Here is a 72,089-nt window from a genome sequence, read left to right on the forward strand (position 1 = left end):
TTCTGGCACAACCGACTGGCTAAGCAGTTTCTAGCGCCGAGGTGGTTAAAATGGTACGGTCCACATTAGCGGTGTCTGAAATTGTTTTACATAGAAATTTTCCTACAAGGTTGAAGTTAGCTTTTGTTTTTTTCTTTACAGCAAAAGAAAAGTTTTAAGACCCCCCAAACTGCTATTTTTGTCTCTTTGGGGGAGTCTGGGTCTTGGCGGGGGTTACTGTACCCCCCAGTTCCCCCCTGTAATTCGAACCATGTGTCTATGCTGCTGAAATGAACCTTGCATATTGCGAGTTGGACCGAAATCATCTTAGTGAAGTTTAGTTTGGTATTTGTAAAGCTGGCCTATCCAGTCATGCAAAAGGTTAAACTTAATTAACTATATGCAGTGGTGTAAAATTCAGCTTTCTTACTTTTGACATGAATTAACTTACTTTAATTAATTAAGCTACATATCACCCATCCATGTTTCCTAGCATTTACAGCACTGGAATGAAAATGATGCAAAATTTAATTAAAACACTGAACAGCTGTTGCCATCCCACCAACAGGGGGCAGGGCTGCCCTTCATCATATCAAGCAATGCAGTGTGAGGCTTCCTATGCATCTTGCTCCCTCCCTCTCCGCCTTGGCTTTGTTCAGCCATCTTACTTTGTGTTTCTGTGCCTATGTGCTTTGCTTGTTTCAACTGGTTTTAGGATCTAAACTGGTTAAAGACCATGGAGTGGCTGGTTAAGGAGGCTCACCAAAGCCTACACTGTCTGTAGTCTACACTGCCTACCCCTCACCCAACAAATCGTCAGTCTCATGACACCAGGCAGATAACATAAGAACTATACAAACGAGAGGAGGCCATTCGGCCCATCGAGCTCGCTTGGGGAGAACTTAACTAATAGCTCAGAGTTGTTAAAATCTTATCTAGCTCTGATTTAAAGGAACCCAAGGATTCAGCTTGCACTACGTTATCAGGAAGACTATTCCATACTCTGACTACACGCTGTGTAAAGAAGTGCTTCCTTAAATCCAGTTTGAAATGTTCTCCCGCTAATTTCCACCTATGGCCACGAGTTCTTGTATTTGAACTAATGCTGAAGTAACTATTCGGTTGAACAGCATCCAAACCTGTTAGAATCTTATAGACCTGGATCATGTCCCCCCTCAGTCTCCTTTGCTTGAGGCTGAACAGATTTAGCTCAAATAACCTTTCCTCGTATGACATTCCTCTAAGACCAGGAATCATTCTTGTGGCCCTACGCTGCACCTTTTCTAAGGCCGCTATGTCCTTTTTAAGATATGGTGACCAAACCTGTACACAATATTCTAGGTGAGGTCTCACCAAGGAATTGTATAATCTTAGCATTACCTCCCTTGACTTAAACTCCACACACCTGGAGATATACCCCAACATCCTATTGGCCTTTTTTATTGCTTCCCCGCACTGGCGAGAATGAGACATGGAAGCATCAACATACACACCAAGGTCTTTCTCATAATCAGCTACCTTTATTTCAGTAGGTCCCATAAAATACCTGTACTTTATATTTCTGCTCCCTACATGGAGTACCTTACATTTGTCTATGTTAAATTTCATCTGCCAGGTGTCAGCCCAGTCACTAATTAAATTAAGATCCCGCTGTAGCTGCTGAGCCGCTAGTTCAGTATCTGCTACACCACCCACCTTGGTGTCATCTGCAAATTTCACCAGTTTACTGTATATATTGGTGTCTATATCATTTATGTAAATTAGGAACAAAAGTGGTCCTAAAATTGAACCCTGCGGTACCCCACTATGAACGCAGGCCCACTGTGACATCGAGCCTCTTATAACTACTCGCTGCTTCCTATCCGTTAACCAGTTATCAATCCAAGTCGCTACAGTTCCTAAAATACCTGTCGCTTTGAGTTTAAGTGAGAGCCTCTTGTGGGGAACAACATCAAAAGCCTTTTGGAAATCTAAATAGATGACATCATAGGCCTTCTTATCATCAACTTCCTGAGTAGCTTCCTCAAAAAACTCCAACAGATTTGTTAAACAGGATCTACCTCTCCTAAATCCATGCTGGCTATCCCTCAAAATGTTATTTGAGTCCAGGTAATCTACCATTTTCTCTTTGATTATAGCCTCCATAACTTTACCAGTTATACAAGTTAGACTGATTGGCCTATAGTTTGACAAATTACTTCTATCCCCTTTTTTGAAAATGGGCGTTATGTTGGCATGCTTCCAATCAGAAGGTACCACACCTTCAGATAAGGATTTTTGAAACAGTAATGTTAAGGGTCGGCAAATAATATCCCTCATCTCTTTTAACACTATAGGTAAGATGCCATCAGGGCCCTGTGATTTATTTATTTTGAGCTTAGCTAGGCTTTGCAAAACATCAGTTTCAGTTATATATATATTAGTTATAGACGATGTTGCATTAGTAATAAGAACTGGTAAGTTACTAGTGTCCTCGACAGTGAATACCCGTGCAAAACTATCATTGAACTCATTTACTATGTCAATGTCGTTTTCAATTATAAGACCCTTACTATCCTGCAGATTAGTAATTTCAGCTTTTAGAGCTCTTTTAGAGTTAAAATACTGGAAGAAACTTTTAACGTCATCCTTAGCCTCCAATGCGATCTTCCTTTCGACATTCCTTTTAGCTCGTCTAATGTCATTTTTTAATTCAGCCTGTAGATTTAGATACTCTTGCTTTATTATGTCATCATCAGTTATTTTCCATCTCTGGAACAAAGCCCTTTTCCTCCTTACTTTATACTTTATGTCCCTATTAAACCACCTAGGTTGCAATTTCCTAGATTTATTCTTGCTAGAAACAGGTATGAAGTCCTCTTGTACTTGCAATAAAGTGCTTTTAAAAAATTCCCATGCCTCTTCAACAGTTTTGTTATTTAACTCCATCCAGTTCACAGTTTCTAGTTTTAATCTCATACAATTGAAGTTAGCCTTCCTAACATTATATATTTTTGATTTGGACTTTGCTCTTCTGGCACTAAACTTAACCTCAAATTTAACCATGTTATGATCGCTACTGTCAAGTGGTTCTAAAACATCTAATTTACCAATCCTGTCCTGGTTATTAGACAAAACAAGATCAAGAATGGCATCTCCCCTGGTAGGGGTGTTAACAAACTGAGTAAAAAAACAATCCTGTACTAATTCCACCATCTCAAGTTCATTTTCTGAAGAGCCAGCAACAATGTCCCACTGCATCCCCGGTAGATTAAAATCACCCATAACTACCACATCATTTTTATTGCTCATAATCCTAATATCACTGTATAACAATCTGCTTTCCTCAGCAGCTACATTGGGTGCTCTGTAACAAACACCGACAATTAGGCTATTTGAGTTTGTAGCATCTAATTTTACCCATATAGCTTCCGTACTTTTACTTATATCAGTAAGCTCCCTTGCCTGCAAGTTTTCCTTTACATATACTGCAACACCACCTCCCTTCTTACCTATACGATCTTTACGGAACAATGTGTAACCATCCATATTATATTCTTGTCCATCCTTATCACTCAACCACGTTTCAGTTATTGCTATAATATCATAAGAGTCCGATGAGATAAGAGCCTCTAAATCATGAATTTTATTCCTAATACTCCTGGCATTTAAATACAGACAACAAAGGGTAGGCCTATTACAGTGCCTACTTATAATATGAAGTTAAACATACCTTTACCTATCTTATCCTATGTTATCTTACGTTATGTGAAATGTCGCTATTTACATCTGACAGATAGCCCATCTCCACAGCCATCTCCAGAACCCCAGGGATGTCACTCAGCTGGTCCAGCACATCACTAGGAAATCTGACCTCATCTTCATCAAGTCTCGGTCGCAGGGGCACCCTCATTATCCCCGTACGAATAGTGAGCCTCAGAGTTTCCATTCCTCTGTTGCTTGCAGATGTGAGCTGAGCTCATGAAGTCGTTCCAGAACTGCTGGCACCAGTAATGAGCATAGCACTTGGCATCATAGGTCATCTTATTGTAGTTGCTTATATCGTAATTATTGAATTTTTCCATTTTTTCAATAACAAGAGAAGGGGACAAAAACGGTGGTGTTGGACCCATGACCAGCTGAGATGAGGGGGCCTGCACCAGAACGTGAGGCAGAGGGGTGGGATGAACTACGGCTGGGGCTGAAGATGGTTCTGGAGCTGGGCTAACTGGTGAGGCTACGCATGGGGATGAAGGAGGGGAGTCCATAAAAAGAGATGGAGAAGGAGGTAAAACAAAAGAGGATGGGACTGGTGAGGGAACTAAGAAGGAAGTTGATGATAAGGCTGGTGAGTAGGGCTCAGGGTGCGACGTTGTTGGGACTCGATGCAGGATGGTAGCGATCCCACATGGGTTGAATCGAAGGGGTTACTGGAGAATAGCAGCTTTTGTAAGTTCTTGGTATATGGCCCCCTTCCGTCCTTTAGGTTTCCTCCTTCGTCCTGATAAAAGAATGACGGTACAATTATGCAAAATAAAGTGTAAAAATACAAGAGTCAAATCAATTGATGGCTGTTAGTGACAGACAGACAGCACACTTGGCAGTCAGTACTGCACATTGAGAAAAATACTGCCGTCTCATTGTCTCATTGGAGACAGGAAACGAATGCTTGGGAGACTTACGCGCTGGTCTCGGATTGGGCTGCCTGCATTTCCGTAGGGGTACTTCACCTATAAAAACACACCAGTCAGTGCACAGATTGCCTGATATGCAGAACAGCATTTACTATAGAGAATAGCAACGCTGGAAAGGTTCATGTGCACCAAGGCTAACAGCCCACTCAATCCAAATGCTGGCATCAGGAACTGACTATTCAATCAAATCATTTACTGTATATAAGTGAACTTTATTGTCATTCACACCATACAACAGTACAACAACGGAAGCATAGCTGAACAAAATTGCATACCTCCAGGCTCAATGTGCAGACATAAAAAGACAGGTGCACATAGTCAACATATGGATAACACAAAGAAAATTTCACTTCTTACACAGAAGTAATTAAGACTGTGTAAGACAGCATAAGGCAGCACAGGACAGACACTAAATATACAAACCAATATACATATATCTTGCGCCTTCCATAAATTCCATTATTTCTTTACTCTCAGGGTACCTAAAGTAAGAATTCTGCCTTTTCTGATTTACATTATGGGGACATATTCACCTGTTATCTTACTATTTCACAATGATTATCTGTGATGTTTAAACACATCACAGCAGCAGAATTTACCGATTCCATTATACAATACAGTAACCATGTGGATTAGAGCCCCGTATGTTTACCGTTTCATGGTAACAAACACGATCTATTACTCTAAGTAAAACTCCATCCATCCCTTATGAACATTTTATTTTTAAGTATTCCAAGACACACACTTCCAAAACAATATGATTGTCACAGAATACAAGACTCAACAACACCAGACAGCCCTATTCTGACTTTCATTCTTCAAGTGTTGAGTTACTCTGGCCATCGTTTTGCCATTCTTACCGGGGCTAATGGAACCAGGGTTGTTTTCTGGAGCAATCCACACAAGTTTCGGGGTGACAATGAAACAATTAAGACGGACCAATTAGTGCTGGGCTGTTTATCGGATATTTACGGAATATCGATATATTATCAAAACCAGATAAAGGAGGACACAATACAGTTTATATCGACATAATTTGGTCGTTTGTTAAAATCGGGCGCTATTAAAGACTTTGAATATAATTCCTTCCCCTTTTAGAAGTAACGCGAGAGCTGCGGTCCCGACGTTGCACAGACTCCCAGAATTCACAGCGAAAAGCGACCCATTCAGTTAGGATTCATGGGGGTTTGATGGAGGGCTTAATGCAATGGGACAGATAATATGTCACATGTGGTTTTCATTTAAAACTGAATATTTACCACACTTGAAGGAAATTTTCATGTATTGCTAATCTTCCTAAAAATACAGAGGTGGGTCTATGCACTTATGCCGATATTATGTTTTGTTTACCCATGTTTACAGTTTTATCCTTAACATAGCCTCCACGGGTTTGCTCTAAAGACATCTCATTTCATTTACACAATGACAATAAAGCTATCTTTATCTTATCTGAGAGTGGAAGAAGCAAAATGACGCAATGCTAACGTTAGCATTAGCAAACAGTTGCCTAGTAATCTTTGGAAGTAACACGTTACTATAATTCCACTACGTTTGGCTGTAAGGAGTAATATAGCTAAATACCCTTTCAAGTTAAATAACACAATTAACAGTACCGAAATTTAAATGGACTTGTTACTTTTGTCTTTCGTTAAAATATTAAGTTACAAATGCGTCCTGTTCCGCTAATTTCCGGTTTATGATCTAACGCCATCCGACCTTACTGACAATTTGTCAGTTGTATTGTTTCGCACTGTCACAGCTGCAACACTAAAATGATATAACTACCAGGCATTGGCATTGTCTCCGCGATCCTTGAAAATCCATCGTCAAAGCATCTCTGTTGCAGAAACATCGCTACCGAACATTGATTCGACATTCCCCCGATGTCTGCGCCATGTTTCTCAATAGCGAGGCGACGTTAATGTGCTCACTATGCTACCTATAGCCCACTGTTATTTTTCCTTATTTGGCTTTATAACCCACAACAGGTTTATAGTATATATGTATTCCTATAGGGTAGATGTGTTCTGTTAGCCCTACATGCAGGCATACTGTTTAAAAGCACATATATAGAAACAATCCATTACAACGTTTACTGTTTGATATTGACAACATGACAGAAACAGAAACACTAGGTTTAACATTTATGCTGAAGTGATTATAACACAGCAATACTGTCCGATAGTGGTGGGCGGATCGATCCAAATATCGATAATAATGTTGGTATTTATATTGATCAATACCAGTTTAATGAGATCGATACTTATAAGTTTCAATCTCTCTCCCGAATGCACCGCAGCTGTGTGTTCGCGCTGCTGCTCTCAATTGCTGCTCCCAGCTGTCACATGACTCAGCGGCGCCAGGCTAGCAAACAGGCGCGGGCGCACACACATACACACACACACTATAATATTTCTAATAAAGTATTTTAATAGTGGGTCGCTGAGCCATGCTCACAATAATTAACCCTCTGCAGCCTAGGGGTAGGAAACACACTTTCACTGACTGGGGCATGGTCACACATTTCTTCAAATATCATAAACTTAATTCATGACAAATAAATTATTTCTTATATATTTGGTTTGGCAACAAACTCATCTTAATCTTAGTGTACTTTGTAAATATGTCAAATTTATGTGAAGTTTGTAATTTGACATTCAAAGTAAAGACATTGCAAAATGCAGTTTGGAACACTTGCAGAAACATTATAAAAGTACATAGTAAGCAATGCTGGCTACATGAAGATGACTAAATGGTGTAGTTGCAACATTCATTTGGATAAATAAATAAGAAAAGCCTAACTCATGTAACTATTTCTGGCTCCTTTCATTGAATATGTAGCAACTTTAATGTGTATGAATGAACCATTGTCACCTGGCCACGTCCCTACCCCCCTTTTATGGCGCTGATGGGGACGTACAGTATCTGGATCGCGTTTCACCATTGCGCTGTTAATCAAATTACCATGCGAATGCGATTTGAATACGCGCTACACGCCCCCGATGCAGGTAAAACAAAGTAAGGTGACATGGTTTACTTTTTTGCCGATTCAACCTAATTTAAAAAACTTTAATACTTCCGTCAATGGATGTTTTGAAAAGAAGACAGATTACGGATTTTTCATGATTCTACATTAAGATTTGTGGGATTCAATAGAATTATAAAGAACATACAATGAATAGAGGAAAAGGAGAATATAGCTTAAAGCAGGGCATGATGAAAGGAGGGGGTTGATTCTAAAATAATACAACTAACAGAAATCAGGAACTGACAGTGTGCGAGCAGGGCAGGGTGACCTCGTCCCAGACAGTTGGAAAAGAGGAACAGATGCTTATTTTAACTTTTGCTTAACAAAAGGGGGCTGCAAAAATGCTGACACAATAAGATGCTGGGAGGGGGAACATGTGCTAACTGACAAACAGAAGCAAATGTAAAAACATGTTGATGTCACGTAGCTGGGAAAATACCAAAAGAGGGGGGAACACGTACCCGGAGGGCTATAAAAAGACAGCCGATAACTATTGTTCGAGCTTCTTACTGTACATGCTGAATGTATGTCAGATAGTCGCTCCCTGATTGTAATCAGTCAGAGAATAAACTGGTGACTTGCAACTACTCCTCGTCTCAGCTGTGAATCTCTTCTCATCCACGGACCCGGTGGAGATTACTTACTCCAACAGATTTCAGCGAGATATAAACTGAAATAGACGCGAAAAGTACGTTGCATCGCCGACGATGCACTCGACCCCAGAGGGTAAAACAGCAGGGATAGTTCGGGGTTTAATCATCAGATGCATGCGTTTATTACAATTGCACTACTACAACCCACACACCGGCACTGCTCACCGTGCACGTCGCCCCGTTTATTCCTCATACACACGGTGGGCGCACGCACACATACACACACACTACACACAACAATAAACATTAACCACTATACATGACATAACACACAGCACATTTATAATCACACAAGCGATTACTTATAACTATTTATAAGCTATCATCAGTCCAAGGAGTGACGCCGATGTTTCCGTTCTGCCTTATTTGCTGTAACTGTAGTTCCGCTTTTTGCCAGCAGGCTGCGCACAGACAGCGTTTCTGTGGGCTGCACATGGTATGTAGTTAGATTAGTATTTCATAACTGCACTGCAGGACATTGCGTAAAATCATTTTCTGCAGTAAGTATTGGAGTGTTTATAAATGATCTTTTAAATAATAATAATAATAATAAATCAGTTTCTCACAAACACCTCCATTCATGACTGACTGAAATATCAAGGATGAAAGTGATTAGGATCAGCTCAGAGAGCCCATGCCGAGCTGTTGCTAAAGTAGCAGCAGTCAACTTTAAACCAATGTTAAACAAATACTAGTCTGAAAACAATCAGTCATTAAAATTAATCAGCTTGCTAAGTTGTGTTTCCTTTAATAATATAAATGTTATAGAAAAATGGAAACCCCACGCTCTCCGCGAATATTAATCACCAAGATTTATAAAAACCGCAACTGTACTGAAAAATAACGTTGCTTATGAATGTTGGCAAGTAAAAAGTATTTGTACTTTGTGATCAAGTGCCATTCTTGGCACATCACACAACGACGAAATGTGTCCTCTGCATTTTAACCCATATGTGACATATTAGTGGGCGGCTATATTATTTAGCTTCATTCTTAAAATAATAATACTAATACCAATAATAATAATAACAAAACCAAATATCCTGTAAATTTTAGAATGTGAAATGGTCGGCTAAGTTGACCTCGAACGGTTCTGCGTACTCATTGTTTTTTTTTTTTTTTTTTTCGTTTCTTGTTTTAAGAAACTGAAGCCACCCAATCAGCGTGCCAATGGAGTGACGTCAAGCGAAGGTTCAGAGAGATTCTAGAATTTATAGTTATTGCTACGTATATCTGGAAGCAGAAGCTGTAATTTTTTTTATTTCTCTCAGTCTTGATTTGGGCTTGGTTGGTGATTACTGTTCCTGTTCAATTCCTTTAAATAACTTCGGCAATGGCTCCTTTCAGTCGCTTGCGTAGTTTTCTACGCACTTGTCTGAGAAGCTTGAAGCGTTCCAACTTTCGTGTGGGCAAATCCACTGCACCATGCTCAAGTGTTGCAACGGGGGTTGCTATAAATGGCAACGCCCCTGCAACGGTCGGGAGTGGCATCCACCTCCCCAGTGGACACGGGGATCACGGGGATCAGTGGGCGGCAGTTTGGGAGAAAATTACAGCCCTCGAAGACGAGGTGGGCCGTTTACGGTCCGAGATCTCCCAGCTTGCCGGTGCCCTGACTCACCCAAATATGCCCCGGAGCAGTTCGGAGACCACTCTTATAGTCCCCACTTCAGCTCCAAGCTGTTTCCCGCCCCCTCCTCCTCCTCCACCGCCTCCTCCTCCACCGCCGCCTCCTCCTCCTCCGCCTGCTAATATCCAGGGCCCGAAGCAGAAGAGGAGTCATCCTCAGGGAAGTGGCACAGGACCCACCAATGGCCCCAGCGTGGTGGATGTTCTGGCGGAGCTGCCGCACATTAAACTGCGCCCAGTGCAGAGGTCGCCAGGTGGGACGCCAGTGACCAGGAGGGGACCGACGCAGGGGACGCCCATGCCCTCAGAGGACTTTGCTGCCATTTTAGCAGAAGCACTTAAGAAAAAGTTTAAGCATCAGAACCACTCTGATGAGTAAGAGCAGCAGTCCTCTGAGGCCTTTAAACCTTTTTTACTTAAACTTTTTTTACTTAAATTTTTTATACTTATAACATTTTTATACTTATAACATTTTTATACTTATATCATTTTTATACTTAAGATTTTTATACTTATATACTTTATATACTTAAACTTTATATACTTATACTTTGTGTACTGATTCTATATACTTATTAATAAATAATATATTTATATCACTATTATTTTTAAAAGAGTTGCTGATTTTGTAATACTGCTGCAGCATTCTCCACATGCTAATCACTGCCCCACATCGAATTGGCACTTTGATCAGCCACGAATCACTTCACTACCCCCTGTTGAATGTTGCATCGTATGTTGTTAGATATTTCGTAGTAGTAAGTACTTCATTATTAGGCTGCACAATATTGGAAAAGATGTATTTCTGCAATGAGTATTGCAGTATTTATTTAAATTGAAAATGCTTAAAACAAACCAATTTCTCACAAACACATCTATTCATGAGTGATTTAAACGGCAAGGATGAAAATGATTAGGATTACCTCTTATGATTAGCTCTTGCCAAAATAGGGCTTGTAAACTTTTGTGGTACTCAGAATTAACCCAAACAACTATGACTCTATAATCCTCTATAATCACTCTCACTCTGTCACACTTGAATCAAACTCCAGACCTCGCATGTAATGAGCAAAGTTTTCTTCTTTATTCAGCAATCCAGCATAGTGTTCCAGCCACACTCGAGTACAATGCGCAATGCACCCCGCACCCAGAAATCAGCAGGTTAATATACTATAAGACGGATTCCTCTATATGGACTTCTAAGTCCTGATTGGTTACCAAACATCTGCAAACCAGGTTTCGAACATACAACAAACATAATACGCCACCTCTATTGGTCTACTTCAAGGATGTTCAACTTCCAATCCTCGTTAGGCCTAGGCCTCCTATGAGTCCCACACATAAGCCTGTCTATCCAGCCTAGGAAGGAGGGCAAAAACCCTAAACATTAGGGAAATTCCACTCCCAACCCAGCAAAAAGGTGCAACCCCCCCTTCGGTGTCCATGGCTGGCATGACTCACAACGCTATCAGTAAGGGAAACCCCAACCCTATATTACCTAAATAAAGACTTCAGCGTAAACATATACAACCCTTATGGGTACATAACTTGCTTGTGTGTTCAAATGCTACCATACAACAAACTGCGTCTAGCATAGTACAGCAGCTACATTTACCCTCCTGCAGGTCCCCTTTCTCCCCCCGGCGATGTTCCCTTCAGCCCAGTTCTACAAGGTCTGTGGCCTGCAAAGCTGGTTCCGTGCAGGTGGCTGCGAGGCAAGGACACACGGCACCATCCCCAAAACAACAAAACCTGAGACACAAGAACAATCCTACAATGCCTCCCAACCCTGGCCTACCATCACTTTAAATTTCCCTTCCACACTTTGAACTAATGTTAAACATATACTACATAATCCTGAAAAGGAGTGGTCACTAAAATTAAACAGCGAAGAGAAAGCGAAGAACAGTGAGAGGACACCACTGTTTATGGTGTCCTCATCGACCCTTCGCTTGACCCTCTATAGCACAGGTGTCAAACTCCAGTCCTGGAGGGCCGGAGCCCTGCACATTTTTGGGTTTCCCCTCATTTAACACACCTGATTCAACTCCTTGTGCTAATTACCACACAGCTCTTGAGCTGAATCATTTGTGGTGGAACAGGGAAAGAACTAAGCTACACAGGGCTCTGGCCCCCCAGGACTGGAGTTTGACACCCCTGCTCTATAGTCTGCCTACAGAACCAACAGACCTGTGGACGATGCAGTTAACACTGGACTCCATTTCTTACTCCGACACTTGGAGTGCCCTGAGGCATATGTTAGGATTCTGTTTGTGGACTTTAGCTTTGCATTTAATACTATTCTATCGGAGCTAATGCGGACTGAACTCTCACAACTGTCTGTGCCTGATCCAAAATAACATATTATAACCACGATGGCCCAGTTTTACGCTACAATCATTGAGTCCATCCTCACCTGCTCCATCACAGCCTGGTTTGGATCAGCCACTGAACGAGACAAGGCCAGACTGCAACACATCATCCACTCAGCAGAGCGAATAATCGGCAGTAACCTGCCTACCCTCCAGACACTTTACATCACCAGAACCAGGAAACGGGCATACAAAATCTTTGAGGACCCATCTCACCCTGCTCACCACATCTTTCAAGCCTTACCCTCCATGAGAAGACTCATGGCAATCAGAACCAAGACCACAAGACACGCCAAGAGCTTCTAAGTTCCTTAGTCCCTCAGGTAGTCTCTCTCATTAACCAAACCAGTCTCTGAATGGACGTTCAATTAATCGTCAGCTGCAGTGAAGTATCCACCAGCATAACCAGTGAACAACTGATAAACTTCCTCTATGATTATATTCTGCACTCTTGCACATTATGCACACATACTGCAAACTCTGTATACATATTGCACTCTTGCACATATAGTTGACTTGGCTGCTAATTAATAACGGCACCATTTAAGAGCCCTTTAAATTATTATGCCATTTATGTAGTTTATATTCATACTACAATTATTACTATGTACACACATATATAAATATCATAATACCATCATCACTGCCATTTATAAAATTAATTATCATGTAATTATCATATTACCTAATTGCCAATCTATTGTTTATTACCTTTCTGCATATGTCTTTGCTAAACGTGGTATGTTCTTTGTAATGTCATGTAAAAGCACCACCAAGGCAAATTCCTTGTATGGAAACATATCTGGATTCCGATTCTACATCCTTCATCAGTACTAGAAAACTTCCATCCAGCGTTGCATTTCACTTTGACGCTGTCGCTTTTGAAACACTTTTTCTGTGATCTAGCTCTTGTTTTGGTCGCCGGCTATCATCCAACAAAAGGTTCATTTCAGCTCTCCTAATCTGACATAAACCACACTCACAAACACTTTCGGGTTACTGTGCCACCGGGAAGGGATGGACTCCGGTCAGGATGGGTTTCCAGCATTTCCTATCCTGGCTGTTCTCTTTAGGGACAAACACAGGAATGGAGTCTACCCAGCTGGAAATTGTACGTTCCCTGTACGTTCAGAGAACGTACCCATTGGTGTAAAGGACGTCGCTGTGTAACCTTCCCAGAATGTTCCCGGGATGTCACGATGTGGAGTTCTTTAGACGTTCGGGGAACATCATTTTGGGAAAATTCGGGGAACTTTCAGGACGTGTTGGTAACGTTTCGGGTCCTATGTGGTCTTTTCATCACTTTCCCAGGATTTTTATAGATCTTGAGTGACAATTACAATAACCTTTAGGGGACCTACCTGGAATGTTATTTTTTAGTCCTTGCACCACCTTCTCAAAGCTAGGGCTGTACGATCACATCACCATATGTGATCTTTCCACGAGTAATACTGAGATTTTTATGCAACAGAAAAGGAGAGATTACCCAAAATAACCTGTAATGAAATAGGACTTGTTATTATCTACCAATTAACATAGTGTGACAAATAGGTTAGTGGTGTTACCCCGAGCTGCAACAACAGACACAAAACAGTACCTAATCCAATGAGTAATATTGTGCATGCGCACATCGCAATGATGCGGAGGTGGATTTTTCGTACAGCACAACTCAGATCGTTTGCAGAACTTTAGTAACATTACAGGGACTTTTGCACAACATTTAGGTGACTTAAAGTTTAATATATGCAATACCAAAACGTGTTTACACTATAAAACAATTATATCCAATGCATTTCAGTTCTTATTATTTCTTTTATTGTTCATAATTCGAGTGAGAGAGAGAGAGAGAGAGAGAGAGAGAGATGTTTTGGTTTTGGACCAAAAATGACTCAGATTATGTAAAACAATTATTTAAACAAATTATTTACATGAAACAATTACTTCAGTCACTGTAGTAACATCTAAAATGTTCTTTTCTCAAACTGAGCTGAAACCATCCAAAAACACTATCAATAAAAAAGAAAGAAACGTTTGAGAGAAAACTCCGTCACTGTCTTCAATTTGATATCGTGTAGATGGCCCAGGTTCTTCTTCCGCTGCCTGAAAATCATAAATAACAATATTTCCCAGTCACTTCGTTTACTTTTTAATTGCTTTTGATTACCCTTAGGTGTACAGGCTATGAGGTAACTTAGCATATTAACCAAATGTGTTTGCCATGTAAAGTGTGGAAATATAAGACAAAACTGAGATTATTAGTGGTTAGACTATGAGTAGGTGTCCATGAATTTGTGACAGAAACAAAGGTTTAATAGAGAGACAAGGTGAAGGGTAATTAAAGTAACCAGTTACACTAATATCTTGGATGTCCTCCTGTGTTGCCATAAAATGTTACAGCACCTTTGTCACGACCGGGTGACGGGCGAGCGAGTGGGATGTGGAAAAGCAGGAGCAGGGAGACCGCAATCCAAGGGCAACGGGGTTTATTATGGAGAACAAGCAGACAGGGGAGCACTCGGTTAACAACGTCAATGACAGACCTGGGGAAACAGACTCGAACGCGGACTGAAACACACAAGACAAGCCGAAATAACAGGAAATAGGTGATCACAATCAGGGTAGTGCACGTGAGTAATGAGGGGACGTGGCACACACGAGGATCGGACGAGCTGGGCGTGACGACCTTGGCTTGTCCGATTTAAGTGAACAGGTACTACGAATTTAAAAATGGCATCAATGTGCAGTGCAGTTTTAAGTGTTAACTGCTCCGAAGAAAAACAAAAAAAACTTACAGGTATTGGGTGGATCTTTGCACGGTGAGGTGCGTGTTTTAGGGTATCCCCTATATAATTTTCAATGTCCTTCTCGCTAACCCTCGGAAATTGTGCAGCACAAGCTCCTAGAAAAAATGCAGTATTTAATAAATATTAAACAATGGGTCTATGCAATGTAATGGACATTTTGTGAAATCTAACCGTTTAACATACTAGGTAATTTAAAACAACATGGTGGAGTGCTGTTCCCAAGAAGGACAGCTTTCCTTTTCGGCCTTTCAGGCTGTAACTGTGACCAGACCTCGTTTGTAGCCATCTTTCTGAGGGTTCTCCTCACAACGTCCCCAATGCTGCAGCCTCCCATCAGACTAAAAAAACGGATCTATACAACATATGAAGATAAATACTTAAAAACAATTCTTAGTGTTGCAATTAGACAAACCCTTTTAAACAGCAATATAGCATATCAACATTCCATCTTTTGTTTTTGTTCTGGGCCCTCCAACTGCAATTTGAATCCCTCAAGCTCTTGCACTGTCCTGCAGGGCTTCTCAAAACACATGTTCTCCATGGACGCCGGGCCAGGGGGATTTTTTTGAATGGTCTGGACCAGGTGTTCAATACTGTTTCCAGTGTCTGCCTGCATCCTTTCAATGGCCATCATGATTCTTTCATGGATGGGGTCTAGGGGGCTTAACAGGGTTGCCAACTAACGCATCTGGCGTGACACTTAAGGCCAATTGATGCTTCACTTTTCCGTGTTCGTTTTCAGATGCGGACAAGGGGACGTCACGTAAATTTCACAATTTCTCGCGTTCGATTTTTACAATCTTATCCTAATTTTATCATATCCTATGTTATCTAATGTTATACAACCTATCCTATCCTTATTATATATTATTTTATGCTTATCGTAAGCTATCCTAATTTTATCGTATCCTATGTTATGTTATATAATGTTATCTTAACCTTATCTCTACTTATCATTATCTTAATCTTATCCTTTATCTTATACAATCTTATCTTAAACTTCTTCTTTTAACCTATCCTATCTTGATTTTATGGTATCCTATGTTATGCAATTGTTTCTTTTTTTTGTCAATGTATTTTTTATTGTTTTTTTCAGACATACAAAAACCCCCCACAGGTACAAGCATTAAGACAAATAAACATAACACCACAAGACAAAAAAAAAAAAAAAAAAAGTAGTCACTCAGTTACTTTGTACACATCACACATTATCGAGAGTCAAGGTGCATTGTCAGCTGTTCTATATGAGAAATAAAAGGATGTCATACCATATCAAACTTTCCCACTGATCCATGCAATGCATATCTAATCTTTTCAATCTTAAGGAAAAACATGACATCACATATCCATCTAACAAAGGAGGGGGGGTTTCTCATTTTTCCAATTTAAAAGAATGAGTCGCCGAGCCAAAAGGGAGGAGTAGGCTATACAATTTAATTGTGTCTTTCGTAATGGGAGATCATTCAATGGTACGCCAAAAAGTCCGATAAAAGGACAAAGGTCAAAGGTTACCCCCGAAATCACAGAATACACCTCAAATATTGAAGACCAGAATGCAGTCATACTTGGACATGACCAAAAAGTGTGAAAGAGAGTAGCAGGTGCTTGTCTACATCTGTCACAAATAGGATTAACCCCCGGGTAAATCTTGGATAACTTAACCCCAGACATGTGAAGTCTATGTACAATCTTGAACTGAATGAGGCAGTGCCTCGCACAAATAGAGGAGGAGTGGATTCTTTGAAGTATGTTAGACCATTGACCATCATTAATAGTTGTACCCATATCCTTCTTTTACTATTGTCAGTGAAGAACCTTCCATGTCAAATATATTTGTGTACAGCTTTGAGACGGTTCCCCTAAGCTCTGGCTGACTTTCTATGATTGAATCAAGAAATGATGTCTGAGGTAGTGAAGGAAAATGACTGACGTTATTCTGTGTGAAATGTCTAACTTGTAGGTATCTGAAAAAGTGATTTGCTGGCAGAGCAAACTCCTGTCTAACCTGATCAAATGACATGAAGACGCCATCCTTATATAACATCTTAATATTCAACGCTCCATTTTTAAACCATTGTCTGAATGCATTATCTAATAGAGAAGCTGGAAATAGCAGGTTGGCCATGACAGGGGCGTAAACAGACATGGAGGCTAGGCCATAATGTTTACGAAACTGAGACCAGATCCTTAGTGCAGGGCTTAAAGTATTCCGGCACCGTGCCGGATCTCCGGCGTGCGGCCGTGAGGGAAAAAAATAATAATATTTTAGAGCCTGCGCATGCGGTTTAATATTTTCGAGCCAATTTATTTCACCTACCAATCATATGAGAGGAACGCAGCTTTAACTAACGTTACAAGCCTATCAGAAGCAGAGAAGGGCGGGTCCTTGCAACACGGTATGATTGACACCCATACGTCAATGTCACGTTAGCGTTGTCGGAGAAAAAAAAATGGAGCGCAAGTTTATGAAGCCTGGGGATGATGTCCTAGCAATAGATAAAGGACTCAAAAATAAATGGTGCTGGGTGTGGATTGAAGAAAGTAGAAATGGCGAGCCTTTTGGCAGTTGGTGCAAGAAACTGAGAGAGCCCGGGGCTTGTTTCTGCACGATTTGCTGGAGGAAGCTACTGTATGCCAGCAGCGGTAAGAAAGTGCTTGCTTGTCATGATTTAGACTCCGGTCATAGAGCCGCTGCCCGTGCACTCAAACTTACCACGACGTTGCCGGGAGCAACTGTTACAGCTGACACACCGTTGTCTATGACTGACCGTGTCTGCGATTTAAAAATACGTTTGTGCACATTTATAGCAGAACATGATTTGGCATTCAGAATTTCGCATCCACTGGTCACCCTGTGTAAAAAACTGGCAGAAGACAAAAAAGCGTTAACTAGCCTGTCGGTTTCAAATCAACATGCGAGTTACATGAACACTCATGGAATTGCATTACAGTTCAAAAAATGTTTGTCTGAGAAGCTAAAAAAATGCATGTTCTCACTCAATGTTGATGAAGCAACAACCTTGAATATGGATAAAACACTCAATGTGCTTGTTCGCTTTTTTGATAATGAAAGCAACAGAGTAATAACACAACATCTGGCAAGCAGAAAAGTCAACATTGCAAATGCCCCAAACCTTATGCTGGAACTTAAAGATGTCATGCAGACTTATGGTCTTGAGTGGAGACAAGTTACCAGCATCCTCCTTGACAACTGTGCAGTCATGAGAGGAAAAAAGTCTGGCCTTGAAACTCAAGCAAGGAAGGCGAACCCATACCTCCTTGATGTATCTGGAGACACCGTGCACATGGTTTCCAATGCTGCCAAGGCCCTCATGAGTCCGTTCAGCACAGAAGTGGAAAATTTCTGCTCCGATGTCTATTATGATATTGAGAAGTCACCAAAACAGAAGGAGATTTTCTCAGACTTTCAGAGTCTGCTCCATCTTCCTTCCAAGAGCTTGATAAGACCTATTAGCAACAGATTTCTTCAGATGCTGGAGGTGTGCACCAGGCTGAATGAACTCATGGATGTACTGGTGGTGCATTATTACTATGTGCTGGATTGATTGATTGATTGATTCCCTTTATTGCTGTTGCAATTCACCATGTCACTAGTCACAAGTACCAGCGAAAAGCAGGCCATCAACCCGACCATACATACACAAACATTATAGGGGGGCAGACAGGTCAGGAAGACAGGGGACTGTAGGAAAACTCAGAGAAACAGATTACGTGAGGAGAGTGGAGGTGAATAAAAAAAACAGCCCCCAGACTGTACTCCAGTAGGAAGTACAACATAGGAACAGAAAAAAAACACCTCAGCAATAAGCACATAGTCACCACATCTCACAACACTAAAGTCGAGACTTGCAACAGGGTAGGGAAGGGAATCCAAATGAAGAACACAAATACAGGTAATGCTAATCATTTTGTAGTATAAATTAAGTATTTTTTAATGTGCTGTCTCTGCAGTTAACCATTTTTATTGTATTATATTGCATGTAGAGTGATGTGCTAGTTTAGAGTGTTGTTAGGTTTTATGTAGGAATAAGCAATGAAAATAGCCACAGTGGTGTGTGTGTGTGTGTTTGTGTGATACAGAAGGCTTCTTAATGAATTGCTGACGAGATATGCACTAACAGTTGAGGAAAAGACCAGAGTAGAAATTCTTCAACAAGAACAAGCCACAACATCCCGAATGGGAACACAAGCCAACCTTGACCGGAAGGCACGAATCTCTGTGCTCTTTACAGAGTTTGACCGATTCAAAGTCATGGTCGACATGTTCAGAGGTATCTTGTAGCAGGCTAACTTGTGTAGGCAAAAACTTTAGGCTAAATGTAATGAAAGTTAATAACAGTTGTTGTTTTTTACAAAGGGAACAGCCAGGTCTCTACTACAGCAATCATAACCAGCTTTAGAAGTTATGCAGAGTTATATAGAAGTGTTCAAATAAACAGCAGTTTATTGTTAAAAAAAAGTGAATAAAGTGAAATTATTTTTAATCAGTATGTTATTTCCATATTTCAAATGTAATGGAAAGATTAGACATTCAATTCCAAGGCAAAAAATGTAAAATACTTTATTAAGTGTGCATTTTTTTTTACAGGAAATGAAGAGAAGGAATATTTATCTTAAGAAAAAAATATAGCAGTGTTGTGAATTTTTTCTTTTCTCTTCAGCCACAAACATTCACATACACTTAAAACATTTTAAAGATTTAACTGATGATAACATCTGATTATGATCTGATTAACATCTGACAAAAACAATGATTATGCACCAAAATATTACTTCAGTAATTTAAAGTTAAGTTAAATCTTGAAAAATGTCTTAAGTTTATGTCAAGTGTTTGAAAAATCTCAACATTGCAATTTTTTTTTTTTTTTTTGGGAACAGATTCATATTCCATTTCCTTTGCTTCCAGTAAAAAAAACTGCAGACCTGGTCAAATTCGTTAATAATTTGATTTGGAGTAATTTTTCCATTACATCTGATATATGGAAATAAAAGCTATTAAAAGTATTTATACTTTATTCACTTTTTTAAAACGCACTGCTATTTATTTGAACTGTATGCAACTTGTCTTTAATTCTGTTTTCTTGTTGGGTTTTTTTTACGCATGTGAAAATGTCAAATAAAATTTTTTTTTTTTTAATGTTTGCAGGCATACTTTCAACATTTCAGGGATTTTTGAAAAAAATGCAACATGAAAAACCAATGGCGCGCTTGCTGCACGTGGAGATGGTGGCCCTAGTTCGAGAGCTCCTCAGCAAATTTATGAAGCTGGAAGCCATCCCACTGAGTGCAAAGGATATCATCAAGGTTGATGTCCGGAGTAAAGATTTGCAACTTTAAGACAAAAGGTTGTCTGTTGGAAGATACTGCTACTCTGCACTAAACAAGGCCCGTGTGGAGAGGCTGATATGGGTGAGAAACATTTACAACTCTCTCAGAGAAGGGTACATGAAGTCATCAGAGTTCCTTCTCAAAGACCTTCCTCTGGACAACAAGATAATCACCTCACTTTCTGCACTCACTCCCTCTCTGATTCAAGATGACTCCATCTGTGGGGCTTTTATCACATTAGGAGAGGCCTTGCCTAATGTGGTCGCACCAGAAGAGATTGGTCAGGTGGAGGAAGAGATACGGGCGTACCAAATAGAGGTGGACCTGGTAACGTGTGCCCAGAACTACATTGAAGAAGAAGGCCGAGTTGATGTAGATTGGTGGAGCAGAGTTGTATCCATGAAAAATCCAGAGAGAGGTGTGCGATTTCCCATTCTGGGTCAGCTGGTCAAAGCACTACTTAGCATTTTCACAGGCCCCCTGGTTGAGGGATCATTTAATCTCATGGGTGATATTCTTGAAGCAGACAGATGCTCCATGAATGTGGAAACTTATGAGAGCCTTGCAATTGTAAAATCCACGATTAAAGCAAGGGAGTGGACAGCATCGACAATGACAATAGACCAGCCATTAAGGTGGTCTTGCCTGTCATCGTATCAAACATATCAAAAACATCTGCAGAAAAAGAAAGAGGCACAACAGGCACAAAAGAAGAAAAGGGTGAATGAGGCAGCAAGGATTCGGCCATCACAGATGGCAAACAAACTCATACGGCAGGCCAGGAATATCGCTGGATCAGCCAAAGCCTCCTCTAGACGAGTCAAACACTCATCCTCGTCCACTGGACCATCCAGACCTTTTTCAACCTCCTCTGGACCAGCCAGACCCTCACCAACCTCCACTGGACCATCCAGACCCTCACCAACCTCCACTGGACCATCCAGACCTTTTTCAACCTCCTCTGGACCAGCCAGACCCTCAGCCTCCTCCTCTGGACCATTCAGACCATTTTCAACTTCCAATGGACCAGCCAAACTCTTTCTCTCTCCCTCTGGACCAGCCAAAGCCTCATCTTCATCCTCTGGACCAGCCAAAGCCTCATCTTCATCCTCAGGACCAGCCAAAGCATCATCTTCATCCTCTGGACCAGCCAAAGCCTCATCCTTATCTTCTGGACCAGACTCTTCTGGACTAGCCAAACTCTTTCTCCCTCCCTCTGGACCAGCCAAAGCCTCATCCTCATCATCTGGACCAGCCGAAGCCTCATCCTCCTCCACTGTACCAGCTCCATCTTCTGGTCCAAATGTCTTAAAAAGAAAGAGTTTGCAGGACTTTGCTTACAACCCAGAAAAAAAGAAAAAATAAGTGATAATGGCCTTGATTTCACTTCTAATCTTCAGTTTAGCAGGTCAGTTCTTTAGCACTTTGAGCACTTGTTATTTATGCACTTTAAGCACTTGCTATTGTTTAGCAGTTTTTTTTGTACTTTATTTTTGTTATTATTGTCAATATTTGAAGTAAGTCCTTCAAATAAAAAAGTCCCCCCCAAAAAAAAGTTCAACTGTAATGAAAAATAACGTTGCTTATGAATGTTGGCAAGTAAAAAAGTATTTGTACTTTGTGATCAAGTGCCATTCTTGGCACATCACACAACGACGAAATGCGTCCTCTGCATTTTAACCCATATGTGATATATTAGCTATATTATTTAGCTTCATTCTTAAAATAATAATACTAATACCAATAATAATAATAACAAAACCAAATGTAGCCAGGTCTATAAAGCTACCATAAGGCTTTGAAGCTATTATAGAGCGTAATTTGTAAAGAGGGAGACATGAACCTTACAATAAGTTGTGTATACCAAAGTGGGCAGCTGTCTCTTTAAGACGTTCCTGAGTGCCGAAAGGTAGGGTGGGAGTTTTTTTTTTCCGGCGGGTTTTTCTAGACGGAGGAAGGCGGGTAAAGAGAGCGGAAAGAGGAGTGAACGGCAACTTAGGGAAATAAACGTATATATCTACATATATATATTTGTGTAGATGTCAACGTTTAGAGCACTGTTTATTTTTTTTGGCCTAAGCATACAATTGCAGCAATTAGTGGATAGAAAGATTTTGGTGCAAGTGCTCTCTTTTGGATATCCTGGTAGGTCAATTTACCTGTTTGAAAATATAGATATAGGGATCATTAGTGTGAAGGAAAAACAGTCAGGATATGAATGCGAACCTTTGCTGATTGTGTGGTTGATTATTTTCTTTACTAATGTATCATTTTTTGTAGTTGTATGTAAAATGCTAAAGCTACCTATAAGGCTACTTGCTAATTGATCGGAATACGTTGACTGTGATATGGTGTTATTCAGTTTAGCCACCCTGTTAGTACCATTGCAGGTTGAAATGTTTATAATGTGCATATATAAGTATATACATGTATATGTGTATATTAATGTTATTCAGGAAATCTGTGTATGGCCTAATGTGAATCTGAGATTGCGCTGTATGTTAATGGATGATGGAAAAATATATAATTTTGTGTGATGTTTAAGTAAGACATCTAACTCTCTGTACTTTGTGTGCAGACTGTTTTTTTTGGATTTGATTCCGTTCCGAATTCAGTATTTTTTCGGCCAAGGAAGATCGCTTGTTTCACAGAGTCGCTCCCTCTGCGTTGAACTGCGCAATGTAACAAGTTTTTTGCAACTGGAGATTTTTTTCTTTCCCAGCGCTTTGTGAAGAAATCCTCAAGTGTTGCAACGGCATCCACCTCCCCAGTGGACACGGGGATCTCCACCATGCTGCTGTTGCAGCAGAGGCAGGGTCCGAGTGGGCGGCAGTTTGGAAAAAGATTGCAGCCCTCGAAGACAAGGTTCCGGTCCGAGATCTCCATGCTTGCTGGTGCCCTGACTGACCCATATATATCCCGGAGTAGTTCGGAGACCACTGGGACTCCTTTTGTAGTCCCCACTTCAGCTCCAAGCTGTTTCCCGCCCCCTCCTCCTCATCCTCCACCGCCACCTCGTCCTCCTCCACCTGCTAGTATCCAGGGCCCCAAGCAGAGTCATCGTCAGGGAAGTGGCGCAGGACCCACCAAAGGCCCCAACATGGTGGATGTCCTGGCGGAGCTGCCCCGCATTAAACTGCACCCGGTGCTGAGATCGCCAGGTGGGACGCCAGTGCCAAGGAGGGGCTGACACAGGGGACGCCCATGGCCTCAAGAGGACATTACTTCCATCTTATCAAAGGCTCTGGCGGGTGTGGGCGGCCTCCTCTCTTGGGCCGCGGGCCGGGTGGTGCTTGGCTCTGCTGCGCCGTGGTGGGGCCCTGGCGGGCAGTCCGGGGGATCTTGGGACACTGGGGGCCTTCTAGGCGGATTGGGGGGTTCGGTTTGGGCTGGGCGGGGGGGCTCGCCGCCCGTCCTCCCTCTGCGGGCCTCCCTGTACGGGGGTTGGCGCCCCTTTAGTCCCTCGCGGGCTGCTTCCTGGGTTGGGCGGGTGGTTATCTCCGGGGCACATGGCCGTGGGCCCTTGTGCTGGGGGGGCGGCAGGGTGGCCTCGGTTGCCTGGTTTCTCCTGCCTTCGCCTTCGGCCTTGTGGGGGGGTGGGGTGCTGTCGCTTCCCCCGACGGCATCATATGCCAGCACATCCAATGACAAATCAGTTCACACCTACACTTACACATACATATAAGAATGGTTGAGCGATCAGTATCATTATTATTGTTACTTTTTAGCGTGTGTTATAGACATAGGAATTTAAATATACATGTATAAGGGTAGGATCACGTGTGTGTATGCTACATATATATATATATATATAATACCTATTTGTCACATTATTAATTATAATTATTATTACTGATGTTATAATGTTTGTTGTTTGATGTCCTTGTAATGAGTGTTATTTTTCTTATGGTTGTTTGTATTCTGTATTCCCCTACACTTCATTTTCTCCGTCCCACCTACATTATTAGTTTTATTTTTCCTGTATACCTCTGTTTCCTTTTTTTTTTTTCTTTTCTCTCCCCATGGTGATTAATGTCTGTTCTCGTTACGATTGTTGTTTCTGTATCCCCCGTTTTTTTTTTTTTTTTCCTTTCCTCCACGGGACGGGTGAGTTCGGAGCAGCCACACTCTTTGCTCTTGAATTTAGTGTAAAATAAAGTTGTCCTCCGAAGAGGGGGGGTGGTGGTGGGGAATTTAAAAAAGAAAGAAAAAAGGAAAGGGAAAAGAGAAAAAAAAATAAAAAAATCAAAGGCTCTGAAAAAGAAGTTCAGGCACCAGATCCACTCTGATGAGTAGGAGAAGCGGTCCTCTGAGCCCTTAAACTTTTTATACTTATATCATTTTTATACTTAAGACTTATATACTTTATATACTTAAACTTTATATACTTATACTTTATGTACTTATACACTCACCTAAAGGATTATTAGGAACACCATACTAATACGGTGTTTGACCCCCTTTCGCCTTCAGAACTGCCTTAATTCTACGTGGCATTGATTCAACAAGGTGCCGAAAGCATTCTTTAGAAATGTTGGCCCATATTGATAGGATAGCATCTTGCAGTTGATGGAGATTTGTGGGATGCACATCCAGGGCACCAAGCTCCCGTTCCACCACATCCCAAAGATGCTCTATTGGGTTGAGATCTGGTGACTGTGGGGGCCATTTAAGTACAGTGAACTCATTGTCATGTTCAAGAAACCAATTTGAAATGATTCGAGCTTTGTGACATGGTGCATTATCCTGCTGGAAGTAGCCATCAGAGGATGGGTACATGGTGGTCATAAAGGGATGGACATGGTCAGAAACAATGCTCAGGTAGGCCGTGGCATTTAAACGATGCCCAATTGGCACTAAGGGGCCTAAAGTGTACCAAGAAAACATCCCCCACACCATTACACCACCACCACCAGCCGGCACAGTGGTAACAAGGCATGATGGATCCATGTTCTCATTCTGTTTACTCTACCATTTGAATGTCTCAACAGAAATCGAGACTCATCAGACCAGGCAACATTTTTCCAGTCTTCAACTGTCCAATTTTGGTGAGCTTGTGCAAATTGTAGCCTCTTTTCCTATTTGTAGTGGAGATGAGTGGTACCCAGTGGGGTCTTCTGCTGTTGTAGCCCATCCGCCTCAAGGTTGTGCGTGTTGTGGCTTCACAAATGCTTTGCTGCATACCTCGGTTGTAACGAGTGGTTATTTCAGTCAAAGTTGCTCTTCTATCAGCTTGAATCAGTCGGCCCATTCTCCTCTGACCTCTAGCATCAACAAGGCATTTTCGCCCACGGGACTGCCGCATACTGGATGTTTTTCCCTTTTCACACCATTCTTTGTAAACCCTAGAAATGGTTGTGCGTGAAAATCCCAGTAACTGAGCAGATTGTGAAATGAGCAGATTGTGAAATACTCAGACCGGCCCGTCTGGCACCAACAACCATGCCACGCTCAAAATTGATTAAATCACCTTTCTTTCCCATTCTGACATTCAGTTTGGAGTTCAGGAGATTGTCTTGACCAGGACCACACCCCTAAATGCATTGAAACAACTGCCATGTGATTGGTTGATTAGATAATTGCATTAATGAGAAATTGAACAGGTGTTCCTAATAATCCTTTAGGTGAGTGTATACTTTATATGCTTATATTTATATACTTATACTTTGTGTACTGATTATATATACTTATTAATAAATAATATATTTTTATCACTATTATTTTTAAAAGAGTTGCTGCTTTTGTAATACTGCTGCAGCATTCTCCACATGCTAATCACTGCCCCACATCGAATTGGCACTTTGATCAGCCATGAATCACTTCACTACCCCCTGTTGAATGTTGCATCGTATGTTGTTAGATATCTCGTAGTAGTATTGCAGTATTTATTTAAATTGAAAATGCTTAAAACAGATCAATTTCTCACAAACACATCTATTCATGAGTGATTTAAACGGCAAGGATGAAAATGATTAGGATTAGCTCTTGCCAAAATAGGGCTTGTAAACTTTTGTGGTACTCAGAATTAACCCAAACAACTATGACTCTATAATCCTCTATAATCACTCTCACTCTGTCACACTTGAATCAAACTCCAGGCCTCGCATGTAATGAGCAAAATTTTCTTCTTTATTCAGCAATCCAGCATAGTGTTCCAACCACACTCGGGGACAATGCGCAATGCACCCTGCACCCAGAAATCAGCAGGTTAATATACTATAAGACGAATTCCCCTATATGGACTTTTAAGTCCTGATTGGTTACCAAACATCTGCAAACCAGGTTTCGAACATACAACAAACATAATACGCCACCTCTATTGGTCTACTTCAAGGATGTTCAGTTTCCAATCCTCGTTAGGCCTAGGCCTCCTATGAGTCCCACACATAATCCTGTCTATCCAGCCTAGGAAGGAGGGCAAAAACCCTAAACATTAGGGAAATTCCACTCCCAACCCAGCAAAAAGGTGCAACCCCCCCTTCGGTGTCCATGGCTGGCATGGCTCACAACGCTATCAGTAAGGGAAACCCCAACCCTATATTACCTAAATAAAGACTTCAGCGTAAACATATACAACCCTTATGGGTACATAACTTGCTTGTGTGTTCAAATGCTACCATACAACAAACTGCGTCTAGCATAGTACAGCAGCTACATTTCAAGGCCTCCTGCAGGTCCCCTTTCTCCCCCCGGCGATGTTCCCTTCAGCCCAGTTCTACAAGGTCTGTGGCCTGCAAAGCTGGTTCCGTGCAGGTGGCTGCGAGGCAAGGACACACGGCACCATCCCCAAAACAACAAAACCTGAGACACAAGAACAATCCCACAATGCCTCCCAACCCTGGCCTACCATCACTTTAAATTTCCCTTCCACACTTTGAAGTAATGTTAAACATATACTACATAATCCTGAAAAGGAGTGGTCACTAAAATTAAACAGCTCGCAGATCTTCACAATGCAAGAAATGCAAAGATGGAGAAAGCGAAGAACAGTTCACAGCCGGCTGGGCACATTGTCATCATCAAAGATTTTAAGCATGTTTATTTATATAGCACAATTCGGGCACAAGGCAATTCAAAGTGCTTTACAAAGACAAGGATACAATCAAATTAAAATGTCAAAATCACATTTCAAAGATAAGTAAAAGAAATAATAATGAAAATAAATAATTTTATTAATCAATTACAATGAACACATAATAATAAGAAAAAGCCAAAATAAATAAATAGCTAACTGAAAAGACGTCACATTTTAATGACAGAAAATGACTGGTGCTGCACTAGGAAACTCTGACCATGCAACAATTCATCTAATTCCAGCATACAGACAAAATCTGAAAACTGCTAAACCTGTTGTTACTAGAGTGAAACACTGAACATGTGGAGCAGTAGAGCAATTAAAATCATGCTTTGACTCAACAGACTGGAATGTTTTCAAAACTGCTACTAACAGCGTGGATGAATACACGGACACTGTAACATGGCACATAAGCTTCTGTGAGGACTCTCGCATTCCCAAAAAGTCTGTTGTCAGCTATAATAACGACGAACCATGGTTTACAACTGAACTCAGGCAGCTTCCTAAAACAAAAGATGAAGCTTACAGGAGTGGTGACAAAAACCTGTTCAAATTCTACTGCGGGTTTGAAAAGCCACATTCGCGCATCATACAGCCCTCACCTTTTCAATGGCCTTCTTCACACCTGGGTACCTTCACACCTCGCCCACACTATACCCAGCTCACCCCCCCCACGTCCAGCCACCTCCCCAGGAGAATCAACGACAGAGATGTAAACAAGATCTTCAGTAGCCAGAATACAAGGAAAGCTCCTGGTTCAGACTCTGTCTCCCCAGCCACTCTGAAGCACTGTGCAGATCAATAGTCACCTGTCTTCACAGATATTTTCAACCAGTCACTGAACCAGTCAGTGACTACAGACTGGTGGCTCTCACATCGGTGGTAATGAAGGCTTTTGAGAGACTTGTGCTGTCATACCTTAAAACCATCACAGACCTATCGCTTGACCCCAGGCTACAGTCTGCCTACAGAACCAACAGACCTGTGGACGATGCAGTTAACACTGGACTCCATTTCTTACTCCGACACTTGGAGTGCCCTGAGACATATGTTAGGATTCTGTTTGTGGACTTTAGCTTTGCATTTAATACTATTCTATTGGAGCTAATGCGGACTGAACTCTCACAACTGTCTGTGCCTGATCCAAAATAACATATTATAACCACGATGGCCCAGTTTTACGCTACAATCATTGAGTCCATCGTCACCTCCTCCATCACAGCCTGGTTTGGATCAGCCACTGAACGAGACAAGGCCAGACTGCAACACATCATCCACTCAGCAGAGCGAATAATCGGCAGTAACCTGCTTACCCTCCAGACACTTTACATCACCAGAACCAGGAAACGGGCATACAAAATCTTTGAGGACCCATCTCACCCTGCTCACCACATCTTTCAAGCCTTACCCTCCATGAGAAGACTCATGGCAATCAGAACCAAGACCACAAGACACGCCAAGAGCTTCTCCCCTCAGGTAGTCTCTCTCATTAACCAAACCAGTCTCTGAATGGACGTTCAATTAATCGTCAGCTGCAGTGAAATATCCACCAGCATAACCAGTGAACAACTGATAAACTTCCTCTATGATTATATTCTGCACTCTTGCACATTATGCACACATACTGCAAATTCTGTATACATATTGCACTCTTGCACATATAGTTGACTTGGCTGCTACTTAATAACGGCACCATTTAAGAGCCCTTTAAATTATTATACCATTTATATAGTTTATATTCATACTACAATGATTACTATGTACACACACATATATAAATATCATAATACCATCATTACTACCATTAATAAACTTAATTATCATATAATTATCATATTACCCAATTGCCAGTCTATTGTTTATTACCTTTCTGCATATGTCTTTGCTAAATGTGGGTAACTCTCGCCAGTGTGGGGAAGCAATAAAAAAGGCCAACAGAATGTTGGGTTATATCTCTAGGTGTGTGGAGTTTAAGTCAAGGGAGGTGATGATACACTTATATAATTCCTTGGTAAGACACCACCTAGAATACTGTGTGCAGGTTTGGTCACCATACCTCAAGAAGGACATTGCTGCCTTAGAAAAGGTGCAACGAAGAGCTACGAGAATGATTCCTGGTCTTAGAGGAATGTCTTATGAGGAGAGGTTAGCGGAACTGAATCTGTTTAGCCTTGAGCAAAGGAGACTAAGGGGGGATATGATTCAGGTCTATAAGATTCTAACGGGTCTGGATGCTCTTCAGCCAAATGACTATTTCAATATTAGTCTAAATACTAGAACTCGTGGCCATAAGTGGAAATTAGCGGGAGAAAAATTTGAGGAAGCACTTCTTTACACAGCGTGTAGTTAGAGTATGGAATAGTCTTCCTGCTAGTGTAGCGGAAGCTAAAACCCTGGGTTCCTTTAAATCAGAGCTAGATAAGATTTTAACAACTCTGAGCTATTAGTTAAGTTCTCGCCAAACGAGCTTGATGGGCCGAATGGCCTCCTCTCGTTTGTAAATTTCTTATGTTCTTATGTTCTTTGTAATGTCATGTAAAAGCACCACCAAGGCAAATTCCTTGTATGGAAACATATCTGGATTCCGATTCTACATCCTTCATCAGTACTAGAAAACTTCCATCCAGCGTTGCATTTCACTTTGACGCTGTCGCTTTTGAAACACTTTTCTGTGATCTAGCTCTTGTTTTGGTCACCGACTATCATCCAACAAAAGGTTCATTTCAGCTCTCCTAATCTGACATAAACCACACTCACAAACACTTTTGGGTTACTGTGTCACCGGGAAGGGATGGACTCCAGTCGGGATGGGTTTCCAGCATTTCCTATCCTGGCTGTTCTCTTTAGGGACAAACACAGGAATGGAGTCTAGTGATCACACCGGAACTTGACTTACCTGAACGGAGATGTATGGAGCAGACTCTCATATGCGCAGGGATGCTCTGGAATGCAAGGTCTTTACTACCCACCGCTATAAGCTACGCCATCCGACGCCATTTCTTCAACTCTTCCACTTTTGCTCTTGTCTTTTCCAATCCAGAAAAGAGAAGAAACGTATACCGGTCCTGAAGACCGAAGAGAGACCCGAGTCGATATGGGGCTGCCGCTTAGCGGGTCGCCGTTAGCCGGGCCTCCGTGACGCCCCCGCGCAGAGTAGAATGCCCAGGGGCGTCGCAGTCACCGGCGTCCTCCCTGTCCTCTCAAAAAACAGCAATCATTTAAACAAACATGAGGGAAAATTCAAAAGGCAAAGATGAAGTCATGCCTTACCTCAGCACAGCTGCCCACCGCACAAACGACAGCGTGTCACCTTACTTTAAAAAAAAAGAAAAAAGGCGGGAAATTGGGGCCGCGCACGGACAGGGCCCCTCCCTCACACCACATGCGGCTAATTAGTTGGCCATCCAGAGGCACTCAGTCTATTAGTCACCCATTCAGTCAGTCAGTTCTGCCTTTCAACAACAGGGGGCAGTAGAGGTGCACCGTTCCCGGAAGCACTGCAATACCGGGTCGATGCCTGGAGCAGATGGGGCAAGCCCCACTTCCGGCTCCCTGTTCCAAAAATCCGTTTAATATGTGGTCCCCTCCATGGGGGACGTATCAAAATAACCTTTTCATACCAAAACAAAATGTAAATCAGCTCAAATACATGAATAATAAATATTATGCTTGTACTACTTACATTAACACATAATCACAATCTATAAGGCTGAAACATTCCCACACTATGCAAATCATGCCAACACAGTACAATAAGACTTTCAAAGATAATATTACCCACACACTCACAGAGTGAAACTCTCCGACACAAGAAAAAAAACATAACTGATAACATCGGGCTGATATGGTAATAATTAAAATGTTAACAACTAAAATGATTTTTAACGATTAAAAAACGTCTGTGAGCCCACCAATAAGCGCACAAAACGAACTCTATTAGAATCAATGATCCTTAATGTTACCTGTAAGCTACAGTTGGTTGAAGGCTCATTATCATTACCCCAGTTCCCAATAGCGTAATTCGCGTTTTCTTTTAAAGCAACATTTCATAGCAAACTACTTAAATAAACAGGTCATTGAAAGATCAGAATTTAAGCCTTACCGTTCTATCCCAGGACTCTTCCAAAACTTCTGGCTGTGGCCCTGCACAAGGCAGCATGGGTCACGTGTTCCACAGCAACAATAACACTGGGCTGCCCACAGACGTGCCTGTCTGAAAATCGGCGTAGTGCACTCGGATATCGGCCGATGCGGATACATTAAAAAATGCTAAATATCGGCCCGATATATCGGTCGACCTCTAGTTGATAGACTTGTATTCTTAGCTAAAAACCTTGAGTTAGCAAAGCAAATAAAAAAATATATATTTAAGTTATGTTATGAACCAATCAGGGGGGTTGGTGTTGCAAAGCTGCTGTTTAAATGTGTTCAGCTTTTCTGTTTACAGGAATATGTTCTCTAATCTGTTTAGAAGATTTAATACAAAATATCTAAAAATTTTATTTCATTTTGTTTATTTCATATATTTAGCCATGATTATGATGACCAACACCAACACTGTTTTACTTTGGCACTTTGGCTAAGAAAAGTTGACTTAAAAGATTGTGAACCAAAATGCTTATAAGTTGTTTTATAAAAAATATATTTATTTTAAGTTATATTGTTGTAAATCAATCAGGGGGGTTGGTGTAAAGCTGCTGTTTTATTTAAAAATGTGTTCTGCTTTTGTGTTTACAGAAATGTTCGAATTTTGGAATAAAATATTAAGTAACCTTTTTGTCACTTGTAATGAAGCTTGCTTATTAGTGAAATTATTAATATGTAATTATTGGTAATTATTGACTTTAGCCTGGATTGATGGCTCTCAATATCGCAATATATATCGTTTGGAAAAAAATATCGCAATGTAATTTTTTTCCAATATCGTGCAGCCCTACTCTGCACAAGGGTCGGGCTAAAACGGCATCATACACCTTCCCAAAACACATAAAATCAGTAAGCTTGGGAATGAAATAGGTTAATCGCACAATAAACAGCACAACAGATCAAATAAAATGCTAATAAATGTTAATAATGTTAATATTGATGAATAAGTGCTACAGTGATCAACCAAAACAGTGCTCAATAAAATCTTTACGTGCCATTAAATAAAATCCATACCAAATAAAACACACACACAGAAAAACAAAGCACACTTACCTAAAACCCGAAGTGTCCTCTGTGTGCTTCAGGAAAGTGCATCACGTGAACCCTGTAGGATGGAGTGTCACCACCTAGACGTACCGGGGCAGCTTTCGCCTAGGATCAAGGCAGTTGGATGGATGTCAACTTACCTCTGGGGGTAGGTCGTTTAGATAGATGGCTGCTTCCTTCTGGGGGCTGGGGGTTTGGGTGAATGTCAGCTTACTTCTGTGATCAGGGTCTTTGGGTGGAAGTGAGCTTACCTCTGGGGTCAGGGGGTTGAGTTGAAAGCAGCTTGCCTCTGGGGTTGGAACATTTGGGTGGATGTGATCTTACATGAGGGGCCTGCATTTTTGGGTGGACAGCAGTTTGCCTCTGAGATCGTCTGCAGCCGCCCCCCCAACTTTCACAGCCAGGACCCCCTCCCTTCCCTAAGGTAGAATAATTCAGACATCCCAGCCTGCAAAAACTCAGTTCAGTGAGGTGCCCCCAACCGCCCGACAAGGAGTGAGATGTAACTCCAACAAACTTGATTTCACAGTTTAATTTCTTCATTAATTTCCTCTAGTCAGCGCACTAAATTATGAAGGTCAATATTATGTATTATTTTGACAATAATATAAGTAGATTATTTTACCATTTATGCAAATTCCTTAATTATATTCCATTGCTACGTTACAAAAGTCTTCAAGGAGTCTTTCATGACAGCACTGGCAACTAACCAAGTGTCTAACTAGTGTAGACCTGAATAATACAGCACATGAAATGACACTTGTTAAACTCACCTCAACATGCATTTTACAGTCGTTTAAACCGTCATGAGCAATGCTGAAATCACTGTTGCTAACAGTACAGCACGCAACACTGTCATTATTTTCATCCTTATTAAACATGGATACACTTTCTGAAGTGAAATGCGTTTTATACTTCTGTTTTTTGGGGCACTCTCCGTCTGTCATGATGCTCCACTGAACCGATAACTTCGGTCCTCGAGAAGTTAAATAGAAGCCCGCCCACATTTAAATCTGATTGGCTTATTTTGCTAAGTAAACCAATCAGGATGCTGTCTGTCTAGCACGGGCTACAGGCACACACGCAGGGATCAACACATATATGCACGTTCTCTCTTTCTCTCTCTCTCTCGCTCATTCTGTCGTACGCGCGGGTCTCTCGAGTGCGCGATGCACACACTACTGTCTCGCATGCATGCTCTTGTTTACTTCCTCTTCTTTCCGGGATATTTTATTCAATTTGCGGGTATCAGGGAGTCGAAATTGTGCAGGGTTATATAAGTACTGTGAAGCTGTCGTTATCCAGTTAAATGTTTAAAAATATGTATTATTTTATCATATTTTATGTATACTTTAAGCTTATTCACAGGTCTCTCCTGCATTCATCTTACCGTCCGTCCATGCCTACTTCAATGTAAAATCAGACAGATTGCTTAACTTGCAGCTGTCCAATTACGCGTACATATTTTATTGCTGCAGATAATTATTAAATTAAGGTAGGTAATACAACGCTGAAGGTTAGATGTATAGTACGATTACATATGTACAACATGTGGTCATTTCAGTCAGACAAACGTTTAAAATGGAAAACCAGCTTTCCGTTTTTACCGGCAATTTCCATAGCACGTCTTAGTCGAAGTACTACACTGCCATCTATTGGACAAGTCAGGTTACTGAATCGTGAAATGTGTCTGTACTAAAATGGATAATATCTTCAGTCATGTTTTCTTTTAGGACCACTACAAGAGGATTATCAGTATGAAGGTTTATCAATAAAAATAATTTATTAAACTAAATATTACAGGGCTCTCCCTGAAAATAAGACGCTCTTAGCTTCCAAAGGCAAGGACACATTCTAGTGATTTTCCAGGAGACTGGACCTAACTAACCTGGGGCCTTATTAAAAAAAACAATCAATCAATTCATGTTGAAGCTCACAAGGTGTGGAGAACAAGAAACACAAGTAAGGGAGAAAGGCAAGGTGCAAAGCATACACAAGCAGTGTAACGACATATCAGTTACAATGTATGATTAAAAATACATCATTTCTCACAGTATGAATAGTGGCCCGTTGCTCCTACTATAGCCTCACGCCTCCAGGGTCATGGGTTCAATCTGCACCCCTGCTGTAATAAACAGTGACATTATTACAGTAACATACTGTTTAAAATAGTACAATACTGTAGAAAAAACTCTTTCTGGGCAATATTTATGAGAACCTTGTCGATAAAATACTGTAATGTACTGTAATTCTGTACATGAACTGGAAAAAAATAAACTGTAGAATTTACTCAGATTGAATGATGTAACAATTTGCACTCACTTTTTTGGGTTGACTTTATACCAATTCTAAGAAACATTTTAAATAAATTAAGCTATAGTCTACCCACTGTCACAGTACTATCCTATAAGATTTACTCAAATCAATATTTCAATATTAATATTAATAAATTTTAATATTAACATTAATTAATATTTCAAATCAATATTTGTACTCACTCGTTTGGGTAAATTGGGATATTACTTTTTATGAGTAAAGTAAACCCAAGTTTAGCAAATAACATACCTAATGTATTTAAAGGGCCCTTTTCAGCATTCAACGCAAAGTGATACCAGGTTTGAAACAAGGGTCTTTGCCAGCATGGCCTGATACAGTTTTCTGTCCCTTTGGGAGTAAAGGTCTTTGCTCAAGAGCTCATTAATATGGCTATTCTGCCAAGACTGGGCTTTTCTGCAGCTGTGGTATATTTCACCCACCGTCATGAAGGAAACTCTCCCAAATACTGATCTTGCAAGATGTTCTCTGTTGAGATAAAAAAAAAATGGAATAGCTGTGATTGCTCATGTAATGCTTTTTGGGGTGATGTATTTGTTAATGTAAGGCCATTTTGATTACCCACACTTGGCCTTGTAGCCTTATATTTGCAGAAAAGAGCCTGAGCTGTATGTATATGTATATTTGCATAGCATGACATGGTACTGCCTTTGATGTAGTAGATTTTTAATTCACTGTTATGATGTTGAATAGGACAAGTGCATAAATCCCCAAATATATTGGCTACCACAGCTAAAACGGATCTTGGTGGGGTGTGTTGGTTCGTGCTCCATGGAGTGATCTTGGGTGGGTGGCTAAGATTGGATGTACATAGAATAAAAAACCTCAATGTCTTCTAACATCCCCACCATAAGAAAACACATTAAGTCCTGCTCATACTAATTCTGGTATCTAAACCATCAGCTTTTCAGGACTCTTTGGCAATTATACATCTCAAAACACACAAAGCCAACTGATACAGAGCAATCAGTTTAAACAACCAAAGGAATCCTGAAGTAAAACAAGCAATGATATGTGGTGGAGACTAATATCTGTGGCATTCCATTCTCAACTGCAGTGGGATTCTAAATATTATGTAAACATGGATATCCAAAAAGTAAACCTAATTAAAATCGAAATATTAAATGAGCAGAATGATTAAATTTGTTGTTCTATCCCAATGTAGGAATTATTAGCTCAAATAAATTTTAATATTCTCCACCAATATGTTTGAATTAATTAAAGTTTAATGAATTATTATTTAATGCTGATTATTAATCAATTGTTATGCCGAATGGTCGGCTCCTCCAAACTCAATTGCGGCATCCCTGTGAGTCTGTTAATGTGAGACTTAAATGGGATTCACTAATTACCAGTATCGCTTAGTAACCTGGGTTAGAAGGCTCGTCCAGCGAGCTGCATCACCAGGTAATGTACACGATTGGTAGCGAAGCTTCCCTCACGGCCAATGAGAGAGAGTCTCGCGATGTTTCAGGCGAGTTTGAGGTTCAGAGCGTGTAGCAAGATCACACAGAGGCAGGAACTTAGTGTGAGTACTCAATGACGGAGGCTGAAGTTGTGTAAAAGACATGCATTTATTCCTAACTAACACTACAACTAACATAAGACAGACATTACACCTAACACAAACAACAAACACGAAATAACGGAATAAAACAAACGATGTAATTATGAAAATGCAATGACCGGATTTAAATGAGTAACCTTAAATGGGAAATACTGTTCTGCAAAGCAAGCATAGTTTGTGGAAACACGACCCTAAAGTCTTATAGCAGGTTAAACAGAACAGCTTAAGTTGTTAGAATGAAAGGAAGTTGGTTTACTTGGTTGAAGAGTGGGGGGGGTCTTGGCAGTTGATGGCAGAGCTGCTGAGCTGATGGCACTCAGGAAGGTGCGGCGTTTGGAGCAGTGGAGTGGAGTCCCTTTAGATTCTCTCTCCTGGTGAAGCTTTGTCTTGGGTGCTGTTCTCTGTTCAGCTAGGCCTTCACCGGAGGGCTTCTTGTGGGCTTCTCTCCTCCTGGACTGATGTTCTCCTTCGGGCTGGCGGTTATTCTCTGCGCTGGCTGGCGGTTGTTCTGCTCGCCTTTGTTCTGAGGTGCCAGGATTTTATGCTGTAAAGTTCATGAATAGGAATGACCAGGAATTCGACTCCTGGCCCAATGGCTGGCCATCCATTTGGCGGGCTTTCGGAAGGGGGTCTGTATCAGTCCTTTTGAGATTTATGGCCCGACTGATTCTCCCTTTACTGATGATTTTCATTAAGCTGTTATAACTTTTGATACATCCACTTTTATGGTAATCACTGACCAGATTTGCAATCAGGGGTGATTAACAATCAGTTTGACACCAAACATGCCATACCAGCTTCACAGGTACATACCTCATACCCTCTGTATTAATTGATTAAACAATTAATTATTTTATCTATGTGACTGATTCACATCAGGATACAGGTGTTTTGGGTTGCACCTCAACAGATGTTACACTTTGTGCGGATATTACATCAAATATTCATATTACAAACAGCACATCTTATCCATAGATAGGCGTGGCCGTTAGTTTGTGGTAATATCAATATAAGTTGCACATCTGGAAACAACATATTTTGTTTGGTGTGGCTTATGCCAATTCATCTTCTCCAGAATGGATAAGATACACCTTAATTCAGTTCTTTTAACATAGCATGGTAGAAACAAAGAAACTTGGTGACTGTCCACCAAGATCAGATAAGGACCACAAAGGAATGTTGGAAGAGAAGGGAGGGGGTTTAACAAAGTTAGGACACATTGGTTACACTAATTTTCCAGATTCTTCTGGTATACCATGAGAACATATATACAATGGTAGCTATACCTATCTATTTATTTAAATTTATATGTGTTCAAGTACAAAGGGGTAAAATAGGTGATACTCCGTGAACATGGTTATAAGGGTGGCACACAAAACACTAAGATTGTCTAAGGACACATACAAACATAACGTATCTGTAGATTGAGACTAGTAGTCGTGAGTAAATCAATATACAGGGTATACAAAAGCCAAACTTAAATGAAATTTCCTTTAGGGTGTTCGTCTGTTGGGTGAGTGAGATGTAAGGCAGAGTGTATGTGGAGGGGGGTTGTGTGCCAAGTCAAGGGCAATAAAAGTTGGAGTACTGGCCTCCCTTGTTATCTGTGTGTATGTGTTCGTGTGTGTAACCCCCCTTTGGTGCCTCTCGTACCAGGCTCGGCCTTGTCTCAGGCCACCTGGAATTTAGGCCCTGTGATACGTGCATGTGTGATCCTACACCAAGTTGTGATTAAAAAGCAATGAGGCTGCCGCCCATTATATCTGCTCTAGGGAAATGCACTTCTGCGGCCACTAGGGGAGCTCTCACCTTCTCTCAGCCCTGCTAAATAATGTTGCATAGTCTAACAAGCTTTATAATCTGTGTCAATGAGCAGTGCCTTACCGGAAATGCTTTCCCTGGGAATTATTGTAAACATGTATCACGTATTATAGGAGAAATACTTGTAAATGAATTAGATTTATTAACTGGCTCCTGAAATTAGGAATTGTAAATGAACTGACCTTAATGAGTATTAATTAAATTAATTCAGAGACATTGCAGTTCATTCCACATGAAAAGTTACAACTTAAGCTAAATCCGCTTAAATCATTTAGAGCATAGTCATAGTAATCAATGAAACACCTATACACACACACACACACACATATCCTTATGGGGACTGCTCATTCATTTCTATGGGAAAAATGCTAATGCTAACTTAACCCCTACTCAGCTCTAACCATAAGCATAAGTAGGCAACCAAAATACAAGAGTTTTTGCATTTTTAGTTTTTTCATTGCAGTCACGGATTTTTATAAAATAGAGTTTTCCCTTATAGGGACCAGGACCAGCTACACCTGTACTATTACACAGGCTACATGTGAAGAATGCGAGACAAAAAAGAAGAGCATTTAGACAGCCAGAGAATGTTAACTGCCAGTTTAATTATATTTATTACAGAGCTTATTGAATTGTTCAGTGAAATAAATCCATCCATCCATCATCCATCCATCTAGCAAACGGGCTGGTAGCCTCTCCTCAGCAGCATATGGCACAAGGTTGGTGCTCACCCTGGACGGGAGGCCAACTCAAATGTAATAGTGAATACTGAAAATAGGACAGTGGTGCAAACAGGAGAGATGATTATTTATTAATTTGTTTGTAATTTGATTAATTAATCACTTAATTCACGTTCCACAGCCACTTGTCCCATGTAGGGTTACAGGTCACTGGAATATATACCTGAAAATAATGGGCGCAATGCAAGGAGGAACCCAGGAGGGGGTGGCAAACCCATCGCATGGCAGGGAATAACCCAGATGGGGACACCAGCCCTTTAGGAGTGCAGGGAATAAGCAGGGGGCGGTGCCAACCTATCACAGGGCAGGGAAAAAGCCAGGAGGGGGGTGCCAACCTATCACAGGGCAGAGAATCTCCCAGGAGGGGCGGCAGTCCATCACAAGGCATGGCAGTTCATTAGATCACAAAAACCTGCTTTGTCAGTTAGACTGCGAAAGGCATTCCTAAAACTCATTTAAAAATAATGAAAAATACTAGAGTAGCTGGTTGGATACAGAACAACAAATTAGGGTTATGAGCATCTCTCCGGGATCCACCCATCTATCTTCTAACCTCTCATCCTGGTGAGCGCTGTGGGGCCTGGAGCCTATCCCAAACAGGACAGGGCACGGGGATGGAGTACACCCTGGACAGGATGCCAGTCATACAGAGGACACATAGACACTAATACAGCCAACTGGACCACATCTACCTCTTCTAAAACATCCATATAGTTTCCTGTCTCTTTCTGACAGCTTTCACCATTTTTCTTTTGCTCCAGTTCTTTGTACTTTTTGAGGTCACAGGTTTTAGTATCAGTACATTTGCAATCTAGAGGAATGTTACCCTCCAACTATCAATTATTGTTTGTGGTCAAAATCACCCCATTTGTGTTGATTTGCACAAATTATAGTATAAATCGATATATTCCAGGTCAATTTTTAAAGTGATTTCAATAAAGGCCTGAAATATCATTATCGACCATCATGTGACCCCAAAAGCCGTTGGAAAGCCAGTAAGAGGCCCATATGATGCTTAGAGCTGAAAAAAGGACAATATGCTGTTTTTGTTAAAAATATCACAGTGCAGTTGTTTTAAAAATAAATCAATGGCTTTGCACAAATTTTTTTATGTGTTTTGTCTAATAAAAACCTGAAGTATCTGAACTTGAACCAATACTGAGCAAAATATCACCACTTACTTTTATGAATGTACGCATTATCTGTGATGTAGAATAAAACACTATGGCTCAAGAAAACAGTCCATTTCTGTATTTTAACAAGATAAATGTTAAAGTAAGAAAAGATGACAAAATATTTCAAACTACATTTTAGAACAGCAAAATCAAATATACTGTATACTGATAAAATTGCAAAAATATAAACATCAGTATATCAAACAAATAACACCAAAATCCCAAAGATGAATGAACACTGAACAATAACTAATCACAAACACTGCAAATGCTCTGCACAAGTGTGACAGAATGCAAGAAATGTAGATGTATGTGGTTTGCTAACATAACATACAAGTAGCACAAAGTGTGGTCGTCTTGCATCTGGTGATCCTGTGCGGGGACGTCATTCACAGAAAGCGTACAAAAATGGATGCTGATTTGTAAGTTGGGGCTTTTCTCCTCTATATGTGGGGAACCCCTGTTCAAACAGATGCAATTAACAGGAAACTTCTTCTAACTTAAGGTGTGAACTGCTTCATCTGAGAAAACTAGACTTAGGAAACAGGGAGCATCAGCGACAAGTCAATGACTGACATCTCATACAGCCATATTGCAAACTAATACACACATAATGAGGATACAACATGAAATGGTCTGGGGGAGGGGGAAACATTTCCACATGTAGGGGGATAGAGGCATTTAATTATTTACAGAAAATTCCGTGTAGCCAGTGTAGGAACCTGAGGTCAGTTTAACACAGATCACTGTCCGTGGTGCTGAAATCTCTACTTGATCGGCTGGTGCTGAATGAATAGGACGGCTGGCCAACATATCTCACTGTGTGATTCCACTGACTGGTACCTTCTAATGCATGGGATTTTTAACAATGAGGAAAATAATTTAAAAAAAAGTTATTACAGGAAACAATATTTACATGCCTGTAGCTTTCATCTCTCACGACAGGAAACCCAAAAACTATTACTTTGTCAGGGATCCGGGGCGCGAGAACGAGGCATGGTGCACAGAAAGGGTGGACGATCCACTGGCGGCTCCAAGAACAAAAAGGGGTTTATTAAATAAAACAGAAAACACTACAAACACAGCAAAAACCAAAAGGACCACGAGGGGTCAAAAACTAAAGGGGATAAATAAAGACTAAATAACAAAAACCTAATACACGTTGAACACTGAAAATCTCAAAACCATCAAACAACGACAATCAACAACACACAATCACAATCAATGAACCACTGGGGAACTGAACAGAAGCAGGAACTAAAATACTAAGGGGTAACGAGACTAACACAGGACAGGTGAGGCTAATTAACAAAGACCAGGGAAACAGGGCACAGGTGAAACTAATAAACTCAAAAGGAACTGATAACAGGGAAACTAAGAACTAACCAAGGAAACAGAAACTAACACTGGGGAATTACAGAAAAGGTAAAGACACAAGCAGGGGCACAAGGAACAAAACCAAATACAACGTCACCAGATACAGGAACTAGAAAAACTCAAATGAAACACTAGGGAGCAAAATACAAAGACAGAGGAGGTGGGACTCAAACACAGGACAGAAGGGTACACACAACTGGATGCTCAACACAAGACAGGCAACAGGGGAGAACAAAGACTAACATAAAGAACAGGATGACCAGCGACACCTGCTGGTCAAACGGGGAAGGGACAGAGTGGGACAACAGGAGGGGCTGACCCTGACAGAAATACAGTAAAACCGGTCTAAGTCGACACTCGCGGGACCAGCTTAAAAGTGACGACTTAGAGAATTGACGAGATACACCTAAGTCGACACTTCGGCGACTTATGTCTATCTCGCCGTTTTGCCGACTAGTAAATATAACACCATACCTCTACTACACCGCACTATACACGCGAGACTTAAGCCCAGGGAGCAACTAGTGCGATAGGTGGGGATTCCCCGTTTCTACATCGCCGTGGTGACAAGCAGGCGGCGGGAATGCAGCGATTGGGGTGTCGACTTACAGGTAGGAAAATCCATTCATTTGTGTTGTTTGGGATTTAGGTGACGACTAAGGGAATTTGACGACTTACAAGCGGCGATTTACACAAGGAATTTTAAAGGAAACATCATTAGGAAAAATCGGGACTTTTGCTTGAGCGTCGACTTGTGCACATTGACGAGTTACAAGATGGCGACTTAGACCAGTTTTACTGTACATTCATGTTATATCAAGTATATCACATACTCATTTAAAATCACAAAACACACCTGATTTAATCTCTATATTTTAATTATTTCAATAGTATTGCTTAATTACAGCAGTTAAACATTATCTGTATTACAATGGTACAGAAAAGTTGGGCTTTGGTTTCCTGAGAGAACTATGGCCTTGCCAGGATAGATGTCCTGTATGATTTGCGTTCTCTTTCATGCAATTATAGACACGTTTGTATTCATCTTCCTGGAGACCATCCATTCATTTCTGTGGTCAAAACACTTTTTTTAGATTTTTGATTGCAGTCACAGATTTTTTTAAAATTGAGTTTCCCTTTGGGGGACTGAAAAAGCTGGTCTCCACATCGTCAAAATTTCAGGTTTTATTGCATTGTGGGGACATTTGGTCCCCAAAATTTAATATATACATAATGCGCGCGCACACACACACACAAGTTGGTCTTCTTATCTAAATGGGGACTGTCCATTCATTTCTATGGGAAAAACCCTAATCCCAGTCACGACACCCTTAATCCCTACCCACCCCTAACCTTAACCATAAGTAACCAACCCAGATACAAGACTTTTGGCATTTTTACTTTTTTGATTGCATTCACAGATTTTTATAAAACTGACGTTATCCAAATGGGGACCTCAAAAGATGTCCCCAAAAGTAGGGAAATTTCAGGTTTTACTACACTTTGGGGACAGTTTGGTCCTCAAATGTGATCAATGCAAATCCACACACACACACACACACACGTTTGTATTCATTTCTTTGTTTGGACTCTCTATTCGGTTCTACGTGGAAAAACCCGAATCCCAACAATAACAACCTTTACCCCTCCAGCCTAACCTCAACCATAAGTAACTAGAAAAGATACAAGACTTTTGCCCCCCTTACAGCGCCATCCACCTGGCATTTCCCAGCTGGAGGCAAGGCACCGGAGCAGGGCAGTAGTGGGCAAAGTGTCTGATCTCTCCGCAGCTGCCATGGCTTTGCGCGTATAAGGTGCACGCTCTGTCCCTCTCTGCAGACGGAGCCCCCACATGCGCAGGTGCAGGTTTGGCATGAAGTGGCTGGCGACCGGCGTGATGTTGCAGACAGGGACAGGATTGCCTCAGTCCGCTCAGCCTCTGCCAAGGCCTTGGCAAGCATGGCCGGCGTCTGCAGCTACATGTGTTGGCACAACCGTTCCGGGTACCGGTGCCCTCAGCGGGGAGGCTTCTGCTCACTCTACCTGGTGGATCCATCGGGTTGCCCCAGGAAGGCACGCTGCCCGACTCCCGGGGTGCACATCCCACGCACTGGTGCTCCTGGCTGCCACTGTAGGAAGTCGTTGGGTCGTTGTATAGGAAGTGGTTGTAGTCTTCCAGGGAGGTTAGTTAAGAATATAAGAGGGGGGAGACAAAAAGCCCTAAGTACTAATAAGTGGGCAGTGTAAAAGGCCTACCCTTTGCTGTCTGTATTTAAATGCTAGGAGCAGTAGAAACAAAATTCATGATTTGAGGCCTTCATTTCATCAGACTCATGATATTATAGGACTAACAGAAATGTGGTTGAGTGACAATGATGGAGAAGAATATAATATGGATGGTTACATGTTGTTCTGTAGGGACCAGATAAGCAAGAAGGGAGGTGGTGTTGCAGAATATGTAAAAGAAAATTTGCAGGCAAGGGAGCTCACAGATAATAATAAACCTAGAGAAGCTACAGCACCCTCCACAATTATTGGCAGCCCTTGTAAATATTTTTAAAAAGGGTTAGAAAAAAATCTACCTTTTACTAAAATAGCTTCATCTAACACCGAAAAAATTAGAAAAATCCAACCTTTCATTGAAATAAATTTTTTCGAAGAAAAAAAAATCCATCAAGAAATAATTATTTTTAACAAAAATACTTGAGCCACCCCTGCTTTTAATACTTTGTACAACCTCCCTTTGCCAGGATAACAGCACTGAGTCTTTTATAAGGTTGGAGAATACCAAGCCGGGCATCTGAGTCCGTTCCTTTTTAGAGAACCTCTCCAGATCAGCACTCTACTCTTCAGCTCAGTCCATAAGTTTACAGTGGGGTTCAGGTCAGGTGACTGAGATGACCATGGCAGAAGCTTGCTTCTATAGTCAGCTAACTATTTTTGTGTTGATTTGGACATGTGCTTAGGATCGTGGTCCTGCTGGAAGATCCAGTGAAGGCCCAGTTTTAGCTTCTAGTGTCAGTATTGTGTATGAATAAAATACAAAAAAATATCCCTTTGTCCACTGTTGTTGTCCAATCTTGTTGCCCTTACCCTGTTTGTCCCTTTATCCCCTTTCCTGTGAATACTGTTACACTGCAACTCTAGACTGGAGATCATGACAGCATCTTACCTATAGTTTTAAAAGAGATGAGGGATATTATTTAACTTTGCTATTTCAGAAATCTGTATCTGTTGGTGTGTTACTAATATAACACCCATATTCAAAAAAGGGGATAGAAGTAATCCAACAAACTATAGGCACTTGGAAAAGTAATGGAAGCTATAATCCAAGCCAAAATGGTGGACTACTCTTGGTGTGTATGTTGTTGCTGCCATGTCCCACTCTCGCAAATGTTGGGAAGCAATTAAAAAGGCCAGTAGGATGTTGGGTTACATCTCTAGGTGTGTGGAGTTTAGGTCAAGGTAGGTGAAGCTTAAGATTGTACAATTCCTTGGTAAGACCCCACCTAGAATATTGTGTGCAGGTTTTTTCACCTTACCTTAAAAAGGACATTGCTGCCTTTGAAAGGGTTCAACGTAGGGCTACAAGAATGATTCCCGGTCTTAGTGAAATGTCTTATGAGGAGAGGTTAGCTGAGCTGAATCTGTTCAGCCTCGAGCAAAGGAGACTAAGGGGGGACATGATCCAGGTATGTAAGATTCTGATAGGTTTATTTTTTTTCCATTACTGCAATATGTCACTCATGATTATATAACAGAATAGATGAAACCCTGCCTACATCTAGCTTTCTCCCAGGGGATTCACTATCCCAGTGTAATTCAATTCAGTCAGTATCTACTGAGATGCTTGATATATTTTCTTTTTCATTGCATTTTTGATGGACATAGAGGACAGTATTTGGCTGAGACAGTATTAGCAGTTTAAATACAGCTCCCCCTCATGACAGTGAAAAAGTCTGCAGGCCATTGCAGAGGTCTTGGATGATGTTCTCATCTATGGAGGTCTTTGGTGGCTGTCGTAACCAGTGTCTCTGCCTAGGCCAGTGGTGGGTCTCATATTGAGGTACAGAGAATGGGTCCTTCCGCCTTGCGGATTCCCTCTTTCCCTGAGCAACAGCTTCCCTCCAAGATGATGGGGGGAGTGCGGTGGACAGAACTGGGGCTTCTTCCCTGTCATGCACTTTCTGGACCACTGGCTGAGGCCGGACACACAGATGAAGTTGCATCCTCAATGTTAGGCCTCTGGAGACCAATTTCTTTAGCTGGCCTGTTGCACAGAAACATTTCTCTTTATTGTAAACTGTAAGATGATTACAGCAACTATTCTGCTGTTATTCAATCAGTGAGAATAATTTACATAGTACCGACCAATTTTTTAAACTTCAATTAACATCAGACTGTCTCAAACTCATGTTAAAAAAAGTTCTGAAATACATACGTTTATATACGGGCTGATGATAATGTTCCACTGCCCCAGCATCCACGTCTCCAGTACAGGTGCCAGCCTGGTTAGAGGGAGGTGATGTGGGTGGAGATTCGTTATCTCCCCAATCAATCACCTCATCCCACTTATTCCAGGCTGCCCAGTACTCATTATCTGTCCAGCTCACGGCTTTTTCCAATCGCCTAGTGCTGAGAGGAGAAACAGGTTTCAGTCAGACAGGTTGCACTACAGCTCACCAGACAACAGTAAAAACCTCTTAAAGAGCAAATACATAAGCCGGTTCTATCTAATAATTGTATTTAATAATAAAACAGTACAATCATCTAAGTTTTATCAATGTAGATGGCCAGAAAATTTTACTGTCACATATATATGTACTTGTTACTGTGACAGTACACTTGTTAACAATAATGCTAATATACTCACTGCAGCTACAGGATATATATATATATGGGGCATATGGCATACCGAGCATTCTCCGGTATGGTATTAATTCTAGTGCCACCCCCCTCCCCCAGTCAATAAAATGTATTGCTTAATGCCAACAAAGGGAAGGGTGAGTGCACTTGACCTTCTGAACATGATAACTGGTATTTGTTGCATCTTTTTATCACTTCACATATTGTCAAACGTTTAAATGCAGTTTTGGGTGTTTTTAGAAATCCATATTGCTCCCTCTCACGAGAGAGTAAAAACCAGTACAGTATCTCTGTTTGGACCAGTGGTGGGTCTCGTACTCAGGCACAGAGAATGGGTCCTTCCACCCTGTGAATTCCCTCATTCCCTGAGCGACAGGTTCCTTCCACGCTGATGGGGTGATGGTGGTTTCCAGAACTGGGGCTTCTTGTTCCCTGTCATGCACTTGACTTTGCTGGACCAATTGCTGAGGCTAAGAATGAAGTCGTATCCTCACCGTTAAGCCTCTGGACAGCAGTTTCTTTTGCTGACCTGTTACATAGAAACACTTCTCTTTATAGTAAACTGCAAGATGATTACAGCAACCATTCTGCTGTTATTCAGTCATAGTACCATACAATTTTCAATCTACATCAGACTCATGGTTCGAATTATGGGGGGTACTGGAGGGTACTGTACCCCCCGATCAAGACCCAGACCCCCCCAAAGAGACAAAAATAGCAGTTTTGGGGGGTTTTTAACATTTTTCTTTTGCTGCAAAAAAAAAAAAAAAAGATAACCTCACCTTGTAGGAAAAGTTTATGTAAAACAATTTCAGACACCCCTAATGTGGACCGTACCATTTTAACCACCTCGGCGCTAGAAGCAGCCAGTCGGTTGCGTCATTCATTCTCATTGAGTGACCTGTTCATTGTGTTCGTCTGTCATAGTACTGTTTGTCGTGCATTGGTAAATGTGAGTAGCCAGCAGAAGTCTAACCTGTTGAAAATGTCTTATTTTACAACCTTCATTTATTCGTTTAAGTGTTTCATCTACTAATGCAAGCTGACGTCTTTATAAGTTGAATTACTTACCATTGTCCTTCTGAGGCAGATGTTCTGTCGAGTTGAGCTACTTTGTCCAGGTAATCTACTGTAGTGCTAATTGATAGCCCTAATCATAGCTTACCTCGACAAAGTAGCTCAACTCGACAGAACACTGGTACAGTCAACTTTAGTTACGTTAACTAGCAAGATGAGCTAAGTTCTCTATTTAAACCAGGCTTATTTGGTGAGGTAAAATCGATCATGGTCATTTTCCAAGGAGATGAACTCCATATGTTTTCGTTCTCATTTTATCACGAATAAATTGTGCCATTCTGAAATTAATTTGCCACTTAGCCTGTGTGGTTTGTTATTAGGCTAATATTAACGCATAAGAATGTCTAACGTCATGCTCTGAAAAAACATTACTATAAGTGAAACCTATAGGGGCAACGTAAAAAAAACTAGCTAACAAATAATAAGCGCTATTATTTGAATTTTAGTGGTATTGATTCTGCATTCCACAATTTCATATTTATAGACATTTTAGAAGCTTCATCTGATAGCCCAGATACTGTTTTGTTAAATATAGATTAGATTTTATTCACAGACACACTATGAGGAAAAGGAAAGATGGAGACATCAGACACTCTTTTGGTGGTAAAAGAAGAGTAAGTAGGAAATATTAGTGTTAAGAGCTACAGAACATTACACTAAAAGTATAGGTTACTTAATGTGTATGAAGGAAAGTGGTGGTCAGCAGAAAGCAGGAGAGGCACAGGAGCAGGGAGATGGCAGGATGAGGACAGTGAGCAGGCAGCAGGGAGATGGCAGGATGAGGACAGTGAGCAGGCAGCAGGGAGATGGCAGGATGAGGACAGTGAGCAGGCAGCAGGGAGATGGCAGGATCAGGACAGTGAGCAGGCAGCAGGGAGATGGCAGGATCAGGACAGTGAGCAGGCAGCAGGGAGATGGCAGGATGAGGACAGTGAGCAGGCAGCAGGGAGATGGCAGGATGAGGACAGTGAGCAGGCAGCAGGAAGATGGCAGGATGAGGACAGTGAGCAGGCAGCAGGGAGATGGCAGGATGAGGACAGTGAGCAGGCAGCAGGGAGATGGCAGGATGAGGACAGTGAGCAGGCAGCAGGGAGATGGCAGGATGAGGACAGTGAGCAGGCAGCAGGGAGATGGCAGGATGAGGACAGTGAGCAGGCAGCAGGGAGATGGCAGGATGAGGACAGTGAGCAGGCAGCAGGGAGATGGCAGGATCAGGACAGTGAGCAGGCAGCAGGGAGATGGCAGGATGAGGACAGTGTGCAGGCAGCAGGAAGATGGCAGGATGAGGACAGTGAGCAGGCAGCAGGGAGATGGCAGGATGAGGACAGTGAGCAGGCAGCAGGGAGATGGCAGGATGAGGACAGTGAGCAGGCAGCAGGAAGATGGCAGGATGAGGACAGTGAGCAGGCAGCAGGGAGATGGCAGGATGAGGACAGTGTGCAGGCAGCAGGAAGATGGCAGGATGAGGACAGTGAGCAGGCAGCAGGGAGATGGCAGGATGAGGACAGTGAGCAGGCAGCAGGGAGATGGCAGGATGAGGACAGTGAGCAGGCAGCAGGGAGATGGCAGGATGAGGACAGTGTGCAGGCAGCAGGGAGATGGCAGGATGAGGACAGTGTGCAGGCAGCAGGGAGATGGCAGGATGAGGACAGTGTGCAGGCAGCAGGGAGATGGCAGGATGAGGACAGTGAGCAGGCAGCAGGGAGATGGCAGGATGAGGACAGTGAGCAGGCAGCAGGGAGATGGCAGGATGAGGACAGTGTGCAGGCAGCAGGGAGATGGCAGGATGAGGACAGTGAGCAGGCAGCAGGGAGATGGCAGGATGAGGACAGTGTGCAGGCAGCAGGGAGATGGCAGGATGAGGACAGTGAGCAGGCAGCAGGGAGATGGCAGGATGAGGACAGTGAGCAGGCAGCAGGGAGATGGCAGGATCAGGACAGTGTGCAGGCAGCAGGGAGATGGCAGGATGAGGACAGTGTGCAGGCAGCAGGGAGATGGCAGGATGAGGACAGTGAGCAGGCAGCAGGGAGATGGCAGGATGAGGACAGTGTGCAGGCAGCAGGGAGATGGCAGGATGAGGACAGTGAGCAGGCAGCAGGGAGATGGCAGGATGAGGACAGCGCACAGGACCAAGTGGTGAGTTAGAAATTAGGCTGTACTTTACTACCATTATGTACTGTATCATCAAGGCAGATATTAGCCTAATAGACAAATATTCATTTCTGAAGGCTGTTGGAGCTGGGGGGACTGAGAGGGCAGGAATTACACCAGACTGCTGGACCAGACCAGGCTGTTTGTAAATGTATAGGCTTATTACTTTTACTAGTATACTACTTCTAGGATAATTCCTGAGAGTTAGCAAAACCAAATTCTTTTGGATAGGGATAAGGATAATGAGATCTTCTGTATTGATTCTCATTTTGTCGCATGTCCAGACCATGACCGTGTGTTGCATACATGTTAGTAAACACCCCTAGCGCATCTTGCACTCTTAACATTGATCCTGGTGGCGACTATTCGTATTGACGCGGTAGCGGACCATAATGGTCATAGAAGTGTTATGAAGGCAGTACCCCCCAATTATGGAGGGGTAATTCGCACTCTGGATACAATTACAACACTAGCCATGTAAACGTATTAATTGGGGAATTCATTTATAAAGGCTTCGTGTGACCGAAAAAGATGCCAAACATTCATAGGCACATTTGTAAGAGGGTTTTGGGATTTATAAAGAAAAACGTATGCTGAAAACAACTCGCACGTTTTGTGAACGAGGCTGAAAGGGATGCAGTTTCGACAGAATCCTGTAGAGGGCACTGTGTATGCTAAATTGAAGGCTCCAGGAATGTTGTCGGCATTTCATTTCATTTCATGGTCACACGGCCATTGGCTCTGAAATTAAACTGTTCTTTTAAATAGAATTGCCACTGCCACTGAGCATCTCCTCTACAAGCAAACACTGGGGTGCCACCAAGACCAGCAGGCTGCTGGTGGCTCTGGGATGCAACCACTACTGAGGTCAGATGAGGGAGCCACTAATGATGGTTTGAAGACATATCAGTGTCAGAATGACATGACATGGCTTGTTTGTTGAACCTTGGCCAGGAATTTGAGAGCACACAGATCCAAGGATGGGGCACATATATGAAACAGAGGTACACCTGTGCAGATTTTGCCTAGGGGCCCTGAAATGACCCAAACATGAAGCTCAGCTTTCCAGGTGCTGAGGGGAAATAGTTTCAGAAAACTTTTATTCTAGGGACAAACTTCTGTGGAGGCAGGACGAGTCACCAGCTTCTCACTTCAGTTATTTACACGCAATGTTCATCTATCAAAGGTAAGACACGTAGTTTGAGATAAATGTAGAACTACAGGATAAATTTACAGTTATACCGCCAGGTGTTTTCATAACAGCTTGCTTATAGCAACATTATCACTAGCATCGCTCACTTGGTAAGAGGCTGAAGCTAGGTTTGCCGCATAGCCTATGTGTCCATGGCTTGTATAGTTTTTTGTCATAACGTTAAAAATTCTTGTCAGTCCGTTTCTGACAAACTTGTGTTGATCAGTGACCTGAGCATCGCTCACATGGTAGAATATTATCTGTCTGAACAATTATAAATTGCACTGACCAGAAAAGCTTGAGTGTTGATAGTATCACAGGCAGAACCATAAATGATTTTTGGTAACATTTTTTTTGTTTTAGTCATTTTTAAACACATTGACAATGCATTATTATGCATTCATAAAGCATTATAAACATGGCTATATTTCTAAAAGGGCATAAGAAATTGCCATGTTTATTATGCACTATGACTGCCTTATGAAGCTCTCATCTATAACGCACTATAGATACCTTTGTAATACAGTACAATAGCTGTATTATTCCGAGCATCATAATGCATTATGAAGGTATCTATAGTGCATTCCAGATGAGACCTTCATAAATCATTCATAATGCATAATACACATGGGTATAATGTGTTATGCCTTTTGATAAATAATTATAGCCATGTTTCTAATACTTTATGGATTCATTATTATTAGTTATGAATGTGTTTATAAATTGCTAAAGCAATGGCCTTAAGTAGTGTTACCTGATTTTTGTTTACAAATGTAACATTTTTTGCTGAGGGGCTCTCTAACCCCAAAATGGCCTTAGATGAATTTGCAGAGACAGAATTCTTCCAGAAGGAGCGGGAGGCTGCCAAGAAACGAGTGGAGAAGAGGGTGGAGAAAAAGAGGAAAAGGCCAGACTCACGACAAGCAGGCCGCCTTTGCAGATTCTGCCGCATGAACCTGAAACAGGGACCAAACAGCTAGCCTGCACAACCACACCGGCTTCCCTGGAATGGCAGGGAAATGCACTTACTGCCCATCTAAAGTGAACCGGAATGAGTTTCAGGCGTCTCCTTTGTTTAAGGCAGAGTGATAAAGATGGCTAAACTTAATAATTTTAATTTAGTCATTTTAATGTAATATTTGAATGCAGGCCTTAAATGATCCATATTATTTCAATAAGGCCTCCCTTTAGGGGTATAGTCCATGCTTTTACGTTTGTGTAAAACAAACCAAACAAAGGACACGGCCGCATGACCCCACGGCGCCGAACAAAGAAGCACTGTGGGACACACGCCGGCGTCCGAAACAGTCTGAGGAAACGAGCACATCGCCCGCCCCTGCCCAGAGTCCCGCTCGCAAACGTCCAGTCTAAACTAGGTGACCTAAGAGTGAGGTTGGGGTTCCAGCGCGATGCAAGAAACTGCAATATATCACGTTTCACGGAAACGTGGCTGACCCCCCTGGTACTGGATCTAGTGGTGACTCCGTCGGACTCTTTCTCTCTTTTTCCTGTTTCATAACTGCTTGCTCTTGGTCATTTAGTACTTGCTCTTTGTCCATGAAACTATGTCATAAATAAAAAGGACATTTAATCGAAATATTACATGCTGATTTTTTTCCTGGTTAAATAAAATCGATACAGCAGATTCTTTTCTACACACACGACTGCTTTTTTTGTAACTTAATTATGCCATCTAACATGATAGGTTCTCTGTCATAAGAATATTCCAATATGTTGGTTGAGATTATTTAAGCGGTACATCAACAATCCGTGGGGGGGAAATTAATGATAATTAAACTTTGACAAACAAGGGCATAGCTGAAAAATCAGTACAGTGCTAGTGAGTTACTGGCAATATAGCATAGAAATTTACTAGTCAGCTGTGCTAAGAATCAGCTAAACTGAAATGGAAGGCTTGTAGTATAAGGGAGAAGGTGAAGGAGAATGTTTTATGTGTTTTAAGTTGATTAAGCAGGGAGGAGCACTTCTCTTTCTCACATAGTAAAGGTTCATTCTCTCTTCAAATGATTGCTTGCAAATTTAAGGATCTAGGAAATTAGCTTAAAAAATATAATATTATAATATAAATATTATATATATATATACACTCACCTAAAGGATTATTAGGAACAAAATACTAATACGGTGTTTGACCCCCTTTCGCCTTCAGAACTGCCTTAATTCTACGTGGCATTGATTCAACAAGGTGCTGAAAGCATTCTTTAGAAATGTTGGCCCATATTGATAGGATAGCATCTTGCAGTTGATGGAGATTTGTGGGATGCACATCCAGGGCACGAAGCTCCCGTTCCACCACATCCCAAAGATGCTCTATTGGGTTGAGATCTTGGTGACTGTGGGGGCCATTTTAGTACAGTGAACTCATTGTCATGTTCAAGAAACCAATTTGAAATGATTCGAGCTTTGTGACATGGTGCATTATCCTGCTGGAAGTAGCCATCAGAGGATGGGTACATGGTGGTCATAAAGGGATGGACATGGTCAGAAACAATGCTCAGGTAGGCCGTGGCATTTAAACGATGCCCAATTGGCACTAAGGGGCCTAAAGTGTGCCAAGAAAACATCCCCCACACCATTACACCACCACCACCAGCCTGCACAGTGGTAACAAGGCATGATGGATCCATGTTCTCATTCTGTTTACGTCAAATTCTGACTCTACCATTTGAATGTCTCAACAGAAATCGAGACTCATCAGATCAGGCAACATTTTTCCAGTCTTCAACTGTCCAGTTTTGGTGAGCTCGTGCAAATTGTAGCCTCTTTTTCCTATTTGTAGTGGAGATGAGTGGTACCCAGTTGGGTCTTCTGCTGTTGTAGCCCATCTGCCTCAAGGTTGTGCGTGTTGTGGCTTCACAAATGCTTTGCTGTATACCTCGGTTGTGACGAGTGGTTATTTCAGTCAAAGTTGCTCTTCTATCAGCTTGAATCAGTCGGCCCATTCTCCTCTGACTTCTAGCATCAACAAGGCATTTTCGCACACAGGACTGCCGCATACTGGATGTTTTTCCCTTTGCACACCATTCTTTGTAAACCCTAGAAATGGTTGTGCGTGAAAATCCCAGTAACTGAGCAGATTGTGAAATACTCAGACCGGCACGTCTGGCACCAACAACCATGCCACGCTCAAAATTGCTTAAATCACCTTTCTTTCCCATTCTGACATTCAGTTTGGAGTTCAGGAGATTGTCTTGACCAGGACCACACCCCTAAATGCATTGAAGTAACTGCCATGTGATTGGTTGATTAGATAATTGCATTAATGAGAAATTGAACAGGTGTTCCTAATAATCCTTTAGGTGAGTGTATATATATATATATATATATAATATACAGCTGCAGACTCTTAATGCCACTCTCAGGCCCCTTCCGTTTGGTGGACGCATGTGCGGAAAACAAAGAAAGATGTACTTTATCAGTTTCACAAGTTTTCAAAGTAGAGTTGGATGGCACCTTTAACCTTAAAGGCCTGTTTTTGCGGCAGAATGGTCATGCAGTTTAGGTTTAACACCAAAAACATGTCCCTGTGCTTGCATCATTTAATGAATTGCCCCTCTATGTTTTTTGCATTGCACTTGAGAACTGAAGAAACCTTTAATTCAATGGCAAGTCCACTACAATTCTCTACATGTACATGAGTTTAACCAATCATTATTTAAGCTAATCAAATTTTGTTTCAAACTTCACAATGTTTTAAATAACCACACAGACACAAACCAAATGCAAAATAATCCACATTTATTTATATCTTAGTCTTATCTTATTCTATGTTACCTTAATTATACAATTTTATCTTAACCTTATCCTACCTTATCTTACTCCTATCTTATTCTATGTTATCTTACGTTATACAATCTGATCTTAACCTTATCCTACCTTATCTTACTCCTATCTTATTCTATGTTACCTTAATTATACAATTTTATCTTAACCTTATCCTACCTTATCTTACTCCTATCTTATTCTATGTTACCTTAATTATACAATTTTATCTTAACCTTATCCTACCTTATCTTACTCCTATCTTATTCTATGTTATCTTACGTTATACAATCTGATCTTAACCTTATCCTACCTTATCTTACTCCTATCTTATTCTATGTTATCTTACGTTATACAATCTTATCTTAACCTTATCCTACCCTATCTTACTCCTATCTAATTCTATGTTATCTTACATTATACAATCTTATCTTAACCTCATCTTACCCTATCTTAGTCTTATCTTATTCTATGTTATCTTACGATATACAATCTTATCTTAACCTCATCTTACCCTATCTTAGTCTTATCTTATTCTATGTTATCTTACGATATACAATCTTATCTTAACCTTATCTTAAACTATATTAGTCTTATCTTATTCTATGTTACCATATGTTATACAAAATCTTATCTTAACCTATATTAGTCTTATCTTATTGTAATCTTATGTCATACAAACTTAGGATAAGTTAAGGTTAAACTATCTTAATCTTATCTTATCCTAAGTACTTGTGAGATCTCTCACCTAATTATTTACAGGTTCTATGAAAAACTATTTACATCACACAGATAGCCCATCTCCACAGCCAACTCCAGGACCCCGGGGATGGCACTCAGCTGGTACAGCGCATCATTAGGAAATATCACCTCAGCTTCATCAACCCAATTGTCAACATACGTGTAGTGAGCCTCTAGGTTTTGGTCCCTCCCCTGCTTGCAGATGGAAATTGCATTTAAAAACTCACTCCAAAACTGAATACACCAATGGTAAGTTAAGCACTTGGCCTCATAGGTCATTTTAGGGTAGTTGCTAAGATAATAGTTATGCAACTTATTGAATCTTTCCATTTTTTCAAAAACAACAGAAGGGCACATAAATGGGGGTGTCGGACCCGTAACCAGCTGAGATGAGGGGTGCGCTGGAACCTGATATGGAGGGGTGGGATGAACCATGGCTGGAGCTGAAGATGGATGTGGGGCTGGGCTTACATGTGAGACTACGTGTGGTGACGGAGGAGGAGAGTCTGTAAAAAAAGATGGAGATGGAGAGGAGACAAAAGAGGATGGGATGGGTGACGGAACTAAGAATGAAGTGGAGGAGAAGGCCGGTGAGCAGGGCTCAGGCTCAGGCTCTGACATAGATGGAGTGCGACACAGGATGGTTGCAACCTCGTCGTCACTCTGGGTGAGATCCTCACACGGGATCTTCTCACCCACTTGGGTTGAGTCAAACGGGTTTCCCAATTTGCAGTTACTGAAGCGTACTAGATTCTGTACATTTTTTGTAAATGGCCCCTTTTGTTTTTTACACCAATTTCTACGTCCTGACCGGCCTCCCGCCGTATTTCTACGGCGTCCTGAGCCCTGCTGACCCCTGCTGGTTGCCACCGGGGAGGGAGTAGACGCAGTGGCGGCAGACATGGTCATGGAGCTGGGTGCCGGCGGCCCAGTGCGGCATTTCCTCCGATGGCCTCCACCACTGGTGCTGGTTCGTCCTTTGGGGTTAAAAAGACAGGGGACAGCACATTTAAATAAAGTGAATCCTTATGTCACTCTACAACAAAACTACATCACAGATATCACACTTGGCAGTCAGTATTGCACATTGAGAAAAATTCTGCCATCTTATTGGATACAGGAAACGCAAGCTTGGGAGACTTATGCGCTGGTCTTGAATCGGGCCGCCTGCGTTTCAACAGGGGAACTTGACTTATAAAAACACACCAGTTAGTGCACAGATTCCCTGATATGCAGAACAACAGCGAAAAACCACACTGGAAACTGATGTAACTTATGCATTATTACACCAATGTTGAAATGCTTTCCTCGCCCTAGTAGCATAAAAGCCAATCTAGTTTATTTATTTTTGTTTTGTTCAGGCTTTTTGACAAATGAAGGCCCTTTTTAGTAGGCTAGTGTCTAGTCAAAGGTGTAAACTTAAGAGGAAAATAAACTATTCTGACTGTGCCATTAATTCTCTTTTTTCCCAGTTACTTTGCCAATATTGTCTTTTTATTCAATTTTGATAGTAATTTGAAATGTTTTAATTTAAATTATATCTCCACAGCTAGTTCTGGCAATAGTTGAAGTTGTCATGAAAAATAATAACCCTGTACCATATGGGGCGCCGTTTGTAAAGTTACGAAACATTTTTGTACTTGCCACTTTTTCAACATTTAGTGCAATTTTCTGACATTTAGCTAGAAGTCAATGGTGTTGTGGATCATCATATTTTTTGCTGTGTAGATTATTTGCACAATTGTTCATCATATGTAAATAGAAATGGTATGTCTATATATAAATATTAAATGTAAATGTCAAATATAAATGTTAAATGTAAACGTAAATATAAAAGTTAAATGTAAATATAAATGTTAAATATAAATGTTAAATGTTAAGTTATATCTAAATGTTAAATGTAAAAGTTAAATGTAAATATAAATCTAAATGTTAAATGTAAAAGTAATTAACTTAGCGAGCTAATTCGTCGTTACCGCCCATTTCTATGCAGATGGGCGTGGCTAATTTGCATATGTTCTCAACATTTAGAGTCTACATTTAACATTTATATTTAACATTTAAATTTAACATTTATATTTATATTTACATTTAACTTTTACATTTAACTTTTAAACCAAAGACCAAATTTTCTGGAGATGTTCATGACATTATTTACTAGATTTATTTAAAAAATTGATCAATTTTGAAATACAGGTGTTTTGTTATTGAATTTTTAATACTTTAATAACCCATGGTAATTATTCGTATGGGGATGGCATATTATTTGTTCAACCTATAGAGCTGGACAATAGCTTTAAAACAATATGAGGACCATTTCTGTGCAGCTTATATTATGGTAAATATAGCCAGTCAAAAAAAAAGAAGTTAAAACTTCATCCATCCACACATCACAGCGACAGATTTTACTGATTTCATTATACAATACAACAGACATGCCGAAAAGAGCCCCGTATTTTTACTGCTTCATGGTAACAAATCACCGTTTGCCTAAAAGTCAACCATTTTATTATCTAGTATCCTAAGACATGTAGTTCCAAAATAAGATAGTTATCACAGACTGCAAGATTCAACAAGACCAGCCAACCCTATTCTGACTTTCATTCTTCGAGTGCTGAGCTATTCTGGGCATCACTTTGCCGTCCTTACCATGGCTAACTGAACCGGGGATGTCTTCCGGAGCAATCCGGACACTGACTGCCCCATTTGGCAGGAGCCAGTCGATTCTCCAGAGGCACACAGTGGCGTTCAGGGCAGACATCTCGATCACGTCTTGTCTCTCGCTGGGAAGCTGCAAATCTGAGCTGCTTTGAATGTTCAAATCAAATTAACTCGAAGTGCAACTACAATTGTTATGATGCGGTTGCTATGGTACTGTGGCCAATTAGTGTCAGCGCACTGCAAAGTCGTCAAACACTTTAACCAAATGACAACACACACGATGTACATTAACAAAAGCGCGGAAGATTTTCTACGACGGATTATGGCTGTTTGTAACCTTCAGCATTTCATCTTGCACTGAGAAACATTGTAGCTATAAAGTTAGCCGATATATATATAGTTGTGCGCAATATTGTGTGTGACTCCTTACTTTTCCAGAACATGTGGCATCCGTATTATAACATCCCTTTTCTGACCACATTGCCCCTTCATTTGGAGAACTGCGCCGAGATGTCCAGACACGCTGCTGGAGCTCTGCAGTGGCCCCCGTCCGTCCACGTGAATCAGACAGTGGCAGCGTGGAGAGGCTTTCCTGCTTTTCCCAAAGCAACCCAATCTACTAATGAAGCCAAGGTGTTTCTCATCCACAGGTCTCTCTATGACTTGATAAAAGGTCCAATAATGCTGGAAATGATTGACCAGAAATTGCTGAACTGGTACTTGTCTCTTCCAGTTGAAGACCGACACCTCATAAAGGAGGAAGGAGGTCTACGTGTTTTTCTTCAGAAACACCCAGCGCTTGGTGTAACGGGAGATGTAGTCTATATAAAAGAGGAAATCAGAGGAGTGCACAGAGCAGAAGAAACTCCAGCCTTGCCTGAATCTTCTCACTGCAGATCTTCTCAGTGCTGCTGGTGCTATACACCAAGTGCTTCCTCTGCTGCCAGGATGTGCAGTCAGTCCTGCAAAGCCAGGGAGGGTCCGCAGGAGGCTTTTCTGTCAGTGGAAGAAAAGAAGCTGGTCCTACTTCCAAACGCCTTTGAAAAGGAGCTAAATCTCTGCGGCTCGGATGAGAGCGTGATGAATGGAGCAGGAAAGGCCACCAGTCAGCAATGTGACTACAGTTCTACTAAGTGGATGGATGTTGAGCATCGAGGAACTGTCCAAAGTGGAAATGACCCAAAAAAGCAGTATCCCGGTGTTATTAAAGAGCAGTCTTTTGCTCATGGTGCTGCGGAGGTGTTCCAGTGGATCCCGGAGCAGAAAGGTCATCCTGAGAACATGGAAGACCTGATGCATCTGCAAGATCCTGATTTTGGTGCGGTGGAAGAGGCTGGATTCGGTCAAAAATTTACAGAAGGAGCCAGTCAGTCTGCATGTGAAGGTTGTTTTCCATGGACTGTCCAGGACAAGGCAAGAAGCAGCGGGCCTGTAACATCCCAGCGATTCCAGGCTGTGGATGGCAAGGTGGCAATGAACCAGTCTGAAGAAATTAATGGTGACCTCAGGGGCAATGTCATGTCATCAAGTGACAGGCAGAGTACGAGAGTGAAGAAAATCTGCAGCCTGGAACGCCAGATTGTACTGTGCGATGCCGTTGTCAGCACAGACCTCTCCACAATGGACCAGGATGTCCAGACGCTGGCAGTGTCTACAGCTGAGAAATCCACCATCACAGATGTCTATATGGCTGACCTGGACTATTTCAAACAGGAATTCATCAGATTAAAGCTTGTTGAAGCAGAAGTGGGGACACTGAAAGATAAATTGAAAAGCTTCGAAGGGAAGGAGCGTAGTAGCCACCAGAGGGCAGTGCAGGCTGAACTGAGCCTCTTGGCCCTGCAGCATGCAATGTGTCAGCAGTACTGCTGGGGGCGCTATTGCACTTCACTGGAAGGCAGCCGCTTTCTTCTGGGAAAAAATGTTATGCCGGAGAGCATGATTGAAGTTCTTCAGATCCTAGCGGACAACTACCAAGAAATGAGGAAGAACATCCTATCTGGAGTGCCCCTGGACCAACTCCGCCCTTTGTCCGTGGACTGTCAGAAGATCGCCTCTGAGGGGTGCTATATCCCCACGGAGGGAATCAAGTCTGTTCCTGAAAACGAATCATGCTTCTGTGAAGAGTCCATGTTGACTGAAAGCTCTGGGGGTCTTGAGTGCAGGATCAACACCTCCCTGAAGGAAGGACTAAATGAAAAAACGGAGGCATTCACCCATCAAGATAGTAACCTATTTGGGAAGAATCTTGCTTTGCCGATTAGGACCACAGGTGCACCAGAACCAGAATCTAGCACAAATCAATCCAGACAGGAGGGAGAGAAGAGCCACAGCTCAGCAGCTGCAAAGGATAGTGAGATCCAGGGGGAAGGATTTTTTCATGAGGAGAAAATGGATCAGTACTTCCTGGGTGTCAAAGACCTCCCTAATGACTCAACTGAGAATAATGTTGACCAGTTTGGAAAATATCAGCCATCCGGTGTTAAAACAGCAATTTTCTTCAAGAATGTCAGGACGGCCACTGTATCAGTCCTGGCTCCCAGTGCTCCTGAAAGAGCAGTCGAAAACCTGAACAGTCATGTGGTTAAGGGACAACCCATCGAGGGCAAGCAGATCCCTGATGGTACAGGGATAGGCCTGCAGAAACAAGCATGCAGTTCAAAGTCCTGCAGATCTGTATGCGACACACCTGCTGTTATGGCTAAGGGTCTTCCACAGCCCCTGGAGAAGCTTGTGAATGTCCTGGAATCACCCACATCATCCGGCGTCTTTGTGCCCAGACGCACCATCGCGGACGGCTTCGGCGCCCTCATGGCGCAGCTGTCACTGCAACACCCGGGAGTGGCCCAGAGGAGCATCATGGATGCTCTCCTGAAGCTGCTGGCAGGACGCAGCGGCTTCCTCGGCGACCTGCCACAGGAGACCATCGTGGAGATGACATCCAGCCTGCTGAAAGCTGCACCCTCAGAAGAGGTCAGTTTGCAAGTGTGATTGCATCTGTAAAGGTATATCTGTATGTATATCTGGCAGTAACTAATAATTTTAGTTCCTCCTGACCTGACTTGCACAGAGGCTCAGTCAAACATTATTGATAATCTGATATGTTGCCTGTATACCATCATAAGCGGGAAGTGCACTGATTCATACCATAGGGCATCAGCACAGGAGTCATTTCTGTTTTCAACTTGCTTAATCTTTTTTTTGTGTAGAAATGATCCTAAATGGAATGAACCAGCTGGAATGCTGTAAATGTTGCGTTTAAAGAAAATGGTCATTTACTTTGAACAGTCTTTTAACCGATAATGCATATTTCTCTTATTTTCTTTGTTTTAGTAAGTGGAATTTTTTTTCCTCCCTGGAATTTGGGGTGCTCAGTGTTCACATCATGGTTCTTTATTTGACATTGTTCTTAAAATCCCCAAAACTTGTTACATTTGGCATTACTTAAATAAACCACTAAGAAACGTTAAAAAAAAAAAAAAAAAAAAAAAACAAAAGCGCGGAAAAATAATAGGAGCACCGCAAATTTAGAAGACACGTTTAAAAAGAGAAAAGCGCTGCAGATCCGCTCACAACACAGTTGGTAAGTTTCCGGGTGACAAAGAAACCAATTGTGGCTGGGCTGTATATCGAATATGTTTACGCAATACAAATATATTATCCAAAACAAGATGTAGAATGACACAATACAGGTCGTGTCTGTATAATTGATAAATATATATATAAAAATACAATTTGATCGTTTGTTAAAATTATTAGGTCGCTATTACAGTAATTGAATACACAATTTCTTCCTGGTAGCAAGTAACGCGAGAGCTGCGGTCGTGACCTTCCACAGACTCCCAGAATTCATAGCGACAATTAAGCGACCCATTCAGTTAGTGGAAGATTTGATGGAGGGGAATGAGCGGGAGACGTTCTTATCTCACTTGTGGTTTTGATTTACAACTGAATATTTAGCACAGTTGGAAATTTTGGTGTAGTGCTAATATTCCTAAGAATCTAGGGATATGTCGATACACTTATTGCGATGTTGTGTTTTTCGTACAGGTATCGGTTTTAATTAATAGTTTTCATGGAAAGGTTCCCGCGGTGGTTTATTTTCTGCTCTGTCTGACCCCCGGACAGTTAGGCAGCAGGGCTGTAATTAATCTTCAGCCATTTCACTCTTCCACTGTAGCAACGTCAACTGAAGAATTATGAACAATGATGGAGGCACATTCGCAGCTGTTCCGAGCTTTCCAATGTTTCTCTGACTATGTTTTACTGGTTTCTTTGCTTCCAGTACCAGTATTTTATTCATCTTTGTTCTTCTTTACTGTTGGTGAATATTTCTTTTATTTCATATTGTATTTTACTTGTGGTTTTATCCTTAACAGGCTTGCTCCAAAGACATCTTATTGTATTTGCACAGTGACAGTAACGCTGTCTTATCTTGCGAGAGGAAGTAGCATAAGGCTGCACTGCTAACCTTAGCATTAGCTACCTAGCAATGTTGAGCGTGGTAAAGTTGGTTTTATATTCGATATTCGTTTGATATTCGGATTTCCCTCCGCTGTATCTTTGAGACCATACCACCAAAAATCACAAAAGTCACACTCTCTGTTTCAGGAGAAAATGCAGATTGTACTACAACATTGCATAGTGAGTGATATGTTCATTAATTATTGTAGTGACGAAGCATTTTCTGCTAAACTAATACGCCAGCGTTGGAAGCGCAGCTTTTTGCTAGGGACCGTCTACAAAGTGCAAAGTGCATTCTGGAGAAACAAGCATTGCTACTGGAGCTTTTCTGCTAAGATTTTTTAATACAAACATCTGTGAAATTGCAATAATTTCACATTCATACTAAACCAATTTCTCCCACTTAAAAGGTTGTAGTAGTTGCCAGAGGTGCCCCCTGACTTACTACAAGTGGAATTTTACAGAAATATCAAACCACGATCGCACAGTAATCCAATAAGTTTTTTGAAAAATTACTGTAAACCACACAAATGGATTTCTCCCATTTCAAAGGTTGTAGTAGTTGCCAGAGGTGCCCCCTGACTTACTACAAGTGGAATTTTACAGAAATATCCAACCATGAGTCTACTGTAATTCAATATGTTTTTTGGAAAATTACTGTAAACCAGAGAAACAAATTTCTCTCACTTCAAAGGTTGTAGTAGTTGCCAGAGCTGATGACTGACTTACTACAAGTGGAATTTTACAGAAATATCCAGCCACGAGTTTATAGTAATTCAATAAGTTTTTTGGAAAATTACTGTAAACTACACAAATGAATTTCTCTGACAACAAAGGTTGTAGTAGTTGCAGGAACTGGGACAGATACAGGAACCTTAGGAACTGGGGCTAAGGAGATTGAGCACACTGGAAGTCAGGGAACAGAAGACTCTGTGTCGGGAGGCTGGAGACCGGGGTTCCCAACAGGGATGGAGCGGCGGGGACTTTAAGTGCCGATCTGAGCGGACCGGCAGCAGGGAGGTCAGACGCAGACTCAGGAGGAGTGGTGGCTGACGACCCAGATGTGACAAACACCGCCAGGTCAAGTAGTGTGAGATACGCCTCATGCTTAACCACTGGGAAGCAAGTGGGGTTCACGTGGGGTTTTAACAGGATTCCTGAGGAAAATGCTTCTCTGCGACTCTTTCACTTCTTTTTACCTGCAGCTTTAGTCAGAGCCAGGGATGGTTCAGGCAGTTCTAACAGAGAACAAGCCAGTCCACAGTCCAGGGATACCTGCCTGATCATCGTCTCTGCTACTTCACTCCTCAGCTGCAGAAGGCTTTCTCGCACCTCCTCCACCCGGTGTGGGTTTTCGGACGAGGAGATCTCTTCCAGGTTATCCCTCGACTGTATAGCAAGGGCTCGAGTTGTGGGGTCCTCCTGGACTGTCTGAGCCAGTATATCACCTCATCGACTAGTCTGAGGTACGTCACCTCATTAAGATGAGGTGTCTTCTTGTTGAGTCTGGTCATTCTGTCACGAATTGCAGGCATAGAGCGGGGATCAGAACGATTTGGATGTGACACATTGTCATTCTTGATATTATATAATTATTATTATTATTATTTGCGTAACTTCCTTAAATAAAACTTCCTTGATTATATGGGATTCTGAACCACATTTCTGTCTCCAGGTCATTTCTGTGACACACTACGTTTTTCTAATTTACCCATTTTGGATGTTGATTTTATTTGCCACCAGTCTTCGCTCTTATTGTTTTGCTTTTAGGCCCACTATTCTCACCTTGAACAACCATTTGAAGTCTCCCCAAATCAGTAATTTTTCCATTTTCTGTTACAGTTAAGACAACTGGTTAGATATTTTATCCTGTTCTACTTCATTTGCAGAGTTGATTATCTGGTCACATATACACTTCATGGCCTAATTTGCAAGATCATTTCAGTATTGAATTACTGTTCACTTGACATGAGAGATTTCTGTGAAATTCCACCTGTAGTAAGTCAGTCATTACCTCTGGCAACTACTACAGCCTTTGTTGTCAAAGAAATTCATTTGGTAGTTTACAGTAATTTTTCAAAAAATGTATTGAATTACTGTAAACTCATGGTTGGATATTTCTGTAAAATTCCACTTGTAGTAAGTCAGGGGGCACCTCTGGCAACTACTACAACCTTTGAAATGGGAGAAATCAATTCGTGTGGTTTACAGTAATTTTCCAAAAAACTTATTGAATTACAGTAGACTCGGTTGGATATTTCTGTAAAATTCCACTTGTAGTAAGTCAGGGGGCACCTCTGGCAACTACTACAAGCTTTGAAGTGGGAGAAATCCATTCGTGTGGTTTACAGTAATTTTCCAAAAAACTTATTGAATTACAGTAGATTCATGGTTGGATATTTCTGTAAAAATCCACTTGTAGTAAGTCAGGGGGCACCTCTGGCAACTACTACAACCTTTGAAATGGGAGAAATCCATTTGTGTGGTTTACAGTAATTTTCCAAAAAACGTATTGAATTACTATAAACTCGTGGTTGGATATTTCTGTAAAATTCCACTTGTAGTAAGTCAGGGGGCACCTCTGGCAACTACTACAACCTTTGAAATGGGAGAAATCCATTTGTGTGGTTTACAGTAATTTTCCAAAAAACTTATTGAATTACTATAAACTCGTGGTTGGATATTTCTGTAAAATTCCACTTGTAGTAAGTCAGTCATCAGCTCTGGCAACTACTACAACCTTTGAAGTGAGAGAAATTTGTTTCTCTGGTTTACAGTAATTTTCCAAAAAAACATATTGAATTACAGTAGACTCATGGTTGGATATTTCTGTAAAATTCCACTTGTAGTAAGTCAGGGGGCACCTCTGGCAACTACTACAACCTTTGAAATGGGAGAAATCCATTTGTGTGGTTTACAGTAATTTTTCAAAAAACTTATTGGATTACTGTGCGATCGTGGTTGGATATTTCTGTAAAATTCCACCTGTAGTAAGTCAGTCATCAGCTCTGGCAACTACTACAACCTTTGAAATGGGAGAAATCCATTTGTGTGGTTTACAGTAATTTTTCAAAAAACTTATTGGATTACTGTGCGATCGTGGTTTGATATTTCTGTAAAATTCCACCTGTAGTAAGTCAGGGGGCACCTCTGGCAACTACTACAACCTTTTAAGTGGGAGAAATTGGTTTAGTATCAATGTGAAATTATTGCAATTTCACAGATGTTTGTATTAAAAAAATCTTAGCAGAAAAGCTCCAGTAGCAATGCTTGTTTCTCCAGAATGCACTTTGTAGACGGTCCCTAGCAAAAAGCTGCGCTTCCAATGCTGGCTTATTAGTTTCGCAGAAAATGCTTCGTCACTACAATAATTAATGAACATATCACTCACTATGCAATGTTGTAGTACAATCTGCATTTTCTCCTGAATCAGAGAGTGTGACTTTTGTGATTTTTGGTGGTATCGTTTCAAAGATATAGGGGAGGGAAATCCGAATATCAAACGAATATCGAATATAAAACCAACTTTACCACGCTGCAATGTTGGCAGTAACGCGTTACTGTAATTCCACTACTTTTGTCTGTAAGGAGTAATGTAACTAATTACCATTTCAAATTAAAAAACGCAAGGTACTGAAATTTCAACGGACTCGTTACCTTTGTCTTGCGTGAAAATATTAATGGATAAAGGCAGCATGTTCCCCTAATTTCCTGTTTATGATGTAACGCCATCCGACCTTACCGTGGCGCAATGAATGGGTGATATTATAGGTACGCTAATAGGTACAATTAGACAGTTGTATTGTCTGGCACTGTCACAGCAGCAACACTAAAGTAATATAAGTACCCAGAGAGCACACATGCATTAGCACTATATCTCCGCGGTGCTTGAAAATCCATCGGCAAACATCTCTGTTGCAGAAACATCACCATCGAACATTTGAGCCCATATTCCCCCGATGTCGGCGCGATGTTAAGTTAAACATAGTGATGATCATGATGCGGATATCTTATAAATGATATTTTGGTATTTTCCTTCTACCTTGTAGTAGATATGGATTCGATCCAGGATTGTCCAGCTGGGTGTTTCCATTACAATTGTGTGATTTTGGAGGGGAAGGGTGTTCACAATTTGTTGGGTTAAACCAAGTGGTTGGGGAGGGGATTTTTGCACATTACAATAAAATTGATATTTTAGCCTTTGTTGGTTTTATGAATAAAATTGTGGTTTTGGATAGTGTGTTTTAGAATTGTGTATGTGGGATGTATTGTTTTGAGGATGATAATTGTTAGATTAGTTGTCCTAAGGAGAGGGGTTAAGAAATCTATATAAACCCTGGAGAATGGGCTAAAAGATTGTTGTTATGGATCCAGGGTCTGCTAGGGTATAGCCTGTTTGATTGAGATTTTTGTTGTTGTTAATACTACAGTGTATTTGTGCACTTTTGTGAACAAGGACAATACATTTTTGCACGTTTTGGAACTCCATGGCCTTCTCTGGTTCCTGAAGTCTCGGGCCTCAGCCATTCCTAACAGTGTGCATGTGTGTGAATGGTGTGTTTGCCCTGCAGTGGGTTGCTGCCCCATCCTGGGTTATTCCCGGCCTTATGCCATAGCTTCCAGGATAGACTGTGGGCCATCAGGATCCTGCACAGAATAAGCAGGTATAGAAGATGGATGGATGGATGGATGGATGTTATGTCTTGCTGAAGTGCTAAACATTCAGCCTTGTGGTTTTGTCACTTCCTGTTTATAATGTCCACTCCCCCTTCACTCTGCCTGCTGTGTGTGAGAATAGAAACGACAGAGACAGTGAAGGTACAGAGGATGAGGAAGTGAGTGTCAGTCTCCACAGATCTGGGCTCAGTGACACACACACGTATGGATCCTCTGATGCTCCTGTTTCTTCTCATTGCTGGGCTCACAGGTGAGTGTCTCTCATTACAGTGGTACTGAGTAGAGATCTCTCTCCTGCTCCTCACACACTGTCAGCTGCAGTTTGGAGATCATGATGGAGATCTGCTGCTACATCAGAAGAAATTGCCCCGGCTAGATTCTGGAAACATTTGCAGAGGCTGCATTGAGTATCATACTCTATGAAGTTGTAGATAGTAGTTGGATTCTCACAGGTTTTTATATCACTTATATTATTATGTAATATTTAAAAAGCTTTAACAAAAATATTTTACCAATAAACTGGCAATTACTTCATACATGTACAGTATTTTGTGTTTTGTATTTATTAGTAGAGCGGTACCTCAGTTCTCGAACTCATTAGAACTCGAATTTCTTAAAAGTCGAACCAACCAGTTCGAAAAAAATTACCTAGAGCTCGATCTGAATCTCAAACCGTGAACGCCGATCTAAGATAATTTGTACGCCTGGGGAAATGAGTCACGCCGCACGTCTCTCAGCGGAAACAAAGGGTAAAGCTTCAGTCTCAGCCTCGCAAAACCCCTGATAGGAATATTATTCTTATTTACTCATGTTGGCACAAGGTGCTGATTACTGTGTGCATTTTAATCTGGGCTCTTCTCTCATAAAACATAAACTTTGTGCTCTAAGTACAATTTTTAAAGAGTGACCCCAAATATTGCAAAGTTATTATAGCTGACAACAGACTTTTTGGGAATGCGAGAGTCCTCACAGAAGCTTATGTGCCATGTTACAGTGTCCGTGTATTCATCCACGCTGTTAGTAGCAGTTTTGAAAACATTCCAGTCTGTCGAGTCAAAGCATGATTTTAATTGCTCTACTGCTCCACATGTTCAGTGTTTCACTCTAGTAACGACAGGTTTAGCAGTTTTCAGATTTTGTCTGTATGCTGGAATTAGATGAATTGTTGCATGGTCAGAGTTTCCTAGTGCAGCACCAGTCATTTTCTGTCATTAAAATGTGACGTCTTTTCAGTTAGCTATTTATTTATTTTGGCTTTTTCTTATTATTATGTGTTCATTGTAATTGATTAATAAAATTATTTATTTTCATTATTATTTCTTTTACTTATCTTTGAAATGTGATTTTGACATTTTAATTTGATTGTATCCTTGTCTTTGTAAAGCACTTTGAATTGCCTTGTGCCCAAATTGTGCTATATAAATAAACATGCTTAAAATCTTTGATGATGACAATGTGCCCAGCCGGCTGTGAACTGTTCTTCGCTTTCTCCATCTTTGCATTTCTTGCAGTGTGAAGATCTGCGAGCTGTTTAATTTTAGTGACCACTCCTTTTCAGGATTATGTAGTATATGTTTAACATTACTTCAAAGTGTGGAAGGGAAATTTAAAGTGATGGTAGGCCAGGGTTGGGAGGCATTGTGGGATTGTTCTTGTGTCTCAGGTTTTGTTGTTTTGGGGATGGTGCCGTGTGTCCTTGCCTCACAGCCACCTGCACGGAACCAGCTTTGCAGGCCACAGATCTTGGAGAACTGGGCTGAAGGGAACATCGCCGGGGGGAGAAAGGGGACCTGCAGGAAGCCTTGAAATGTAGCTGCTATACTATGCTAGACGCAGTTTGTTGTATGGTAGCATTTGAACACACAAGCAAGTTATGTACCCATAAGGGTTGTATATGTTTACGCTGAAGTCTTTATTTAGGTAATATAGGGTTGGGGTTTCCCTTACTGATAACATTGTGAGCCATGCCAGCCATGGACACCAAAGGAGGGGTTGCACCTTTTTGCTGGGTTGGGAGTGGAATTTCCCTAATGTTTAGGGTTTTTGCCCTCCTTCCTAGGCTGGATAGACAGGCTTATGTGTGGGACTCATAGGAGGCCTAGGCCTAACGAGGATTGGAAACTGAACATCCTTGAAGTAGACCAATAGAGGTGGCGTATTATGTTTGTTGTATGTTCGAAACCTGGTTTGCAGATGTTTGGTAACCAATCAGGACTTAGAAGTCCATATAGAGGAATTCGTCTTATAGTATATTAACCTGCTGATTTCTGGGTGCGGGGTGCATTGCGCATTGTCCCCGAGTGTGGTTGGAACACTATGCTGAATTGCTGAATAAAGAAGAAAATTTTGCTCATTACATGCGAGACCTGGAGTTTGATTCAAGTGTGACAGAGTGAGAGTGATTATAGAGGATTATAGAGTCATAGTTGTTTGGGTTAATTCTGAGTACCACAAAAGTTTACAAGCCCTATTTTGGCAAGAGCTAATCCTAATCATTTTCATCCTTGCCGTTTAAATCACTCATGAATAGATGTGTTTGTGAGAAATTGATCTGTTTTAAGCATTTTCAATTTAAATAAATACTGCAATACTACTACGAGATATCTAACAACATACGATGCAACATTCAACAGGGGGTAGTGAAGTGATTCATGGCTGATCAAAGTGCCAATTCGATGTGGGGCAGTGATTAGCATGTGGAGAATGCTGCAGCAGTATTACAAAATCAGCAACTCTTTTAAAAATAATAGTGATAAAAATATATTATTTATTAATAAGTATATATAATCAGTACACAAAATATAAGTATATAAATATAAGCATATAAAGTATACACTCACCTAAAGGATTATTAGGAACACCTGTTCAATTTCTCATTAATGCAATTATCTAATCAACCAATCACATGGCAGTTGTTTCAATGCATTTAGGGGTGTGGTCCTGGTCAAGACAATCTCCTGAACTCCAAACTGAATGTCAGAATGGGAAAGAAAGGTGATTTAATCAATTTTGAGCGTGGCATGGTTGTTGGTGCCAGACGGGCCGGTCTGAGTATTTCACAATCTGCTCATTTCACAATCTGCTCAGTTACTGGGATTTTCACGCACAACCATTTCTAGGGTTTACAAAGAATGGTGTGAAAAGGGAAAAACATCCAGTATGCGGCAGTCCCGTGGGCGAAAATGCCTTGTTGATGCTAGAGGTCAGAGGAGAATGGGCCGACTGATTCAAGCTGATAGAAGAGCAACTTTGACTGAAATAACCACTCGTTACAACCGAGGTATGCAGCAAAGCATTTGTGAAGCCACAACACGCACAACCTTGAGGCGGATGGGCTACAACAGCAGAAGACCCCACTGGGTACCACTCATCTCCACTACAAATAGGAAAAGAGGCTACAATTTGCACAAGCTCACCAAAATTGGACAGTTGAAGACTGGAAAAATGTTGCCTGGTCTGATGAGTCTCGATTTCTGTTGAGACATTCAAATGGTAGAGTAAACAGAATGAGAACATGGATCCATCATGCCTTGTTACCACTGTGCCGGCTGGTGGTGGTGGTGTAATGGTGTGGGGGATGTTTTCTTGGTACACTTTAGGCCCCTTAGTGCCAATTGGGCATCGTTTAAATGCCACGGCCTACCTGAGCATTGTTTCTGACCATGTCCATCCCTTTATGACCACCATGTACCCATCCTCTGATGGCTACTTCCAGCAGGATAATGCACCATGTCACAAAGCTCGAATCATTTCAAATTGGTTTCTTGAACATGACAATGAGTTCACTGTACTTAAATGGCCCCCACAGTCACCAGATCTCAACCCAATAGAGCATCTTTGGGATGTGGTGGAACGGGAGCTTCGTGCCCTGGATGTGCATCCCACAAATCTCCATCAACTGCAAGATGCTATCCTATCAATATGGGCCAACATTTCTAAAGAATGCTTTCGGCACCTTGTTGAATCAATGCCACGTAGAATTAAGGCAGTTCTGAAGGCGAAAGGGGGTCAGACACCGTATTAGTATGGTGTTCCTAATAATCCTTTAGGTGAGTGTATAAGTACATAAAGTATAAGTATATAAAGTTTAAGTATATAAAGTATATAAGTCTTAAGTATAAAAATGATATAAGTATAAAAAGTTTAAGGGCTCAGAGGACCGCTTCTCCTACTCATCAGAGTGGATCTGGTGCCTGAACTTCTTTTTCAGAGCCTTTGATTTTTTTATTTTTTTTTCTCTTTTCCCTTTCCTTTTTTCTTTCTTTTTAAAATTCCCCACCACCACCCCCCCTCTTCGGAGGACAACTTTATTTTACACTAAATTCAAGAGCAAAGAGTGTGGCTGCTCCGAACTCACCCGTCCCGTGGAGGAAAGGAAAAAAAAACAAAAAACGGGAGATACAGAAACAACAATCGTAACGAGAACAGACATTAATCACCATGGGGAGAGAAAAGAAAAAAAAAAAAAAAAAAGGAAACAGAGGTATACAGGAAAAATAAAACTAATAATGTAGGTAGGACGGAGAAAATGAAGTGTAGGGGAATACAGAATACAAACAACCATAAGAAAAATAACACTCATTACAAGGACATCAAACAACAAACATTATAACATCAGTAATAATAATTATAATTAATAATGTGACAAATAGGTATTATATATATATATATGTAGCATACACACACGTGATCCTACCCTTATACATGT

At 41.3% G+C, this 72,089-nt stretch overlaps 1 protein-coding gene and 1 pseudogene across 3 annotated transcripts; one reads left to right on the forward strand and one right to left on the reverse strand.

Moving 5' to 3' along the window:
• Positions 1 to 31,034: 31,034 nt before the first annotated feature.
• On the reverse strand, positions 31,035 to 31,281 carry LOC140582506 (U2 spliceosomal RNA; annotated as a pseudogene).
• Positions 31,282 to 58,544: 27,263 nt separating this feature from the next.
• Positions 58,545 to 61,711, forward strand: LOC140582375 (RNA-binding protein 44-like). Of its 3 annotated transcripts, none has more exons than XM_072706744.1 (3): positions 58,545 to 58,568; positions 58,679 to 61,213; positions 61,450 to 61,711. In XM_072706744.1, exons 1-3 carry the CDS (start codon positions 58,563 to 58,565, stop codon positions 61,453 to 61,455), a joined length of 2,547 nt encoding a protein of 848 aa, XP_072562845.1. In that variant the 5' UTR covers positions 58,545 to 58,562; the 3' UTR covers positions 61,456 to 61,711. The 3 variants fall into 3 exon arrangements, with proteins under 3 accessions (XP_072562845.1, XP_072562846.1, XP_072562844.1); XM_072706745.1 differs by having other exon boundaries at positions 61,574 to 61,711; XM_072706743.1 differs by having other exon boundaries at positions 58,679 to 61,711.
• Positions 61,712 to 72,089: the final 10,378 nt, after the last annotated feature.

Source organism: Paramormyrops kingsleyae, chromosome 24 (assembly GCF_048594095.1).
Source record: "Paramormyrops kingsleyae isolate MSU_618 chromosome 24, PKINGS_0.4, whole genome shotgun sequence".
NCBI lineage: Eukaryota > Metazoa > Chordata > Actinopteri > Osteoglossiformes > Mormyridae > Paramormyrops > Paramormyrops kingsleyae.